We start from the raw sequence: 62,841 nt of genomic DNA on the forward strand, positions 1-62,841 counted from the left end.
CGGTAGCGCTTTATTGTTATCTGAGAATACATAACGTTACATGAGCTGCACGCCGTCTTCTCTTCCCCTTCCCTCTAAGTAGGCTTCAATGGAGAACAGCAAACCAAGCTGAGCCCCTTCCCTCTTGCAGAGCCATTGGGAGGGAACACAGTGAGAGGAATCGCATCTTTGCGCTGGGCCACACACATTTTACAGCAGAAGATCCCAAGCCTTTAGGCTGGGTGACCTAGCTCTCCCCTCCTACACACATGCAGATACCGAGAGATCCCTTGATCCCTAAGCACAGGTCTTTACAGGTAAAAAACGGCGTCTTGTGGCACACTTTCCTCCCCGCATTAAAATTTCTTTCTGTGCAAACCACATGCACAGACATCAGTTACATGGGGATGTGTCATTCAAGCCATCCAAACAATCTGCAAGAGGAAAACCCTGCTCAATTGGTAGTACACCTCCCTCTCTTTTGCTTTTCCACAAAGCGCATGGGCACTGAGACATCTGTGGGAAGGGGAAATCTCTGAGGGGAAGGGCGTTGAACGACCTCCTCAGAATAAGTCTGAGGGGCTGTGTCAAAGCCTGGTGCTGTGATGCTTCTTGGCTCCATGGGAAAGCCGTTCACGAGCACTTGGAGTGAACCAACTACTCTTGCAGCAGCAAACTTTAAACTCCAGACTCTGGTTTCTACTTTGGGATTTAACTCCCACATCCAGCCTATGTCACAAACCGATCTCAAATGTCCTTATGACTTTAAGAAATCTCCTATGTCTTCTGTAATGTCCACATGGCACAGACCACTGCAGTATTTCCCTTAAGATTCTTTGAGCTCACCTGGGTCTGTGTCTCTGTGACAAATCAGAACATGTGTTGCCTCCCTCTCCTGCCTTTCCCGTGTTCTCCATGCATACACACTACCAAGGGCATTATTGCCCTGTTGGCTGGCAAGTTATCTATACCCCTTTTATCAATGTGTGTCTGAACTAGCTGCGTTATCTCTTGGTCCCTCTCTCCATAACACTGTTCAAATAAAGAACAAACACGCATCTCCTAGCATCCATTCTTCACTCCAAAATGTGGTTAAGCTGTCAACCATGCAGGTATGTCTTCCAATGCATGGCAGCATTTTTATGATCTGTGGCCTGGGATCTGTGTTACAAAAAGCCTTGTATAACTGAGATACTACAAGTACCATTCCCATACCTATAGATAGATAAGAATATATATATATTTTATATATTCATAAATGTCATATGGGTATGTGGGCATAGATGGAAATATAAAACACCATCTGTATATTAAAGTGATGATGGAATAATGATAATTGGAAATTCAATTTCTCTGCTAGTTGCACTCAAATATAGACCTTAATGGTACAGATATTGGGCTTTCCATGCTATAGTGACTTTTGGTTTATGCAATATATGCTTATTCGAGGTGGTGAGAGCACAGTGGACATTAGAGACCTATTTATATGATTATCTGAGGATTTTTCCTTGACTTCGGGTTATGGAGGTGTGTGTTAAGGGGGATTGCACTGCTGTGATTCTGATCTCTATGGGAGTCAGATGGAAATGTAGCAATCGTAATTGATGCCTGCTTCATGTTAAACTTTTACACTGTTTTACTTCAGTAAGGGATTCATCTGTTTCAAGTTGTAGAGGTTTGACTGGGTGAAGGTGGGATCCTTGATTTTTACTTGGACTCCTCCACCTAAGGATGTTTGTTCAGAACATTTCATATTTGGCTGCCTAGATTTTTCACTCCAGCCTTCCTGGAGTTACTGGGAGGATTCTTCAGACCTGTTTTGGGAAATGAGTGCTTTTAAGTGCTAGGTCTGAGCTCTAGGATGTGGTTGGAAACTAACACTCTAGCATGGGTAGAGCTTTGTGTTCTTGTTGTATAATATATCTGGTTAGATTTTTTCAAAATTAGTTAAACACACAGGCTCTGTATTGACTCTCCAAAACCAGGTAGATCCTGGAGATAGAAGAGGGCCAGTACACCTGTATTGTTTTTAACTTGGAATTTACATGTAACAGATTTTGAACTCAGAATTTGGGAGGTTTTAATTAGTGATAGAGAGCTTGTAATCGGTCCCATCTAGTTTATTCACCACACAAGGGCCAGTGCAGGATTGTGCCTTGAGCTTGCTCCAGGCCTTTTTCCATTCCAGTTTTGAGCAAGCCACATGATTTCTCCATCTCCCTCAGGGTTGTTTTACTATGAGCTAGTTAGATGTCATAGTTTGCACATGTTTAGTGATGTGCAACTTTACATTTTCTTTCCTAAATATGACTTTTTCTGGCTATTTCACCCTGGGGAAAGGTAATTGAGAGGGTCATAACAGAGCAGCTGCATATGTGTAAAATTGACTCGGAGTCATAGAATATCTTTCAATCTTACAGAGGATGCCAGAAATCACAATAGCAATGATCAGATTAGGATTTCCTAGGATATAAAAAAAAAATCTGAAAAATGAGCTTAAAAGGCTAGACTGACACCAAATCACCTTCTCCACAAAGGTACCCACTCACACCTCAGTGTCCTACATGTGCTTTGTGTTACACGGCGTGATAGGAATTGCACAATGAGCATTGCAGGTGGCTTCTGCCTCTGATAATAGCTACAAGTCAGGTCTATATATTGGTGATAATTACCCCATCATAGTTCTCAGAGAGCTGCCTAGTGACTCTTGTCACAGCTGGGACTCAATTTCAGTGAACGTAGAGCAAGGTTTTTCACTGGGGTTGCTGGGTAGTTAAGGCTGAAAAATGCGGCTGGAACTTGTAGATACATGAGTGCTGACTAAATGCAAAGATCAGTCTGATTACTATCAATAATTGAATTAGCCCAATTTAAGATTTCAGGCCTGCGTAGATGTATGAATGCATTGCAAGTGGACCTTTGACCACAGCGTAGACATCTCCTAATATTGGCTGATTGACTAGTGTGACAAGATCTCTCTTAATTCCTTGAATGCATTTGAATGGGTAGAAAGCTCAAGCCTATTAAGCTCAAGATTGCTCTCTTTTTTTTTTTGTGGTATTCTCTCATATCTTTCCACAGAAGCAACAAACACATTTTGGGAAGCGACATAAGATGGTGGAAAAATATTCCAAGACATTAAAAATTAGTAGTACTTTTGGAGTAGGGGGGAAGAGAAAATAGAAGTGCTCATACTGGTTATCAAGAAAAACTTTTTGACCCTGGGGAGTGTCAAGTATTGGAAGGAATTTCCCAGAGAGGTTGTCCAGTGCCCATTCTTTGAGGGTTCTCAAAGACCAGACTGGATAAAGCCCTGAGTAACCTGGTCTAACCTCATAGCTGACTCTGCTTTGAGTGGGAGTTTGGACTTCAAGAAGTGCCTTCTTGCCTGTGATTCTGTGCTTATGATCTAAAGCCTGGAGTGGCTGCCTTTATGAGTTAGGTTTAGACCCATTGCTTTAGTTCTGTTCTGCCAGAGGACTCCAGGTCTTCTACGTGTCATTAGTATACTCCTGTACCTTTCCCCCATCGCTACTTTCCTTTAAGTACTGAGAGTACCACGTGCCCCAAACTCCCTCACCATAATAACCCCAGCTGTCAGGTGAAGTCCTCCCCATGTTCTTCTGGTCTGGTAATTTTTTCAAGCAGCAGCTCAAGTGATAGCTGGCTTAGGCTCAGGTAGGCACTGGCCATACAGAATGGAAAAGGCAGTGCTCTTCATTTTTCAGTTTCTGGGTCAAATCTGACCTGCCAAAATCAGCTACCTGGCTTGCTGGACTCCCCTCTGCAAGGCATGGTCAGTGTACTGTCAGAGGGAGGAGTACATACTTTCTATGTTGCTTTCTCATTAGATGTGCTATACTAAGTGTGAATTAATGGCTCATAGCATCCTCAGTAGGAGAAATAGAGCCAAAGACCACCCAGTTCTAATCCAGCCACTTTAGATTCAGCAGAGTGGGGGCAGGATAGCAGACGGACAGGCAAGGGCATAAGCAGCTGGAGCAGTCAGTGAGAACAGCCCTGGAGCAGTCAGTGAGAACACCCCCTTCATTTTTCTCTGTACTCATCCCCTAAAAGATTGGAAGGTGTGTGGAGTGAGATCTGATAGGGAAAGTGTAGCCTGGGCACTTGGAGTGTGAAAAAGGGAGATGTCTGAAAAAGGGAGACATCCAGTCTGCATACATATATGTACTTTATATCAAGAGATCCACTGTCCTGTTCCTCCCTCCCTTTCAAGATAAAAGTGAGTCAGTGGAAAGAAGTGTTGAGAGGGAGGAGCCTCGGAGAGGGAATGGTAATGCAGAAGGAAACTGAATCAGGGCATTAGGGATTGCCATTCATTTACTGGCATGGACACAGGTACACAGTAGAACTGATGATCTCTGAGACCCCTCCCTCTGTTGTCAGTGTTAGGAAATAGGGTAGTGCTTTCAAGGTTGTTGTAGGAGAGGGCTAACAAGTGGCATGATTGCATAAGTCTAGATTTTTAAGGAAATCATACTAAAATGCATGTGCAAGTTAAGTGTATCGGTGGTGGTTTGTTCTTTTTTTTTGTGGACAACACAACAGGTATAATTTGGGAACTCTTAAGGGCAGTAATACGAGAGAATTCTAAGAGAAATTACAAAAGAGCTGATGGGAAAATGGAAGTAATGAATAGTATTTCATTGACATTATGGAGCTAGGAGCCTGACTTCTATAGACTGATGTGTATTGAAGCAGAAAGAACTAATCAGTAAATATTTTAGGACTGTTTTCTTGGGGGCAAGTAGCAGAAAAATAGTTTTCAGCTCATTTAATAAGGGTATGCTCTCACAACATGACATGCAAACAACCATGACTTCAGACTGTAAAAACAGCCAATTCAAGGTAACTTGTGCTCAAGACTTTTTAAGCAGCTGGATAAAAGGTCAAAACTTTATTTCAATAAGTCTTGAAATAGTGAGGAAGATCTGAAAGTAAAAAGTTGGGGTTTTATCACAACTTTAAAGGTTCTCTGAAATGATCTAGGTACTTAATATTGTCAATCTGATAAAATTCCCAATAAAATAGTAGGAGGACAATATGCCAGTCAGAATGGGCTTATGCAAAACAGATCCTGTCAAGCTAACTTAATTTCATGACTTCTATGAAACTTGCTGCAGCCAAGTACTTCTGTGATAAAAGTACCTGTACCTACAGTCATGGGAATGGATCTAAAATACTGGAGTCATAAAAGAGAAAAACACTAATTAGTCAGCAACCAACTTAACACCACATGATTCTTTGACTAATAATATATGAATACAGTACATTTTAGATGCATCAAAATTCAATGTATAGCAAAATAATAACAAAGAAAGAATAATCATTGAAAAGATTGTGTTTCTTATGTGATCCCACATTTCTTAATACAGTTGTGGGTACTGTATGATTTTAACATATTGCTCAAAATCCTGAGGGAGATCTAAAATACTGATAAACTTGGTAGGATCTAGAGAGACCAGCTAAAAATTAAAAAAAAAAAAGGAAAAGTCTCTGATGAATACCAATCTGATTAATTTGGTGTACTGAATCTTGACAGACAGTGTGTGTTTCAGGCTAACCAGGTATGAGTTCATATATCTGGTGACAGAGTGTGAACAGGACCAGACCTCTATGTTAGAATGCAGTCACACTGGAAAAGGTTGTAGATATCTGAACAGATCATCAGATCAACAGCTACTATTGTGATGCTGCTGCCAAAGAAGCTGTTGTGGTTATTTGATCTCTTAAGAGCTGAATATTGAACAGAAGGAGAGAAGGTTACATTTTCTCTGCATTTGGGCACTTGTGAAAACAGTATTTTTAATTTACTTTGTCTAATTCTATTATTATCACTTTGAGAAGTACTGCAAAACTGAAGAATGGCCAGAAAATAAACATGCAGCCATAAATAAAAACTTACAGAAGTGACTTGATGACAGTCTCTAAGTGTTTGAGTGAAGAAAAAAAACTCTTAAAACCATCTGACTCTTCAACCTGGCAGAAAACAGTTAAGATGAGAAAGATGAGATGTAAAGGTGGCATATACATTCAGATTGGAAATGCAAAAAATCGAATGCTGAAAATACTTAACTATTGAAATAATTTACTAAGAGTTGTATTGAGTCCTCTGTCACCTGAACACAGAAAAATCAAGATTTTAAAAAACATAATGCTTTAGTTCAAGCACAGCAACAGGAAGTGTAATTAACAAGTGGAATAACCTTAGCTTCTCATTTTATGGAGGTCAGATTAGATGATCATGATGTTTCTCTGTGAGTTTAATCCACAAATTCTCAAGATGTGGTTGATATCCACAGATGCTGCTCGGACATGGCTTAGGGGGTAAGTTTCAGTGCAGTTTCCTTACAAAATTTGAGGAAAATAGTTTGGCAAGCCAAATGGCTGTCATGTTCCATGTGGGAAAAATAGTTTTAAGGAATAAACTGACCATTTACAGTCACTAGCCAGGATGGTGGCAGGAAGTTGTGGCAGCCAGAGGAAGATCAAAGATGCTGTGAAGGCAGGAGACTCAGTAGTAACAGGGACAGTCTACATGTAGGCTGGCAAATCAAATGTTTACCTCAGGAGCTACTCAAAGAGCCTGTAAAAGACAAGTAACTTGCCTTGTGCAATGATTAGGAGGGCTTTGTGCATGATGTTACCACTAAAGAGGCTTCAGGTGACTCAAAATGATTAAGATCATAGCAGAACACCACCACCACCTTGCCAACCCCAATCTGAAAAAAAAACTGAGAACAATTTTGGATCTGTTCATTGTGGAGGAAGTTGTGGAATTTTATGCTATGGAACTTTTCCTTGTGGGGATGCACCGGAAGATCAGCTTCAAATCAAAGCCTCAGTAAATGAGTTTGTAGAGCAGCTAGACAGAAGAGTTATAAGTCATTAGGTGGTATTCCTGCAAGACTTCTGGAGAAATTTGAGGCTGAAAGAGTTGAACTACTGATTATGATTTGTAATCCCTTCCAATTATTTTCGTACAAGAAGACTGGAAGGTACCTAATGTGATGCCAGTTTTTAAAATGATTTTGTCATCTAGGAAACTATAGGCTAGTAAACAAGACATGCCTAGCAGGCAAGCTAATAAACATTACTCTAAAGAGAAGAATTAATGCATGCTTGGAAAAATAAGATATACTGAAGAAGTATTGACACTACTGTTGTTAAGGGCTGTCACACCTTGTAAGTCTTAGAAGGCATCAACAAGCATATTGACAAAAGAGGTCCCATATATATAGCTATAGTCTGCTGGGGTTTGCAAAGCACATTTGTAAAGGTCATTCACCCCAGGCTGTTAAAGACATGAATGTGCTGTTAAATCAAAAGGAAGTTCATGAAATTATTAAGTAATTACGTAAAGATAGGAAACGAGGATTAGCATGAAATTGCCAGTTTTCACAGGGATGTTTTTTCAGATATATGGCTATCCACGAATGATATGAAAAAAGGAGGTGAACAGTGAGGTAACAACGTGTAATAATGACAGTAATCATTTGGGGGAGCAAACAAAAAGCTGTATGCAGAGATTTGCAAAAGGATTTCACAGAGCTGAATGTAAGAATGAGTAGGTGTTAAAATTACGGGTGAAATTTGATGTGGATGAATGTAAAATGATGCACACAGGCAACGCAATTCTAGCATTACATTTGCAAAGATGGAGGTTCTGAGTTTACTATGTCCGTGCAAAAATGAGCTCTTGGGGTTATAATGAGTAGCTTAATTCTCAGTACCAGTAAAAATGCCAATCTAATGTTATTAATTAGGAAAAGAATAGAGAACAAAATGAGGAACAGCATTACGCTATGCATGAATCCATACTACACTCTTATTTTGAAGGTAATGTGTTGTCCTTGATTGTCCATTGCCATTTCAGAAAGGATATAATCAAATTGGAAAAGATTCAGAAAAGGGCAGTGAAGACAATCAAAGGTATGGTGTGGCTTATATATGAGGAGCTGTTTAAATAGATAGGAATTTCTCAAGTATGGAAAAAAAAGATGAGTAGGAAAATGATGATGGATATCTATAAAACCATGAATTTTGCGATATGTGCAGTACGGAGGAAATGAAAGAGGAAGAATATTTCATTATCTACTTCAAAACAGAATTTAGACATCAAATGAAACTAGTTTCAGACAAATAAAAGCTAGCACTTCTTCATATAACACAGAGTTTAGTTGTGGAACTCCTTGACATAGGATACTATGGGTACTATAAGTTTTCTTTGGTTTTAGAAGTGAACAGATGAACAGAAGAAAACTCTTTTGAAGATGACTTAAATACAGAGGCAACATCTCTGTCTTAGGAACTACTTGAGGTGTAAATTGTGGCAGGCTAGGACAAGTATTGTGGGAAAATATCACTACTGTTTCCCCTGTTCTTATACTCTTTCCTACACATCCACTCCCACTTTAAGGACAAGCTGATATTCATTCCAAACAAATACTAAATGCCTGCTTTCCCACTGCCCCCCAAAAGAAGAAGAGAGTGAAGAAAAACTAGAGAGGAAAAAAAAAAAAGACAATTACTAAAGTGGGGTTTGAGAGTGGAGGAGCAGAAAAAAAAAATAAGAAAAGAAAACAGGGTAAAGACGAACAGGCTAAATCCAGGCAAACCAGAGAGGAACAGTAAGTAGAGGACCCCTGTAATTTCCATGGTACCCAGGGACTGCTAGATACTGCCTAGCGATCCCCTGCCCAGAACAATAATAAAATAGCACTGCTAGTTGCTGGGACCTTGGGTTTTCCTCCTCCTGGAGCTGGAGAGAGATAGCTTGGTAAAGACTAACAGGCTAAATCCAGGCAAACAGGGAACCAGAGAGGAACAGTAAGTAGAGGACCCCTGTAATTTCCATGGTACCCAGGGACTGCTAGATACTGCCTAGCGATCCCCTGCCCAGAACAATAATAAAATAGCACTGCTAGTTGCTGGGACCTTGGGTTTTCCTCCTCCTGGAGCTGGAGAGAGATAGCTTAGTGAGAAGTGGGGAGGTGGATGACAAGTGTCCAGAATTTAATAGGTCTTGGGATGGGAACTGTACAAGTAGCAATGAAAGAAGTGCAGCGAGAATCTCAGTAACAGGTTCTGGAGGAGTCAGAAGACTGGCGTGCTGGACGTACAGAGGTGCCAGTCTCCCTCGGGGGGTTCTGTGAGTAAACTTTTGCCTTCTGTTTGATGGAGGATTTTTCCAGCTGATATTCCCAGTGGAATGACCTCAGAGTAGAAACTGGCCACCAGTGTTCTTCATCCTCTCCTGACAATGAGTGGTCCTACAACCATGTATCATGATTGAGTGTAAAATGGAGGAAGTCAAGCAATTGATGCATGAATATGTGGAGCTGTTCTCAAGGGGTCTCATCTGGTTGTTCACAGTTTACTGCAGTGGTGTATGAGTTGGACAGGGAGTCACAGGTCAAGGCGTCAGAGCTATCTCCATGGTGCTAGGTGTTGGAAGGGACTACCCTTCTGTGGCACGTCCCTGAGGTTGGAGATGGTGTTCTGCATTGTACACTAGGCAAGCTGTGTGAGTTTGACCCATCCTCATTGACCATAGTCCCAGTGTACCCCAGTTTTAGTGGAGGCGCAGGGATGATGCTTTCATGCAGTGATTAGGTTTCTGCCTGCACTTGGAGGTGAGTTTTGTTCAGCTGTGGCTCAACAGGGAGAATTCCCCTGGCTGATGATCATGAGGAACTAGATTGCTCCAGAGAGCTTCCAGGTTCTGAGGAGTGCCTCATAAACCATCTTCTTCGTGTTCAAGAAGGTCTTGCGATAAGACTCTACACCAGTGACCAACACTGGTGTAGAATGACAGACATCTCAGAGATGGTGGGGGAAGGCACATGCCAGCACAACCCAGGCCGGACTGCCTGAACCATAGGAGACCATCCAGAAATCCAGTATTTTCTCTTGGAGGCTGGTCAGTGTTGCAGGGATAGGGCACAGGGTACTGACACAGTATTGAAGCATGGTCAGGACTCCTTGGTTGATGATGACCAGAACCCTTCCTGAAGGAAAAGTTACTGCATCTTTTCTGACCACCTCTGCAGCTATTTGAACACCTTGACCTCTCTCTTGTCCCAGCTCATAGCTATAAAGTGGCCAATAGCACAGAGGTGGGCTCTCAGGGCAAAAGGCATGGAGTACAGCTGGGAGGTTGCTAGCTGCCTGTTTCCAAACACGTGGGAGACCTCTTGAACAAGTTGACTTAGGCAGAGAAAGATGCTATTGACGTGATTTGGTTGAGCCATGTGTGCCAGGTCTTCTGGATACCAGAGTGTGAGGAGTCATGCCAGTGGAATTTAATCCACTTGACTACACACAACGTTAGTTCTGTGAGCAGGAGGGCTGTCATGCCCCAATAGACAACACAGAGGAAGGACTCTTCAGTGCTGGAGCAGCAATGGCTGGAATGGGCCAGCCCTGACTCACTCCCCTTCTGAAGCCAGGAGGACTCTGTTGAGCTTGAACAAGCCCTCTGCAGTTGTAGACAGCTGCTGGAGAAACCCCATGAAGCAGGAGTTGAAAGTGGATGCCTTCAGGGTCCCCATAAAATAGCCATTACCTCTTCTATTAAGTACTTGGCTGGGGGACCAAGAGGAGAGGAGCTGAGGACAGACTGTCTCTTCGTGGTCTGGGGTCATACACAGCTTCCTGCTCTGGACTGGAACCATGTGGCACTGGTGTGCGTGGAGCACATACACCAGCAGAGATTTTAGCTACATTATAGCTTTTGCTGTAAACTGTTCCGAGGAGAAATACTATGCAGCAGTCCCTCCCTTTGCAGAGGTGTCATTTTTTTTGATGGAACTCTCATGCCTCTCTCTCCTGAGATGCACAGCTCTTCACTCCTGAGCGGCTCAGCCCAGCAGCCTTGGATGGACGGCCTGCAGTTTTGTTACTGGGTGTGTGGTGGATAGTTTTTGAGATCTCAGCCTGAGTAGGAAGGAGGTCTAATGAGTCCTGTGGTCAGTCATTGTGCACTTTTGCTCAGAAAATGGCAAATACAGAAATCAGTTACCCAGACAGGCTTGCCTGTGAAGACCTTCCTCCTTCTTGCTTCTGCTGTGGACCAACGTGAGGAGCAGTACCCTTTGCAAAGATGCAGGTGATGTGTTTTTGTCACCCCTCTTTTGGAAAAAACATGTCCAGTGATCCATCTCCCAAAGGAGCTGGGTCTGCAACCAGGCAGTGGTGTTCTAGACCTGAACTTTTTCCAGGGCACAGAGCTTGCCCTGCTGAATGAATTCCCACTGAATTCCTGAGAGCAGCCTGCCTCTCCAGCCTGAGAATATCCTGCTTGTTCTGGAACATTCCTCCACTGCCTTGATGCCATCATGTAGCTGTAGGAGAACTCGGCCCACAACTTCCTACTCTACCTTCTAGCACCTCTGGGACAAAGGAAAGGATAGCTTTTCTTTCATGTGTTGATCCAGAGTACTGGGAGGTTGCTATAAAGCTGATATTCTTTAACAGCTTGTTAATTTATTGGTAGGCCATCCTCATCCTGCAGGAGGAACAGGTCAGCAGTAGTGGTGCCAGTTGTACCAGCAGTGCTCTATATCAGCAAGTTGTGTAAGCAGAGCTGGGGTCCCCGTTGTACAGAGAAGCACTCTGCCCTCTGTGTCCCCTTCCCTCCTTGAACAGGGCCCTCGCTTGTGAAGATGAGGTTGTAACCTGCCATGGCAATGCTCAGCTGCATCTTCTTCCTAGGGCAATGAGTCTTCAGCAGGTGGCAAAGCTTGTCCCTCAGCACGATGGGTCTGATAAGTAAAGGACTCCACAGTTCTCCACGTGGTGTACTGCCCACACTGTCTGGGTGGGTCTCACTGGCAGAGGGTGTTGTCCTTTGCACCTCTGCAGGAGAGGATTGATGGGAAATAGCAGCTTCTTCAGGGCAAACAAAGGGAGGCCTTGAAGGCCATTTTCATGGCCTAGGGCATCACTGCCTCTGGAAAATCCCATACTTTGGGCTTTAGGGAGGGTGTTGAGAGGGTGGCAGCAGTCTCTGTGCCTCCTGGCTGGCTTTGATTGTTGCTGCTGCTTCAAAACTAGGTGCTGTCCACCCCACAGAGGGACCAAGAGCATCCCTGGGGTGAGAAAGGTGCATTCTGATCTTTTGGTTGACTCCTGGGGAGTATTTGGCGTGGTTCTTCCTCGCTGGTAGAGATAAAACTGGGATATAGATGCCAAAACTAATGGTATTTTTATGCTCTAGGACAGCGCCTAGGTGAAATGTTTGCCACAGAGATTAAAATTTAAACACATATGGAGAGCAACATAGGAAATTGCCTGCTGCGAATTATTTCTGTAATGTTGGCTATAGGCCAGCAAGAAAAGGCTGCTACCTTGGTGCATATTGACATTTTCATACTTAGTGTGCTGAACGAGGCCCGTGGGGACACATTCTCTGCACTTCAGAGAAGCAGTGAAGAATGAGGATAAACTCATCACCACTCTTCATGCTGGCTGATACTTGTTCTGCAAATGAGACAGAGCCTTGAGGTTTTTTTTTTCAAATTGTGTTCACTGGATGTGTTTCATTTTGCAGTACTTCCTTATCTTAAATGACATGAATGCTTCTCAGAACTGCCTGTGTCTAACATTAGGCTCCTTTTAATTGCAAGGACATGGTATGCAGTGGCCTTTAGTAGTGGTTTGAAAGCATTTCCAGTCAAGAAGAAAAATGTTGGTGTTGGAGCTTTGTTCATTAATTCTATTGCCTAAACAGCCCTAAAGAGGGACCTTCTTGCAGAAAGAGGCAGAATGGTCTGGAAAAGAATTTAGATTGCCCAAATCCAAAGCAAAGATCCTGAGAACAGCCCATCTGATTCCTATCTTACAGACATCTCAGAGCTGTGTTTTCATTTTTGATCAAAAATTTCAAAGACATCCTTTATCTAGGGTCCAAGACATTTCTCTGCCTTGATGAGCACCAGACTGTTCAGCCCTATCTCATCCATGAAAACAGACTTTTTTCTGTTCATCTTCCACAAGTGATTTTGTCTGTAGATGCCAACAGCAGCTAACTGATTTCTATGTTTCCTCATGCAGTACAAGCTAGAATACTTACACAGTTGTGTGACTAACTTGGGTTGATTGATTTCTATCTGGAGAGAATTAACCTGGGAGAATTTCAATGGTTCCATCTGAGGTTCACCTTAGGGACAATTCCCCTGACAGAGGTTTATTCATTTCCTTGATGTTGACCTTTTGTTCAGCTTTAAAAGGCTCTTTGTAAAGCATGCAGAGAAGGAAAAGTTTTCTGTAATTATACTATCCATCCATCAGTCCTTCCCAGTAGTTCCAACTGCTTTTATTTCAACCACATATGATAGGACATGACGATGCTGTGTTTGACAAGGATACTACACTCCTATGTGTATCATGAAAATTGATATCAGGGAGAGAGCAATTTAAAAACTGTTCATAATTGCTGCAATTACATTTGTTGTTTTCTTAGTTGTTCAGGGAAAAGAAGGGAATGGAAAAGAATAATTGAAACTTTTACTCTAAATATTGGTCTTTACCAACATTCATATTGGCTACCACTATTGAATGATAATGTTTCTACTCTGTGCTGGAAAGTCAAACTTGAGAAACAGAAGAAACATGTACATAGATGCTCATATATGCCAGTCACACAGATCAGAACTGACAGACACACTCAACACTCAAACAGCACCAACAGCCTCATCCTGCTCCTGTCTCTGGTTGAGCACGATAGAGATTCACTATGTGCAACATGGATCCCTCCTGTAGCAGGGCTACTCAGTCTGCCCAGTAGCTGGCCTTGGATCCCAGTCTTTCCAGTTGCTGGCAGCTGGCCACAGCAGCCCCCGAGGGCACGGCCATACTGCACTTGCTGGTACAGAGCCCTCACTCACAGATCCACACACAGAGAGCTCTGTGACGGGTGGCTCTGACTCCCCTGGTCCCTCTGGTAGCCAGCTCACTCTGTGGTCTTGCCCTCAGGGGCACAAAGGGGCACACATCTGGCACCCAGATCACTTTCACTTTGGCTAGTGATCATGCACTCACATGCTCTCACTCGCTCCAGTTGATTCCACTCACTCTAATCTCTCATATTCCTGGCACTTAGACCTGCATCACAACACGCATGCACACAGAACAGAGCATCCTTCATGCCAGGAAACAGTGAGAATCTGACAAGACAGGACAGACTGCACAAAATAAGTGCAAGGCATGGCCAGACAACCATACTGATAAGCAACTTGTTTACATGCTACCAGCCCCTTTTATTCATTTATCTATTTTCTCACATTTGTATCTCCCCACACCACCTCGATTGCACCCTTTCCCTGCTGTTGGTTCTTCCCCTAAACCACACATATCTAGTGCAATCCCCAAATGCTCTTTTCCTGCATCCCATAATGGGTCACATGCCCCTAGGCAGTAACCACTCTCCTCAGTTACTGCTTCTGCGGGTTTACATAGGTCTGTGGAGGAGAAATTTGCTATAAACAGTAGATAAAATGCTAAAAGCTAATGAAAATAGACCCATTCACATTCAGTGGCATTTGTTACAAATAGACTAGCTATTGCTGAATTGATCCCAGGAACAGATTGTTGTTTTGGGAGCTCTATTTCTTGCCAGGTTCCAAGAGGCTCAGGTTTAAGCACTACCACCTCTCCTCCATGACATGGGAGCTTGTAACAGAGTTTGAGGATGGCACAAAGGCAGAAGGCACAGTAAATTGTGAACTGGACAGAGCAGGACAGAGCAGTCACAGAACAGTCCTGATTGCTTGGCTGACTATTTTAAGTATGCTACTTTGCACTTAGTTTCACTTTTATTGCAACTTAATCTGAGTCAATAATCTTAATTTTTCTTTTTATAATTCAATTTTATAAATTCTATTTTATGCTACTAATATTTAATTTTACCTGAGCCTTTAAGCAGTAGTAAAATGCATCTGAGATCAAATGGCACAGAGTTTGCTGTTGAATGGATGACAATCCCAGAAAACTGTGCAAAGTGCACAGGGCTCTGAGTGAACAAACAGCTGAATGGGAGAATCTACTGTGAGGTTATGGCACAATGGGTTAATGTGTAGAGGAAGATAGCAAGTAGCTATTTTTAGCTTTACATACATTACTGTGTATGCTTTTTTCTCTACATTTCAAAGAACTCAAAAATTTAAGATGTCTTCTATAAAGAGACACAGATTTATTAAGGCAACTGGAAGAATGCTCTACAGCAAGAAGCCTAAAGATCTCAGTCTGTTTAATTTGTCAAGAAGAAGAGCAAGTGTATGGATAACTTTCCCGGAATGTAATAGCAGGTATTAAAAAGGTCTTTAATCTTGCAGAGAATGGCAAAGCAAGGGCACCAGCAGCTCTAAGCTGATGTCAGACCTATTCAAATTATAAAGGAGAAATGCCTTGTTAAGTGATGATGATTTGATATTAGAAGAGGATATCAAAAGAACTGTTTCTTTCTGTCACACACCATAACTTTATGATTTTTTTTCTGAGGAGCTGTGCTTTAGCCAAGCATACATTATGCTTGAGAAAAACACAACTGACTGGTCTTTATATGACAATAACTGTGTGAAATATAATAGTTGATGGTGTACAGGTGGCCTGATTAAAATTGGAAGGTTGGCTTTAAGGCTATTGTGGCCTTAAAATCAGTGATTCTCCTGCATGCTGAGCTGAGGTAGCCTGAGACTGCTAGAACAAGTTGTAGTGGCATTCAGAAGCCTGACTAGATGTGTTCCCGCAGGAAATGAGGTGATTGCAGTGGACTGGAAGGGACTGAAAGATGTGGACCAAATCAATATGGACAGCACCAGTTCACTGCATGGCAGCAGCTTCCATCGACCCTCCACTGAGGTGAGTACCTGTCCTAGACCCACTTTCCCAGAGGATTAGAAAGTTTCAGTTCTTTCTGAGTTCAGAAATGGGTGTTTGTGCATCACAGAGGTGTCATCTGGGAGAGGACCAGAATGCCAGTGTGCACCTGAGGATCAGGCTTTCATAACTGTGTGGTTTGATTTGCTTTGAATAGAGTTGAATCACTCCCTTCACAATATCCGTAGTGAGTAAGAATTTGCAAATGAAAGTGCTTTTAACCACTCGTGACTGGAGTGGAACAGAACATGGAAGAAACTGTGGCAGTTCTGACAAGCCCGTAGGTCTGCATTCCTTGAATATGGATTCACTGAAATGTCCAGTGCTATGTCTGTCCCAGCTTCTGCAGCACAGCTATAAAATCTTTTGAAGAAACACATTTGTGTCCATTTTGAGCTTTAGGAATGCATGCACTAGTAACTTCCTGCCAACTGATTTACCATGCACTATCTCAAGGGCTGGTTCATTTGCTGTCCTGAATTACTGCAGCTTCTGCAATCTTAGATACCTGAATTTGCAGCTCTGTAAGGTTCAGGGTATGCAGTCACGATTAGTGAAGAGGTTGAAGCTATTTTAAACACCAAATATTTGAGGAATCAAAAATAAAGTTCAGAAATAACTTTAATAACAGAAAATTTGCAAAACCTTACAAAATGCTGATGTATAGGTATTTTTAGTTCCTTATTATACCTTGCTGGCTTGGAATGGAACTTAAAGGAACTTGGAGTTTCATGGAATCCTGGCAGAAATTGTGAGGCCCAACCTTGCATGGCAAATTCCGTTAAATCAAATGCAAAGCTAAAAGTCAATGAGCATAAACTATACTTCAGTGAACATTCTGATTTATGTGAATGGATACCACAAGTGTAACTGATTCATCTACATTTTCCTGGGTGTCCATTTCCCTAAAACCAAGATGTTGAGAGGTGAGTCCTCCCAGCAGAAGGAAATGCACTATAAATTGGTACTGATATGGGAAATAGACCTAGTTTGTAAGGAGAAGGTGGGTCAGAATGGACAAACTGAAAAGACTGCAAGAGAAAATCATTTCAGCAGAAAATAAGTCTGTAACTTGCTATATTATGCTCAAAATACACAAGTAGTGCAGCTCCTCCTTGTGTTAGCCTCCAAGCGATGCAACCCCTGTTCAGAAGTGCCAGCCCTGCAACACGGCAAAGAGCTGTTAGAAGGGGGAGCCTTATGGAAAGGTGTTTGTTTTTCTCTCCCTTACTGGCTCTGTCATCCTGTTAGCTATTGTATTTGCAAACAGCGTGACACCTACAGATACCAGAATCAACAGCAGGGAATGAAAACAGCTTGAAAGACAAAAGTTTGTTTTTTTAACGTATCAGATAGAATAGTGGCTGTTGATGATGGCAAACTACTGGAGAGATGCAGGGCTGCTTGCAACTTGTTACATTAACATGATGTCCTTCTTTGCTTCCTTTAGCAAACCCGGACAGATTTCTCCTGGGATGGTATCAATGTGAGTATGTGCCACACTGCTGTTCAAATTCCTACTCATAGGCATCCTGGTAGACACCAGGTTTTGTTTGCCATTGGATACAAGTGGAGAGCAGAATGGAAACGTGACTGAAAGCCTTTAGTGCCACTGAAATTCTGTAATTGACTATGTTTCAAAGGATGGTGATGAGTTTTTGTTTGCCTGTGGGTCTTTTGCTGTCAGGCAGGTATTTAGATCTGCAGGTGTCTATTAAACTGCCTTTGTCCTCTTCATGACAAATGTGTGTCATTTCACATGTCCCATTTTTGAGATTTCTGGGCACTGCTGCATAAAGAAGGTGTATGTCCAACATTTCTTAAAAATCAGTAGTCTTTTATTAGAGCATCATTTGGTCTTCTCCAGGAGTATGGGAGAAATATATCGCTCATTTTCAGTTGCATACAGAAAAGAAGTATCTTCTTTTTTTTTTTTTTTTTTTTCTTAAAAAGTAAAAGAAATCTTAATAGGAGATGGTCAGTACCAGTTAATTTCAGTTAACAAGTGGAAGAATAAGCAAGCCAACATTTTAGTAACCCATGTTTCTTTTTGCTCTTAATACCTATGCCATGAAAAAATATGTCTGGTTGGTTGGTTTGTTTTTGTTTTTTCCACTAATGAAAAAGTAGGGTAAAACCAGCATTCTGAAAAGAGAATCATGCATATTGGTGTTACCAAATTATTTTTTCTGCTTGGGAAGCTTAAAAATGTGTTCACCTAAATTAGCTTGATAGTTTTTTACACTTTAGCTGACGGGATTAGAATCTACATTTTTGATAAGTACTTTCAACTGCATATACTTTCAGAAATTTTAAATGTGTGCCATTTTTTGGTTCTCTGTGGTTTGAATGCATTTGGGACACTGAATATAAAGGGGGCTTATATTTTTAACTAATATAAGTTTAGTTATTTTTAACTAATAAACTAATAACCCCTCACCCTACTGACATCTCTTTCATTGTGACACTTACAACTCAGGATCTTTTCCCTAGGCTCAGTTAGGGAAACATATTTTGCAGGAAAACAGTGGTGCCTGCAGCAACTGTCTAGAAAAAAATTGTAATTTTTTTTCCTCACTGCACCTCTGTCTAGCTGAAATCAAGGTACACAAAGTCATGTTTCTTTAAAGATAGTAGAAGACAATTTCCTTACTTGCAGTTTCCCTTTTCCCAACCCATTCTGAATCCATGGAACTCTTTCACAATGCAGCTCTTTCTCAGTGTAATTACATAAACCTTCTTTGGTATCAGAGATGCCTTATGAGTTTCCTTCCCATCCCATTACTTCCATCCTTCTTCAGCCTCAGTGGTAGAGACCTTCTGCAGTTTACTTTCTTTTCTGGACAATTTCCATGAGGTGGCTCACAGTGCAGCCCCTGGGCTGCATTGAAACAAATTAGTGGATACTGAACAGCAGAGCCCAGGCAAGGCACTGACCAGTGGGGGCATAGATGGACATTCTTCAGACAGCTTCATCACCAGAGGAACAAGGATCATGGACATCATGGAACAAGGGCTGTGTTCTCACTTTTTATTGTTCTTCTTCTGCTTTCTGATTTCTTCAGCTCACATTACACACAGACATTCCTGAGTCCAAAGTTACAGGATGCCTTAGCTGCTACATTTATACTCAGTTTCCAGAGAAACTCATCTCTCGTATTTTGGCAACTGACTGTGATTATATGCAGTTCAACATCTTTACAATGCCTTTGCCTCCAACTGTTTGACTGCCAAGTTACTGCTCTGCTCACCTTTTGTGAGGTTTGTGCCTATGACAAAATGCTAGCATCAGATCAGGATTTAAAATTTCCAGTGTCATGATCACCCCTTTGGAGTATCTTTGTGTTTGAAACACGCCAGACTCGTTTTTCAGAGAGGTTGAAGTGAAGAGCAGAAGCAATGCTTGCTTAACTCTTGTGACAATTAAGCCTCCTGTGCAATGCTTGGCTTCTCTGGAGAAACCTGATTAATTTGTCTTGATGTGATTGTGTTTTATGTTTGTGACTGCTGCCTTTCCCAGTAGTTTCCTGTCCTTGCTACTCAGGGACTGAGGATAATATACAGAAGAAAGTAAAGGGAATTAAGCAGACCTGTAGACCTCATTTCTTTATGAGTAGCTGTAGGTGCTTGAAACAGGATGCATCACAGTCATGTTCATTTTGTTAAGACTGTATGAGAAGAAATGAAAATGGAAAGTAACATATAAAAATTAGTATCTGTAATATGGTCCATATATGACACATTACTGTGTCTTGCCTATCACATTGTCAGCTCCCCATTGTAAGCTCCCTGAATTGTCCATCAGTCGTGTTCTGTGTCTCTAGCAGAGAGTTTGGAACAGTGCAGCATGTCTGTGGAGGACTGGCAGCAGCCAAAGGGAGGCTTACCACAGCCTGCTTCTGCCTCTCCCACTGCCTCGCTCCGTCCCAGAGCTATGCACTACCCAGTGCTGCTTACATAGCCTCTAAATTTTCCTTTCCTTCTTTTGTTCTTTTCCTTGTTGCTTGCTTCTGCTCCTCATCTTCTCCCTGCCTTATGAAATCTTTATACTGATTTCTTGCTTCAGTTCACTTCCTTTTCTCCTTCCTGTATATCATTTCTTCATATTCTCTGTCTTTTCAGCTCTCCATGGAAGATACGACCTCCATCCTCCCCAAGCTGAAACGCAACTCCAATGCTTATGGGATTGGGGCTTTGGCTAAGTCATCTTTCTCTGGTGAGGTCCTCAAAATTTGAGTTTATCCTTGGCAGTTTCTCTCCACAGGCCTTTGTGCCTCTTCCCATACTGCTCCTTTTTGACTTTTGCCCTTTTGAGGCCTTAAAGGAGTCTCCACCACCATGATTCTAGATAACGAAATCTCTTACCTGTTGCCCTTTCAAAGAACAGATTTTTCTTATTCCTGTTGGCTTCTCACCATGCACCCAGATGAGACATCTTCAATTGCTTCCCCTCAAACTGTCTTGGGTTTAACTCCTTTTTCTCTTTCTTAGTTTGTTCACTTCCAGGCTGCATCTTTTGTGCCCAGCTCTGTCCTAAATAGATTCCAGGCCAGGAAGGAGATGATCTTTCATGTTTGGGGTTTCCCTTTTTCCCCCCTTCTGAGAGCCAGTCCAAGGAAAGATGGAGAAACTTTCCTGGACAGTGGTACGGTGAAAGGTGGGAGACACTCAGCCCCAGGCCTGAGCCCTGCCAGGAAAGGAGGGGAGATTCTCCACTTCCAAGGGAGGTGAACAGCCTGACAGACAACCCTGGAGCTGTGTAATAGCCCCTCCTTGTTTTCTAATGTCTGGCCCCTTAGGGATTTCTCGCAGCATGAAGGACCACGTCACAAAGCCCACAGCTATGGGCCAGGGCCGTGTGGCACACATGATTGAGTGGCAGGGCTGGGGCAAAGCCAACAGCCAGCAGCAGCAGCACACGCACGAGACAGCCCGCAAAGACGCCGACGCCTACTCCGACCTGAGCGACGGAGAGAAGGAGGCCCGGTTCCTTGCAGGTAGGGATGACTTTGGGGCATGTGGATCTGATGGGTTGGGATGTTCCAGAGCAGAATCCCCAAGAGACCAAAGCGCGGGAACCTGAAAAACACACTCAGGAGAGCCTGTGGGTGGTTCAGATGGACAAAGGAGAGGGAGGCTGTGGTTGGAGTATTGCCAGTGCGATGCAAAATGGAAGGGATGGGGGCTAGTTGTGGGTGATGGGTGTTGCTGAGATTGGACAAGAGCGGGACAATGTGACCAAGAGATGCAGTTAAAGAGGGTAGTGAGAAGTTGAGACTTCCACACATCCCTGCTTCCCCTCCCTGTCTCCTCTGGCACAGGAGTGATGGAGCAGTTTGCTATTTCTGAGGCAACTCTAATGGCCTGGTCCTCCATGGATGGTGAGGATGTGAGTGTGAACTCAAATCAGGAGAATCCAGCAGGCAACTACTCTGAGAACTATCAGGAGCTAATGGAGAGCCAAGGTGAGCTCCATGTGCCTCTTGCTAATCTTGGAACAACCCTTTCCTGCTCTCGTTGTCTTGTTGCTGTCTTTCCCTCCACCGTGTTTTACACTGTAGCCTAAATTTTTGGGATTGGGATCTACTGGAGGCATCACCTATTTGTGGAGTTGTCCAAGGCATCTAATCTTACCACGGAGGCTCTAAAGGCCAGTTCCTTTGCCTTTTTTGTGCACAACCGTGGAAAGCTCTTGCAGTCAGTCGTGGGTATAATCGAGTTCATCCGCCTGTTGCCTCGAACTGCCTTTTCACCCTGCTCTGCTCCTCAGGATTTACCCACCCTGTGGAGTGCAGTGCCACGCAGAGGCACACAGCCTCTCTGAGTGAGCAGCTTGGCCCAGAAAGAATGTCTAACGGTGTCCTCTCCCTCCTTCACTTGCAGAGCACATGGCCCAGACGCAGTATGACAGCTGGCCTCATTCCTACGTCTCGCAGGGCATGTATTGCTTAGGTTCATCCGACGCCTGGGAGACCAGTGACCAGTCCCTCATTGCCTCCCCAGCAACTGGCTCCTACTTAGGCCAGAATTTTGATGAGTCCCAGACAAACCTTCAGGAAAGCATTTTGATTCAGAGCAGCCTTCTCCAGCAGCAACAGCTGCAGCAACAGCATCAGGAGCAGAACTTCATCCAGAGCACGGGGCTGGTTCATGTGTGGCCCCTACAGACTACTCAGGGTGGGAGTGGCGCTGAGTCCAGCACATACCTGGAGGACCACATGGAGGATGAAGGGAACCCACAGCTGGAGAAGGCTCCTCTCCTAAACAAGAAGCCCTCTCCAGAGGAGGATGATGCAGTGTGCCGGGACCTGGAATCACTGTCTCCTCGAGAGGAGATGGAACATGCTGCACTCAGCCGCAAAGTCTCAGACGTCACCTCCTCTGGGGTGCAGTCCTTTGATGAGGAAGAGGGAGAAACAAACAACTGATGCTTTCTGTGAAGTTCTCAGCACTGCTGAACAAAGAGGGGTGGTGAGGAATGAAATAACAGGGATTCTTCTCTCCAGCTCCCCATACTTCTGAGCAGACACACCTTCCGTTCCTGACATGTAATTATTTTTTTAAACAAGAGGAAAATCTCAAAGTGATTGACAAACAAAGACCTCTTCTTGCCCTCCACCATGGACAGATGTTTTTGATTTTCATTTCTCTGAGCAACACATGTGAGGTGCTTGGAGAGAACTGGATTGGTAAATCATTTCTAAATCTTTTTAATACAAAGTCTTGGCTGTGGATACAAACTCTTCTGGTACTGGGGATGTGGCTGATGAGATGGGCTTGGTATAGGGAACAGCTATGTGGCTAGAATCCATCTTGGCAGAATGGATGTTGCTCAGTGGACATGGTCCCCTTTGATAGAATGTAGGAATACAAGCTGGTTTAAAATGAAGATGTGGCTTTACAATGGCACTAGTATGGTGATTGTGGCTGATACAGAGGATAAGGCTGTTTTCGATATAGACTGTACTGAGAGGAAAGATTTGCTGTGTAACCAGACCCTCAGTAACACCTTGATATGAAGTTGTAGGCTCGATGGATACAAATGATGCTGCAGTACAGATGGTGTGGCTCTGTGGGCATGGAAGAATGGATGCAGATACAAATCTAATCCTGCTCTCAGATATTCATACTTTGGTCTCTTTTTGATCGTTCACTTATTTGTTTCTCTCTTTGACATTTCTGCCTTCCCAGGAGCTGGCAAGAGTGATGTATCCTTTTGGCATTGGGCACTGGATGCCAGTGGAAAGGACATTTTCGACTACAGAGACAGTCATAAAAAGCTGACTCTTGCAGGGGGCTTGAGAACATCTCCATCTTGCTGCTGCTGCTGTATCCTTCTGTCTTTCCCCTTGCCAGCAGTATGAGGAGACCCTGAGAGTAGGCAGCAGATCCAGGAACAGTGTGTACAGCCATGAGGTCACAAATATGCAGTTTACATGGAAGTTTTCAGGTTTAGCGTTTTTTTAACCTTTCCATATTGCTGGGTAAGTGATCCTAATGAAGCAGTTAGTAGTGGGAAAGGGCATCCAGCCATCACTTAACAGAAATGCTGCACCTTTCCCATTTCTGCCACTCCTTCTGCAGTGCCAAATGTAGCTGGAAGAAGGGGGTGAGAGGAAGTTTCCTCCTCCTATTTACTTTTTCTTCCTGCCTGAATTTTCTTGTTTTGTTTTCCTGCCACCAAGCAGTGTAAATAATGTGCAGTACTTGGTCTGTTTCTTTTTCCCTCCCATCTCTTTTTTCAGGAGTGGAGAAAGCTGATTTCAGGAGTTTACTAGTTCTGTGTTTTTATTTTTTTTTGTTTGTTTTGTTTTGTTTTGTTTTGTTTTGTTGTTGTTGTTGTTAAAAAAATATGGTTCATTAACCAGGGGAAGTTCAATCTCTTGCAGTTCCTCACCATGTTTCTACAGACCCCCTTTTGTCAGGGGGAAGGGGTTTTGAAAGGAAATCGAAAAAAACTCTCTCCTTTTGAGATCTCACTGGGAAATAAACAGGGGCAAAAGTAAAAGAAAAAATTGTACAAGGCTATCAGTTTTGCTGGAGAGCTGAACAGAACCAGCAGAGATTACCCGAGTGCTGAGCTGTAATTGCAATACCTCTTGCAAGGGAGCATCAGCAAAGCGTGGTTCTAGATGAGATGCTAGATCTGATGAGCTAAAGAAAGGAATTTGCCTGGACACTGCCATACTGTCCCAGGGGCAACTCTTTCTCACTTACTCTCACTCGTATCTATTCTGTTTAATTCACCATACATTTGTTTCTTCTTTGCCTCCTCTTCAGGCTTGGTGCATTTTTGGGATGACAGGAGAGTGATACGTGGTCCTTTCCCGATTCAAGTTTAGTCTCAGCACATTTACAGGGAAGAATGTCTGAGGAGAATATAAAATGTGGCTGAAGTAATATCATCAAGTGTCAGACTTCAGACAGCTCCTGGCAAGCAAAGCAGATGATGTCCAGGGCTTATGGGAAGTACCAATGGGACTCTCAGGGAGAGCTTTATCCCACTCCCACAGGCAGCTGCATAAAGAGGGTCTCCTCTATGAATGCCCAAGTCTTTCCAGCCAAGTCCTTTTCAAGCAGATCTGTCTTCTCTCTCCATTGCAGCCCTAAAGGAAAGACCTTTGGAATATTTAAGTAAGACTGATAATTTGATGTAGGTAAGAGAGAAAAGTTTTTGTGACTACCTTTTTTCACCCATTTGTTTGGGCTTTCCAACATCTCTCTAAGGAGGTAGCTCTTCTCCTGAATGATGACCTTTCAATCTCTTTAAAGATGTTTACACATTGAGGTGCTAACCTCCCCTGGGCAGAAGGGCTTGATAAGATCATCTTCTACAGTTCTTGCAGGGCCAGTGCTAGCTCATTGTCCTGAACTGATGTGGGTCTAGCCATGGAGCAGGGCCTAGGAAATCAGACTAGTCAGAACAGGGCGATGGGGCAAGTGCCAAGAGCACCTCAGCAGATGAAAAATGAGTAAGTGTTAACCTTTTCGTATTGCTTTTTGAAAAAGCCTTCAGGGTAACAAAAATGTTATGTTCCTTTGTGGGAGAAGATTTGGGTGGCTTGTTGCTTTTTTCTCCAAACCATTTTGTTCCTGTGTGCCTCTCCAGGACCAATCTGGATGTTTACGGTAACTTTCAGAGTAGCTTCTAATGATCCCTCTGTGTTGTTTACAGGATTGGGACCAGTGGGTCAACTTGTCCAGGGCTTCCTTTTCTTTCAGTGTGGGTGTGTGATATATTTACTAAGATGTCTGATTGCAGTCTAAAAAATGTACATTATCTCCATGCAAGGCTGTGACAGGGAAATATCTACATGGGAAAAACTCTGAAAAAAAAATTTACTTGATAGAAAATTCTGTGGAGTTCAATAGGAAGAGAAAACCTATCTGTAGAGTTTTCTAACCTCTGTGGAATGGGATAAAGAATTATACCCTGCTGTATAGTTCCATAACCTGAACTCTAGAAGCCTGTAGATAGACTATTCTGTGTGAATTCAGACTGGTTTGAACACTACTCTCTGTAAAAACTTTCAAGTTACTAAATTCTGTGATTTTTTTTTCATAAAAGTCTTGACTTTCTGTGAATAATAAAATTTCAGCCTTTTTCTGAAAAAAAAAAAAAAAAAAGAAAAAGAAAAAGAAAAAGAAAAAGAAAAAGAAAAAGAAAAAGGCTATTTTCCATGACCTCTCCACAATCCAAAAGAGAAATGTATCTACATTTGCCAGGAGCTGGACTGGGGAGAGCAGGTCTGCCCATTTCTATTTGCTAGCTGAGTGGCCATCCTGAGCTGAACCAGAAAGGCAGTTTGAATCTCTTTGAAAATGGAGCATGGTTTGTATAACCTGGCCTTTTCTTATGTAACCAGCTTGCTTGTTGTGCGTATCCAGTATCAGAGAGAGGGGCCTGGAACCTACTGCACATTTCCCAGAAAAGCCATCATTATAGAGCTACACCTATTCAAGCATATGGAAGGCACAGGTGCTCTGTGAGCAAAACTTGGCCTGCAGTTCCTTTATCCTGGGGAGGAGGGGTGAGTTGGAGAGAGTCCAGCCAAAAACTCAGCCCAAGTGCAATTTGTGAGGCTGAAAAATAAGAAGGAAAGGTATGATCAGTATTCCTGATCCACAGTTACTAAGAAACTGAGCCCTGCTGTTCCTTCACACAAACCCTTTGTAAAGCAGAGCTGCACTACAAAAAATTTTTTAGTTTTCTTGAAGCAGTGGAAGTAGAATATTCCCATCTTTCCCCCAGACCTTTGTCTTCAACAGGAATTTGTTGAAATTATTGTGCTGAACAGGAAGGAAGGAACCACAAGTGACCCTAATTGAAAAAAGATCTCAGGTTCCACTGCGAGAAAATTCTCTCTTGTTCCTTTTCCAATGATTGCTCGTATCTGATCGGTTACACTATTTCATAAGTTTTTATTTTATATAAATCTTAAGCTTTATCTGCAAGCCTTGTGAGTTACCTTCAGCTCCATTACCTCAGGCTTGATGGAGAAGTCAGTCTTCTTTCAGTTTCTGTGCCTGTAAATGATCTTCTGGGAAACTGCTGACAAGTCATCCACATGTTTTTCCCCCTTAAAAACTTAAACTTTATCTTTGATGATAGGTTTGCAGCAGAGGACAGATATTAACCGTACCTCTCAGCTGATCCAATGGTGAGCTGCTGTGAAGGGAGCAGCCCTCTGCCCTGGCTGTGCTCACCTCCCACAGTCCTTGTGCATGTGCTGATGCACAGATGACCCCACAGCAAGCCAGTGCACTTTTACCCCACTGTAAAAGTAAAGAGGGAAGAGCTGTGAGCAGAGGAGGAGAAAGCACTATTCTCAGGTCACCTTTATAGCAGGTTAGGGAAACTGGGAAAGTGCACTTTGAAATGGCATCTTCTAAGCTGCTAGAAGGAGCTGTCATGCCTCCTCCCTTCTGTCACCACCAGCTGTATGTGTCTACTGCCTAAGAAGCACCACTGCTAACACTCATTTGGCTGCTCAAAAACTGGCCCCACTGATAACTAACCTGTGAACAACTATGTGTGCTCTGTGCAATAGCAAGATGAATTCTAGCCAGAGAGGGAAAGACATTGAGAGGAAGGTTTGGGAAAAAAAATAAATCAGGAAAAGCTTGACATCTCTGTTTACACAACACAGGTAGGAAGTTTTGTGGAAGACTCCAGGCAGAATGGGCTCAGATATAAAATTGCTACACAAGGTCCAGTTTGTGCAGTTTATGGTACTTCTTAGTCCAAGCAACACTTCTTGTAAGACATAGTGATAGGAGAGAGACCTCCCTGAATTTCGGCACCTACTGGCTTGTTTATCATCTTAGAAAAACAGTTCACAACATGCTTAATTCTTCAGGGGAATCATATAAGAAATACACCAAACAAGAACATAGTCATTGTCCAAATGAAGATAATGTGAATTCTGTCCTCACTGGAAACCCAAAATATCTAAAGTTAGCTAAGTTAGCTTTAACTGTTTTATTGGTAATTGCTTAGACAAACAAACTAAAATAAATCCATGTCTAAATGTAGAGAGTAGAGCAATGTTGGCATAGTCTAAGCTCTTCCTTCTAATTTCTCCCACATGGGATATTCCATGTTATTTGTTCAGACAACTCAAAGCAATCTGGCCCTTAAACTAACTGTCTGACTTTCTCCAAAAGACAAAGGGTAAAAAAGGAAAGGAAAAAACATCCATTCCAGTACAGAGATGATCAGCAGCTGGTGCCCTTACGTCTAGAAAAATATAAATAAATAACAGTTTCATCTTTGATTCTCTTCCCCTGTAGCGATCTGACAGGGAAAGATTTCTATGCAGTGGCTCAGGGAAAGGAAAAATAAACAGGGAAAATGTGAGCAAAGTCATGCCTCTTAGTACTATATGTGTGTGTAGCACAACCTATGGTCATTAAAGCACAGCCTCAAATACAAATACAAGCTGTAAAGCCAATGTCAGGTGCCTCTTTTGTATCGTAGGCTTTTCCCAGGCCAAGGACTAGTGAACCTGCAGAGGAGCAGAGGAGAACAGCTGAGCATCTGTGCCAGTTCAGTAGCTCTCTGTCTCAGAACATGTCATGGAGCCTGGGCAAGGCACTTTGGGACACTACACTTTCTCAGCAGTGCAGCCAGCTTCACCAACTGAGTGGGGTAGGGAGGAAGACAATGGGTATTATGTTAACAAATGGACATGGAAGACCTGTGCTTAGAAGATTAGGATCTGTTTACCTTCTTGCACTGACATTTTTGCCCAGCACAGGCAGAACAAACTGTTATATTTTCTTGGAAGTCAAGAGAAGCTTTATGATTGTCAGGGTTGGTCTGTATAAAAGAAAATAAGTATGTGATATATTTTTCCCATGCAGATACACATTGTTGGAAGAAGAAGAATTTAGTCAGGCTGTAACTCTCTGAGGAAGAGTAGGTTTACTAGAACTGTAAAGACTTGTTTAAGAATGTTCTCAGTGCAGCTATCCTAGAATAATAGAATAGTTTGGTTTGGAAGGGACCTTAAAGATCATCTAGTTCCAATCCCCCTGCCATGGGCAGGACTTACCTGCTGATGAGCAGTATCTACTGTCTTCTACGAAGAGAGGGGTTGCAGTGTTCTGTGGAAAGAATGCTGCTGAGGATCTTCCTCATCTCCTTTGACAGGGGACATTTTAAATGCCCTAGTCTTGTTTTTGCTTTCCCATAAGGGATCAAATGTCCATGCTAGCAAGACAAAAACATCTTAAAAGGCTTTTCTCTATTATCGTGCATCAGGACTTACTTTTAATAAGATAAAGCATCTAGTCCAGATTCACTGGCCTTCTGGATTCATTTTGGTTTGGCATGAAATCCAGTCATGAGTTGGAGGTGAAAAGGTTAAGATCCCTCTTCCAGAGCTCTGCTAAGTTCCCCTAAGGCACGTACAGGTGGACTTCCCTTCTTTTCAGATACTGCATGTGTGAGCAATGTAGCAAGCCAGAAGCTCTTTTGCAGGTATATATTCTTGTTTTTTACTTCATTTTTTCTTCTCTGATTTGTGGTCGTTGTGCATGACTGGAGGTCTCTAGGAATCCCTATGCTATAAAATTGAGACTCAAAAGTAATTTCACAGGGAACAGGATTTCTCTTGTTTCATCTCTTTTCCTATATGGGAGGGTGCAGGTTGAGGATTTGGGAGGTACAGGGGTGGTGGAGCAGAGTCCCAGGGGCAGCATGCAGAATGGGTTCCTGAAGCATGTTTCAAAGTAACTAAAGACTTGGATCTTCAAATGTTGTATTCTCAGTATCTGAAACTGCTTTAGCATAAACATATGGTACAATGGAGGTTGCTGAAAGCAATTTTAAAGAGTTTTCCCTGTACACATTTTTGGGGGGGAGGGAGGGAAGGCTGCATGGTGATTATATGTATTCTTTCAAGCTAGTGATTACAGAGGTGCATTGATGTTTGGGGGGAAAGTAATCAATGGAAGTAAAACTAAAAGGGAAAGGGACCCACTATTGAAACCCTTCATCCTTACCTTGTCCCACACTAGCCCTTAATAACTAAAATGAATCTGAATTGCCTTTAGTCTTCCAGCTCCACAACATGTTTGCCTGAAAATTTTTGTTGGATATACTTCGCATGTTTTGATAATGTGACTTATGAGATAACACTTCTACAAAGATATATATATAAATACAAACATGTACAACCACATCCATACATGTACACACACTACATATAGACTTAGGAAAATATGGCACTATACACCTCCATGCCTGTTTGTGGCAGCAACCACAGTAAAGGAGGGGAGGTAGTTCCAAACAGCATGTACAGTCCTTTATGGAGTTGTTATTAAACAGAATGTGGTCTTGCTGTCCTGGCTGCTGGAAGTGTTTTATTTCTGTGGGGCTGGTTCCAGGGGAGTTGCGTCTGAGGAAGGAGGATCCTTGGAAAAGTGGGTGGGTCTCAACGAGATAGTCTGATGGAGGACATTGAAAAGCATCCATGGTGGCTTGGAGAAGCAGCCCAGAGCAGGAAATGTATGATACTCTATTTCTCATTAAGAAGATGAGAACATCACTTGTTTGACTCTACAGGGCTACAATCCGATGTTTGCCTGTGACTACCAGGACACAAATCCCAGGCCATTCTGGCAGATTTGGTGATAGACAGCATCATATTGACAGGATCCTTTAGTTTAGCATAGAGTGAGTTTTTCTGTCACACTGAAACAGCATTTTCCAGATGATATCTCTAAGTTCTGCCCTGATACCGGTGCCATGCAGACACATCTGGTACAGAGTTAGACACAAGTTTCACAACAGCAGGTTAGGACAGGAAACAAAGAGGAGGCTGATGCTAGTAAAAGGCACTGACACAGGGTAGCAAGACTCTGGGTCCACATTTTATTTTTAAATCAGTGGTTTTCAGCCTGCTGTCCTCATAGCAGCTTGAGGAATTGGTTGACCAAGCATGAAAGGAGCATCTCTGTACTTCCAACTTTGTTGTACCTTCTGCTTCTGGTTTAAGACATCAGGCCAGATCCAGAAGTGCTTTGTTTACCATATGAGAATTTTAAGTTCTAACCATAAAATATACGTATTTCCTTGTGAAGATACTTGCACTTTTCCACTGTTTTTTACATGGGCTAAGTAGTGTCACTTGCTCTTCTTAAAGCATACTGTAGTTTACAATCAGGGCTATTTAGCTGACGTTTGCCTTCTGTGTTCTCTCTGAAATTAATTTGCTTCCTTTTAGTTTACCTGCTTTTGCTACTCAACACCTCTTGGTGTGTATGTCTGCATAATAAGGTTGATATAATTAATTGTGACTTACATAAGACACACATATGTAACACCTTTAGGAGTTTGGGTGTTTTTTTGGTCAACCTTTTAAGTCCTTTAGTACTCCCTCCTGTTTTGGTTTGGTTGGTTGGTTGGGTGTTTTGTGTGTGTGTGTGTGGGGTGGTGTTAGTTTGTTTGCTTGTTTGTTTTCAAATGGCCACTAAGTTGTCATTATTTTTTTAAATGTATTGTGCTAAATGAATTCTGCTATTCCACATATCTGTAAGACCTGGGTCCCTGGGAAAGGAACGTGTCTGTGGAAGTCTTACTTCTACATAGGAAAAATGTCTTTTTTTTTCTTAATTTCACATTATGCTACAAAGATTGTGTCCAGCTGCTGAGTGCTTCACCTAACAGAATTCTTTTACCATAATACTAGTCTAGATTTATCCCCCAGTTAAGTATGTCCCTCTGGATTTAGTTGCTTAGCCCCAACAAGAACTGTTGTCTCTGCCCCGGTCATCTCCACTTTCTGCTTATGTCTCTGTTTAGACTAACTACAGAGCAAATCTACCATATGTTTCTCTCATGTTACTGTCCTAGAAGCTCTCATTTGTTACTTCCAAGTCATTAATGACAACAGTAAATAAAAAGGGCATCAGACCATTCTTGCTGCACTCCTCACTGGCTCTGCACTTTGCCAACTGCAAGGGTATTTTCTCTGCCTTCCCTCAGTCAGTTCATCTCTTCTGTGCCACAGAAACTCTAAATTTTATTTAAACATAAGATTCAGAGACATGTTTGTTCATAATCCAGCCATCTCACAGCTTTCATTTCTTTTCACAGCCCATTTGCTTAAGTGTACTATAGAAGTTTGAGGGTGGGGAGAAACGCAGATTTTTTTTGGGGGGGGTGGCAAATGCATTTCTCATAAACCTCCAATTAGTTTTTTTTCCCACTTTTTTCTATGTGGAAAAATTGAAAAGCTTCTAACTTCAGTTTGTGAGACTTTAATTCTGATCGTATCTTAATAGGTCTTGTATTTTTGCCTTCTGTTCTTTAAACTAACTAAGCAGCTATTCCGTAAATAGCCAGATATGAGCAGCTTTTAGGTTGTTGTTCATGTAAAGCAGGCAATCCACATTTTAATTTCACTACATTCTGTTTCCTTTATAAATTTGGTACTGGACTTTATAAATATGGACTGGACCATATCAGTTGCAGTCCTTCAAGTCGGCTAAATAGGTTTCAGTAACTGGTTTTGCTCTAAAGCAGAAGATGTTTGCACAAGCAGCACACCAGCACTGCTGGGATGTGTGCTGCTCATCTGAAAGGCCCGTGCTTGAGCTAGTAATAGGTTTGGCTAAGACTGGCTTCATTAACCCAGCACACTAACCCCAGCAATGTCCACAGCAGTGTCTGAAGTACTGTGAGGCTGCATCAGGACTTCGTGACTCCAGCAAGCTGAGGGAGGAGGAGCTGTGACTCAAAGCACAGGCAACCAAATTGCAGAGCTCTCTATTATTGCTCACCCATGACTTAAAAAGGTGCTGAGAGTGTGTGTGAGCGAGTACATGTGCACAGGGTGGGCTGTCCAGTGCCTGCACTTTGTGGCCAGCACTAGTTTAAGTTTGCCTTTCACAAAGAAAGCCTTTAAAAGTTTTCCATCACATGACTTGAGATAAAAGATGTTTTTCTCTATTTGAGAATACTAATGCTCCAGCATGGCTTTTGTGTGGAAAAGCTAATTATTGCTCTCCAGTGTTGATTAAATTGTTATGAGAGCTGTGCCCAAATTCTTGCTTATGTGGCTGTGAACAATTGAGTGCTTGCTCTAAGAGTGTTTTTAATAGTGCATTTTTAATTATACCCTTCCTGGAGTCAGACTCATTTGGCAAAGAAGGACCTTGCTCAGCTGGTTATTGCCCTGTCTTGTGCTCTTTGGCCACAAACCACACACTTCTATACAGTGTTTGCATAACTGGGGAAAGGGGGGAGAGTTATTTGTTATGAACTCTTGATTATCTCTCTATTTCTGCCTGTGCTAACTGGTTTTATCCGTAGAGTTAGCAAACTAGAATTTTTTTAGTCTGAAAAAATTTGCCAAACAGAAAAGTTACATTGTTCAGGCAGTTTTTTCTCGTTGAGCAGTAGTCCATCTCCATGTGTTTTACCCTTCATCTGGATCATGTCTAAGTCCTTTAGCCTTGTTATAACTACCCAAAGTCCTCTCTGTTGTCTTGTCAACCTTTTTCAATTCTTTATATTGATGAGTTTAAAAACAAGACTTGTGTTTTTGCATTTAAATGTTATGTAAGAGGAAGAGTTCAACTTTTTGCTAGGTTAAAATTTAATAGGTAACTTTTTTCCTTCATTAACTGAATATCAGTAAACTGGCAATTAGTTATGATTAAAACTACATTTGTTTTGAAGATACAAGGTCAAAGGATTTATTTCTTTTTCATTTTGGTGGTGGTAGTGGTGGTGTTTTCCCAAAATTTTTCTGCTCTGGTGCAGATTTTTCACTATCATGTTCTTCTCAGACTACTGTATGTTGGGTACCAAATGTAGTTCAGGCAGTGCTTGGAGTTGAGAATTCTGAAAAAATCAGCTCTATTTCAGTGCTTCGAGTGGTAGTGGTAAGCTTGGTGTAACACGAATCTCTGTCCAAAACAATTATTCTAAGCAACTGCACATGCTCTTTAGGAGAAAAGCAAGTTTCTGTGGTTCAAAACAGCCTCGGAGCTTCTTGGTTTTCAAGTGCTTGGATTTTTAGGGACAGATCTGAGATTTTGTTTTCTAACTGGATAGCAAGGCTTCAGTGCTGGTACAAATTTTGGGGACATTTTTGGTTGAGAAAGAAATGTTTTTTGTCTGTAGGTAGCCAAGTTTGTGCTACTTGGATAGGATGAGAGTTGCAGGTGAGTGACAGATCAGTGTGACTTTGTTTGCTGGACAAAGATTTCAAGTGTAAACTTTGAGGAAGATTACTGGGATTGCCTGAGAGGGTGCAAGCTTAGAGGTCCCTTGACAAAGGCTCAGTGTCAGTTTACTGCACATCTTACACCTATTAAAGTACTTGGCATCAGCCCAGTGATGATTTTATTGGCAAAATGGAAGTGGAAACATCTTCAGCCATCTCAAACCATGTTTGCAGTTGTTTTTTCTCCCTGTACACATTCATGTATGCATACTTTTTCCCAGGGGCAACAATGGTGCAGATCACTGCTGCTTCTGCTCCAGGGGTGAGGCCATAGCTGGAATGGATTTGAGGAATGCCTTGAAAGAGCACAGTAGCACCCACCTTCTGGCTTCCCCGCAGAGAGCAGTCCAGCTCTCCATGGTAACTCTGGGACAGTTAAGGGCAGTAGGAATGGAGAGAGATGTGTGAGCACACGTGTGTGGTCTTCTGCTCTCAGGTGACCAACCATAAGAAACTTTCCAGGTTAGCCTGTGTCTTAATCTGAGCTCCCAAAGCACCTCTATGTGCATCATTTTTGTTCCAGCTTCATCTCCTCCAGCTCACAATCTGTCTGCCATGACTCACGCTCTCTGGCTTTGGTTTAGACTCCCATCTGCTTTATCAGCCAGTCAGATCCCAGTTCTTCTGCAGAAGTGTGGGACTGGAGCAGAACATGTATCTGTATTCAGGAGAGAGGAGGGGGAGGTGTATTAACTCCAGCCTCGAAGTTTCTCCTTGTCTCATCTACCTCGGTGCAAGCGTTTGACTAAGCTACAAAATGTAATGACTAAGCTACAAAATGTAAATCTGTATTTGCTAGTAATAAGGCTGAGGCTGACTTGAAGAAACTTTCCTTCCTGAGGGTGCGTGGACCTTCAGATCAGATTTGGTCTCAGAGTGCACATTTATGGGTTTTTAAAAGCAATGTTCTTTCTCCCCTGCTTATTTAAACAACTTATCCCTAAGAAAAAATGGCAGGTGTTTCTCCTCTTCACTGCAGGCAGGGGAAGGTGTAACAAAGGTACCACAGAGGCTGTGTCTTAATGCCTGGCAGCCAGAAATGTGCCACAACCCTCTGGTGGAGGCAAACAGTTGGTGTGCACAAGAGACCTGCCCTCAGGTCACCACTGTCTTCTCACAAGGACAGGGTGAGCCTGGGAGGACCAGAGAGCACTTGGGCAGGGGAAGGCTGTCCCCTGTTAGCTTATGGAGGAGGATCACGTTTCAAAGACAACACAGAGCTGGTGGGCTATGAATTCCAGACAGCAAAGATAAATCTCTTCCTCTTTGAGAGACTATCTGGGGGGATTTCCCTCTGCTATAAGCTTGTCACAGATTCTCCCACCCATGAACATCATGAGAGAGGAAGTGGTGCAAGCTCAAGCCTTGGAATTAAAGTTGGGAAGGAATTTTCTTGGGGAGATTGGGTTAGAGGCAATGATATTGTTGATTTGCTCCTGAGACAGCTTATGAAAAAACCACCTGGTCATGCTAAGTTAGATACTGCTTTACTAATATCAGGAAAGGGAGTGTGTCCCCACATCTGGGATAGTACCCCCAAGAATTCTCAGAGCCTGGATTTCTTCTCTGCTACTGATAAGTGGAAACACATAAAATAGACTGTTTGGGACTGTATCTAAATGCCATGACATACCAAAAATATGATAGAAAGAGATGTAGAACGTTAGAGGAAAGCTGCAGAATATGCAGAACTTGATTTTGCCTGTTTACTGAGAAAACTTCACAAGGACAGCAAGTTAAACAAAGCAGCATCTTATCTTTGGATGCTGAGTTTTTGCATGCATGACAGGAACTGACAAGGCATCTTTCTGAGAGGTACAGATCAAGATCTGCTCCAGATTTATAACTGGAATAGAGAGGGATGCTGCAGGCAAGGGTTGAGGTCTCTGCTGTTAGTCACAATGGAGACAAGCTGGCAAAAGTGAGCTGGAATTCTCAGATCTGAGGTATGCAGAAATATGTGAAAAGTAGGCAGGGTGGAATTCCCGGGAAAGATAGCAGGAGTTTTCAGAGAGAGAGAGAGACCTGTTTTCAAAGAGCAGCAAATGTGGCATCCCTCCCTCTGCTGTTTTTCTCGGCAGCTTGCTAACACGCCTTTTTTTTTTTTTTGAGTTCTTATATTTTAAGACTATAGCTGTGTAAAAATTGTGAACAGTGATTCAGAGACAAACACAAGTATTTGAAATATAGGTGCATACATGCTGTTTTATTCCTCTTCCTCCAGCACTGAGGATGCCCCCTCTTAAGATTTCCCTATCTAGATGATGGGAAAAAACAGAGGCTTTCCTGCCTTCCAGTGCTTTTCTTAGAACCCTGGCTGAATTCAAGACATGAGACATAGACCATATGTTTTCCTCCTGTCTGTTTTTAGGGCATGGCTCAGCTAAAGGACAGAGGAGAAGCTTCTAACTGCACACCCACCCAGGAAAATCCCACAGTAAAACTTGAGGAAGAGGAAAAACGTTCTACATGGGAATGTTTGGGGTGGATGCAAGATAAGAGCTAGTGAAAATGAGCTGCAGCAACGTGGATGGGATTGCAGTCAGAAGCAGCAACATGCTCCTAGGCTGAAGCTCTGGCTGTGTTTACACTGGTGCATGCAGGCCAGGTGTGACTGAAAGGATGACACCAATGGAGAATGAGAAGAGCTGTTCCTCCTCCACTTTTCACATGACCCAGAGCATCCTGTGTCCAGCAGTACTCCTGTGCTGTTACAATCCCTTCTGCCATGTTATGTAGACAGGTTAGAAACCTAAGAACCCTGGCTGAATTCAAGACATGAGACATAGACCATATGTTTTCCTCCTGTCTGTTTTTAGGGCATGGCTCAGCTAAAGGACAGAGGAGAAGCTTCTAACTGCACACCCACCCAGGAAAATCCCACAGTAAAACTTGAGGAAGAGGAAAAACGTTCTACATGGGAATGTTTGGGGTGGATGCAAGATAAGAGCTAGTGAAAATGAGCTGCAGCAACGTGGATGGGATTGCAGTCAGAAGCAGCAACATGCTCCTAGGCTGAAGCTCTGGCTGTGTTTACACTGGTGCATGCAGGCCAGGTGTGACTGAAAGGATGACACCAATGGAGAATGAGAAGAGCTGTTCCTCCTCCACTTTTCACATGACCCAGAGCATCCTGTGTCCAGCAGTACTCCTGTGCTGTTACAATCCCTTCTGCCATGTTATGTAGACAGGTTAGAAACCTAAGCATTGTGAGCCTGCCCTTAGCCACTTTGCAGTCCACACCTGATTCCTGCACACACCATACAGGCCAACAGCCTAACAGTCTTTGCACAGAAAGAAAGCAGCAGAAGAAAGGGTCAGTCCAATGCTCTTTCTCCTCGCTGAATCAATCCTCCGAAGGGATTGCGAAGAACATCCAAAAGCTTCTCTCTGAGGAGCAAACACAAGAAGACTGGCTCAAATGAAGAGTGTGATGGACTACTCCCCTCACACCAGCTATTAGGGGACATCCTCATCCTCATCTTCATCCTCATCCAGGTCAGTGGAGCGTAGGCTTATGTCCTTGAGGATGTCTGAGATGTTGTCAGCAACTGGCCCTGTCAGCTCCACCTCCTCCGATTCCGTGTCGGTGGCATAAGTGGGACTCAGGACCTCCCCTCTTCATGCAGGTGTGAGGGCTGGGTGAGTGTGAGCAGGGGGCAGCGGGCTCTCTGTGCCCAACTGCTGCTTGCTGGGCTGCTGCTGTACAGTTGTCCTGCTGACTCCACACCGAGTGGCCTGACTGACCTTTGTAGTGCCAATGGAATTCCAGCTGGTGTCACGGAAACTGGCAAGGGGGGGCCAGAGGCGAACCCCAGAGCGTGTGGAGCCCTCTGTTGTCTTCTGGAGCTATGAGGAGAGGAAAATTTCAGAAATAAATGGATGAAAGGGAGGCAAATTCAGCCCTAACCAGCAGAAGTTCATCTACTCCCCAGGGCAGAGGGATCACTAAGAGAGTCACAGCTCTGCCTCTAGGCCCTTTGGAGATCATCTTTTACACTGGCAGTGTAAATTTTCATTCCACAGTAAATAACAAATTCCACACCACTTTCAGAGACAGTAATAGACACTTGGTTAAGAGCCCTATGGTCATGGCTCAAAAGGATGAGCAGTCTAACATCCCTGTAAACAGCAGCTTTTGCCTTCTCTGAAATACAGTCATCCATTCCTCTGCATGGCTTCCACAGCGCTGACTCTGCGTCCAACACGGGATTCAACATGTAGCAACCACAGTTCTGTATATTCCCAGCTGGATCCTCCAGCACCTCTAAGTCATTGCAGCGATCCACAGGACATTTGGAGTTGATTAGGAGGAGGTGAAAGAATATGTACTTACCTCTCCCAAAGGCAACTCTCCCCTCAGCTTCCCCATACTGGGTATGTAAGCATGGCTGAGGCCCAGTAATGAGAACAACGTATGTGTCTGTGAGCAAAAACACAAAAGACAGCTTCATGGACTTTGAAAACTGGTAACATGATCCTTGGTGTTAGAGCTGGGGCTTGGGATTTAGACATGGGAATCACAAAGGCACACAAGTCTGCAGTTATCCCAGTGAGAAGCTGCTTCTTCCCCTTGTGTGGCTAGCAAATCCTGCCCTTTGGTCCTGCTGTGCAGCTGTAGCTGGGAGTGTGTTGATGATGGAGAGCACGTTCTCAAGATCACTCTCATCCTGCATCTAGCAAGCTGAGATTCATATGCAATGCTCTGTGTATTTGAGGACTCGTGCAGATCCTATTTCATTTTGGTGCTGGAAACTAAACTATCATATAATAATATGCAAAGTCAGAACCTGCTTAGGTTATTTATTCCCACGCTTTCCTTAACACTAGAAGATTTCTTTTTTTCCCATTCCGGAATATTTCCTGTCAAAACCTAACCTTATTGCTGCTTATCCAGTATAGTAGAGAACTGACAACTGAGAACAAACTATACCCTTTCTCTTACAAAGTCTTAAGAGAACAGATACCACACTGCTATCAGTCCTCTTTTCTTCAGCCTAAACATACCCCATTATTTTACTGTTCTTCATATATTAGGCTTTTTAAAGCTTTCAGCATCAGTGCTCATTTGTGGCATATTTCCAGCCTTCAAGTTCTTTAAACTGAGTTCTAGCTGGACTTTACCCATGGCCTTACATGAAGTCATTCTTTTACAACTGGTGTTTGCCTTCTTTTTTTAACATCCCATGAGATAATTGAATGGCACATTGAAGTGTAAACTAGGGAATCTCTCATTTCATAGGAACAAGACATTTTACCCTAATGTAAAAGAAAGCCAGAATGGTTAAATACAATTTGCTCACGATGAGGTGTTATATTCTTGCCATTGTCAGTAGTCTCACATTTAGCTCTAACTATGCATATGTCACATAGTTTGATTGACTTGTCTTGAAAAGAAACTAATTTCTTGTTTGCTCTTTTTTACAAGTGGTGTGAAAATCTCCCCATTTGAACTCTTCAGGGATTATTTCTTGTAACCTCTGAAAGATAAATGCTGCTGGTTTTCAGATTACCTCAGCCAGCCCTTTAAGAAGCACCAAACTCATTTTAAGTATGTTAACCTATTCTTATTTTGCTCAAGGCTGCAATCTTACCCCTTTGATAATAGTAATTAATTAATTTAATGCAAGGCACATGATGACCATTCACATTAAATGAATATTGACAGAAATATGCATTGTGCACTTTTGCTTCAGTAGGCTGCTTTCCCTGTCCATGGAGTGAAAGCCCTGTCCCCTCTTACTCCTGATGTACAGTGATTGCTTTTATCCCCAGTCATCCTGTGCTAGCTTCAGAAGCTGTATGGTCCAGCTTCCTCTTTCAGAAAAGCCTATGGTATAGGGTGGTTTCAAGCAGCTCTTCTTGTTCACTGAGGCAGACTCTTCAGCCTGACAGAAATACCCTGAGAAATCCAGGAGTACTCATTCCAGTGCTGCACAGTGACAAAGCAGAGTGTAAATCTCAGTGTAATGCCCCGGGCAGCAAGGCACAGAATGCTGCTAATGTAGTGACTGGAAAAACCTATGTAGTGTCCAAAAGCTATTTTAATACATGCACTCAGACTTCTTATCCTGTAGCTTTTCACTTTGTAGGAGACTGGGGGTACACACAGGTTATAGAAACAAACTGACTTATGTAGCTGGATGTGGAAGTAGCTGGTGTTAGTAGTTGGAGATGAAGGCAAGGAGAAGAAATAAGTCATAGACTAGACTTGCAATGATAGATGAGGTGGGGAAAAAGAGCATATGCCTCAGAGAAACATCTGCACTTACCTTGTGCAGGGAAGTTCTCTCCACCAGTTGGAAAGGGGACAGCTTTCAAAGACCACATTCTTGTTCAGCTCCTCCTGTTCCCAAGCATCTGACCCAGGAAAGGAGGAATTGCTCTTACAGTGATCAGCCACGTTGCTGTCCTGTGCACCCAAACTAGTCCCATTCTCCTGTTAATACTTCTTCCTTCCTGTGTCGATCATTCATCTTGCCCATTATCTCATACTCCTCAGGTTTCTCATCCCTTCCTTGCCAGATGTCAAGTCCCTGTGGAAACAGACCAATTCCAGTACCTCAGGGTTTTTCTGAGAAGGTGAGGTTTTGCTCCTTCCTGCTTGAAGAGGAGTTAGCTTCCTTAGCTTCCCTTTCTGAGTGCATCTTCCCCTTGTCATTGCAAGATAATGTCTCCTTTGTGTAAAAAATGAACAACATAGCCTCACAGAAGATTTAGGTGAGAGGGGGACTCGTGGAGGTCTCTATTCCAAAGCTTCTCACAGCAGGGCTGACTTCAAAGTGAGATAAAATTAGTCTGAGCCTTACTCAAAACATCTAGCAGAACAAACTCTTCTCGTATTGGGTGAGACCTGCCTACTGTACCACTCTAAGAAGAAAATGGCTGTAGCTATGGCTTTGTGTGGCAGTTACTGAGGTTGTCAGAGTTCAGGGAGTGTTGCCAGTGATAGAAAATGGGCAAAAGAAGCACTCAATTAACCTTACTCCCTTTCTGCACCCACTCTTACCTCTTCTGGCCTCATGTCAATGACTTCCACTGGCTCCTGTAGGAGAAAACACTACTCAGGACAAAGGACCCACAGTTTCATGGAGTACAGAAAGGAAAAACTGACATCGCCTCCTCCCCCTATGCAGTCCCCTTTTTGGTCCAAACAGTATATTACTGAGTGTTTAGATTTTCTTTATACTCATACACTATCAGATGTACTCTGTACTTGCTGTTCTTCCCCTGCCAGTGCAGACTGAATGTGGAATGCTGGTGGGGCAATTCCAGTGCCTCAGCATGGTCACCTAGGACTGCTTTAGATTCTCCCAGACCCCTCACATGGGGCCCAGCAGATGGGTCTCCCATAGGCTCTGGATGCTGTCCACCAGCCCTGTGCAGACATATCAGATCCCCAAGGGCAACTAACATGGCACGGGGCAAACTTGATTCTCCATTTTTTGTCTGGTGGAGACTGTTTTTCAAATGGACTAGAACTGCACTATATTCCAGGTTAGCCAAAACAGCATGAAGTTGTTCCCTGAGAAAGAGATGTCCATGCAATGATGACTGAATCCCTCACCTGGACAGCACTCTCTGCTTTGAGTGGACGGCTGTAATGGCACAAGAGCTGCTGGATCAGTTGCCTCAAACTCCTGAAATTGCCTGAAGAATGAAAGTAAACACATGGATGAGTGAAAAGAACAAGTGAGAGACAAAACCACAAAGCCCCATGACCACCTGCTTGCCCAAGGCAGGCTGAGAAATAACATGGGGGATATAGTAGATGGCATATGACAGGGCTAGCATTCCATTTGTAAGATTGTGTCTGGGACATGCCACAATAAATATTTGCATGCAGTATCTTTTCCTCAAGGAGAGGAAATAAACCATTACAAAGTAGCCCTTGCAGAAAATATTCATATGTCAGTGTCCCTGAAGAAAAACAAAAAAAAACCCAACCAACCAACCAAACAAACAAAAACAAATCAACAAACAAAATCAGAAGCAAGACTACTAACACAGCAAACAATCTGATACAAGGGATAAACTGCTGTGATGAGAGGTTTCTGCAGCCCACAAAGAGAATGTGGTTTGGAGGATGACTGTGGAAAGGGCTGGTGAGAATTTGGAAATTACTTCAAAGACAAAACCTATCAACACCCTGAATGTGACAGGTACAAAGGGGCAAGGAGTCCATGGGTTGTGCCAGCAGTGTTATGCTGGGGATGAAAAACAACAAACTAAATCCGAAGCAAGACTACTAACACAGCAAACAATCTGATACAAGGGATAAACTGCTGTGATGAGAGGTTTCTGCAGCCCACAAAGAGAATGTGGTTTGGAGGATGACTGTGGAAAGGGCTGGTGAGAATTTGGAAATTACTTCAAAGACAAAACCTATCAACACCCTGAATGTGACAGGTACAAAGGGGCAAGGAGTCCATGGGTTGTGCCAGCAGTGTTATGCTGGGGATGAAAAAGACTGCGGCATGATTCAGGCAGGACAGTCAGGAATTAGCATAGAGGAGGAGATAGGGTTTGGTGCTGTTGTGAACAAGGCTTTGGGGGAAGGTTGGTCAGAAACGATGACAGCTGTGAGTCAAACTAAAAATTATGGCAGGAAAAGCCTCATGAAGTCACTGCTGCTCAATTTCCTTTTGTCACTCATGGGTCACTCAGTACTAGCTTCATGTAAAGTGTCTCACACACAGTCCTTGTTTTGATGTGAACCTTCTGCTGCCTTGGTAAGGAAGCTGGATGACTGTCCCACCACTCTACTGCCTTGGAAGCATAAACTGAGTTTTCCTGTGCCTTAGAGGTTTAGCCATACGTGAGTTGTGTTAGGGAACCAGAATGTGCTATATGCTGTATTACATGCTAACCTTTGGCTGCTGGAAAGCATGAGCCAGAGTTCTATCCTCTGTGATCATTCTCAAAACTGGACTACGTCTCTATGCTTACTCAATCTCTGCATATTTCAGGATGTATAAAGGGAAAAAAATTTGCTGCCATCCTGCAACAAATACACATGGTGTACAATTCAGAAATGAGCTATGAGCACAGCCCTGGAAGCAAAGCTAATGTAGGCTGGAGTGGCACACAAAGAACACAGTCTGTCAGTATTTGTCCATCGTCCTAATGTAGCTGAATCAAAGAGATGTATGTGCAAGGGAGAAGCTGCACAGTTTTGGAGATGGCTAAGCCACAGCTTAAGCTACTCAAAAAAACCAAGTACAGATGCTTAGCTCTCAGGCTGCCTTTCCCAGGGAAATTTATTCATGGGATGAAGGAGGCAAGAGATGGGACCTTCCACACAGAACTATGCAGCAATGTCCAAGGAGATATTACTGTTAAGGACGGAGTGGGGAATACTGACAGAGAGAGTAGCCTGAGCAGGCCTCCTTTTGCCATTCTCTCTGGGGGATCACAGACAGAGAGATTTCCAGGTATGTTACACTGATGTTGAGGTGCATTAACGAAATCCCTTTAATACAGGAACAACAGAGAAAGCTCCTCCTCTCTAGTCTCTGGGAAATCAGCACCTCACACAGGTATGTACACACAGTTAGCATGAAAGCTTCCACAAGCTGACCAGGATGTGACCGAGGCATGCCAAAATTTACCATACCTGGGAGCTGCTGTGGTTTTGAAGTTTCAGGAATTGCCTTAAGAAGACTTGTCAGGCCATTGGGTTCCTCTGGGCAACTGGGACTGGGACTTGGGGGCTGAGGCAGCTGTTACAGAAAAGAGAGAAAATAAAGTCCACCCTGTGTCAATTCTTTCTCAGCCTCTCCAAATGCCTCACTGCTTCTTAAGCAGTCTCTGTGTTGCAGAGTTATTGTTCCTGCCAAGAGGAACAATATGGAATTGTGACCCAATTGTTCAGAGTTACGCACAAAACAGGACGGATCAAAGAGGAGAAAAGCAAAACCATGGAAGGTTATTTTATACCAGCTTTCAAAATATACATGAAACCCTGGAAAGAGATGGCAGGCAGAAAGCATACAGAAACTCTACATTGCCACTAGTTGAGGCCAGGTGTCTTCTGGACAGTTTGGTGATTCACGGGGATCTCTGTGGGAGTCAGAGCAGGGCTGAGAAGATGAACTGCTCCATGCACTGCCCGAGCTGCTCGGGGCTCGCTGGGAACGGGCGGCTGCTGGCCCTCCTGGCAGGCACCACACCGAGCAGGTGACCTGCTCTCTCCACCCCCATGCAGCACTCAGAGCTGCCCGAAGGGAGCGACAGAGGAGTCTTCAGGGACCTTGCCACTAACAGGGAAGGATCTTCGCATCCACTTCAGCCACAAACAGAACAGAGGACAAAAAAGGAGAGGCTACACCAGAGAAGAGAATATTACTTATGAGGAAAGGAGGGTGGAAAGCGGGGAGAGGGGAAGGGGAAGAGAGTTGAGGTTCTCAAGAAGAAAATTAGAAAAAAGCACCATGTAGTCATATTAGTAACCACAGGTTTTTTGAGGGTTTTTGCTGGTTGGTTGTTTTTTTTTTGTTTGGTTGTTCTTTTGCCCCTGTCAGGTCTTGAAGAACACAATGACAGAATCACTGAAACGAACAACGGAATCCTGAGTTCCTCTTCAGCCCTCCCATCCTTATCTCCTGGCCCTTGAACCACATTTTCCAATGATTTTTTCTGTTCTTAGATAAGTTACACCAGAGACCACATGGCTATCTGTCTTACTCTTTCAGAAGACACAGAAAAATAAGCTTAGTGCTTTTATTTACGTAACCTCCCCTGATCTTCCACATGGGAAATCATCAGAATAGCCAGTAAGGTACTGACAGCACGGGTCTCTACTGCTCTCCAAAGGAAACCTGAGAAAGAACAGAAATGGCTTTTCTTCTGTTGATACTCATCAGCTCTGTTGTCAGAACAGGAAAGAAAACAGCAACAGAGCAACACCAAACATCCAACTGACCTACAAATTAAGGAAATCTACACAGTTCAGGACAGCTACATGCATCTTAAAAAAAAAAAAAAAAAGGAAACTCAAGAGCATCAGGAAATCTAAGCTTCATGCTAGTAGCACACACTACTTTCCACTGTCAGATTGTAATAAACTGGAAAGCAACTTTGAGGGGCAGAGTCAGAAACACGTTGCACAGATAGAACAACACCGACTGCTTGTTTCTGAAGGTAATTGATTTTATAATGCTAAGAGGAGTAAAACAGTATCTGGCTTCTGCACTATCCAAAGGAACAAATACAGACTTCAGACCCAAATGCAAACAAACCTCAGTCCCCCATTCTAAGAATCTCTACACGCACCTAGCACACCTCCCTGGTGCAGTTACCTACATACTGCAGTAAAACTATACCTCCAGCACTTCTCTCTCCTACACAGCCAACAGGGGCAAGAGAAGAGCAAACTAGAAAACTTTCTCCTCCTTCTGCATCATTAGAACTCTTCAGTTACTACAGAATATCTTACTACAGAATTAGCTAGCAAAGGTCTCATGTATCCCTAAAAAAGCACTGCTCTCACTGCTGACACTTACTCCAACAAGCCACGTTTCTGCAAACACTCAATATTCCCTTCACCACAACTCTGGGACAAGCAACTTTCAGCTTCAACCACACACTATGTACCACCACCACTCTAGCAGGCACAATACAGTCTTGTATTAAAAATACACATACAAAATAGTAAAGTATCAGAGCTACCACATCCACCCCCAGAGGAAGCCCACCTCAAGTATTTTGGGGCCTGCTTTCTGACAATCTGGACAGCAGCTGATGCTAACCCTGAGCCCGTGTGCACCAGTTCACCTGGCAGCCTGATCCTCTTGCTGGTACCTGTCACACAAGTTTTGTTATTGTCCTGGTTTAACCTCAGCTGGCAGCTAAACCCCAGCAGCTGCTGCCCACCGCTCCCCCTCCTCTGCCACGTGTTAGGATCGAGAGGAAAACAAAACAAAAAGCCCATGGGTTGAGATAGGGACAGTTTAACAGAATAACACAGAGGAGAGACAACAACAATGACTATAATACCAGTGAAATAATAGATAAAGCAAGTGACAATAAACCCCTTAGCCAAGACGCAGCTCCCCCTGCTCCAGCCTGAGCTGACACCCGCTGAAAAGCCACCCCTGCAGTGCAGGAGCCAGTCTGGGACCAGCCCCCATTGGCCGGTTGGGTTGTTCATCCCGGATGGACATTTTGGGAGTATTAACCCTCTCTTGGCCAAAGCCAGGACAGTTATTTACAGCACAGGGTATGAGGCACGCTGGCTGAGTGCTGGGCAGGCTACCACCATCACCACCACTGTCAACACAATTCTCAAGCCTTCGATCTTTCTGCAGCACTTTACAACTTCATCCTGAGTATTACAAAGAAATCTGGACTGGAATGCAACCTTATGGAGAGATTAACAGTGATTAATACATTCACATAGATATCCCAGAGCGTGGGGATCAATGTGAGAACAGCAAGGATTTGTCCCCCTGACTTCTTTCTCCCCTCAAAAGGACACAAATGTTCTTTTGACCTGGTAACCTTCCTACTGGTTCTGGTTTTTCTGAACAACTGTCCTAACACAGCCTTGGTAGCATTCAGAACAGAATTCATTAATCCAGAGAGATAAGGGAGCAATGGAGAGGGATTCTCTTCCCTCAAGCAGGAGATCTGACAGATCTGTTCTACAAAAGCTTCATCATCTTTTAAAAGGTGCAGTGGTCTGCTGTATTTTAAAGCCAGCAGCTGAAATGGACCTCTCACTCCACTGGTTCTCAGACTAAGACCATTATCCATTATCCATACAATCATTATCCAGGGACTTCTTGGAGGACTAGGGTCCTGCCAAATCACAATGTCCATCAGCCCCAAATACTAGTTCATTTTAACCACTTTTTCTTTTTAAGTACTCTTGCAGTTTCTGTCAGTAACCAATACTATGTATTCTGATAGTCTTTCTTCTGTTTTTCCTCATAGCGGCTGTAGGCTGTAGCTGAAGTACTGGAACAATATACAGAACACAGTACTGGGAAGGAAGGCAGATGTGGCAAGGGGAGTAAGATGTGAAAAAGCAACAAGAAAAGACAGAAGTGGAAAATATCCACTGAGGAGAGAGAAAGAGCAGGGAGATTCACTTTCCAGGAAACAGGACCTTCCTGTTTGCCCAGGAAAAATATGAGAGTAATCACTGGTTTACAATTAAGAAAAAATAATCAAAAAGTTTGAAGTGGACTTAAGCAGAAAATTGGTGAAACCTGGCTAAAAATCTCCCCATGTTTCTAGAGTCTCAATTCAATCAGTTTCTGCAACAAGGTATGGAGGAAAAGCCCCTGACAAAGCAGGAAAATAAAAGTAAGTAGAAGGAAATTCAATGGCAAAGTTACACGAATGGAAAAAAAACCCTGATATTTTCAATGAACATATTTTATTTCAGCAATTAATTTTACTTTTTATATTTTGCTGAGTCTTGCTGGGAGATGTGGTACAATAATATAAACTGGCACCCCTGGTGCCCTGAGCTGACAGCAGAAATATCATATAGATGCACTTCAAGTTAAATAGTTACAGTTTTCAGCTCAACTAATGAGCAGCAAATGGGATAATAGTTTTATTATTATTATTATTATTGTCAGCTGAATGCATGCCTTTCAGCCCAGCATTACTTCCTAGTTAGCTATCACTAGCTGTCACACTAGGGAAGGACCTTTGCAGGACAGAAATAATTCTGAACTGCAGCTTTGTTCACATTTCAGCTTGGTTGCTTAGGTCTCCAGTTCACAACTGCAGCACCAGGGAGAATAATGGTCAAAATTGTTTTGCCCTATTATCCAACTGTATATCATCATCGAAACAACAGGGACTCAAATGAAAATGCCCACCACCCCTCACAAGTTTATACTCTGCAATAGCTGCATACAGAAAATCAGTGATAAGCTCTATGAATGACCTGAGAACAGCAAACACAAAATGGAGCCCATTGGTAATATTAGCCTGTAATTATTAAACCAAAGATCTTACCATTTGCTCATCTAAACTCTACTTGCAAGTTTCTATAGAATAATCTAAATTGCTGCCTTTCATAACCTCTCAGTTACTGTGCAGCATTCAAGAGGGGAAGCACTTCCCCAAGGTGGGTAATCTCTCCACAATAAACCAAGGACATCACTGCACACAGTGTGTGTTTGAGGAGGAAATTTCCTTTACCGCCACCCAATCCAAACATGTTCCAGATTAGCCAGGGCTGAAAAGGACAACAAAGTTAAGATATGGAATTTAACATGCAGGAAGTGACTATCAACAGGTGTCTGCTAAAAATAAATTTATTACATTCATAGCTTCTCACTTCGTCAGAAGTGGATCTGCATTATTATAAAAAAAGTTGACAGTCACTTACTTCTGATGCACAGACTAGTGCAAACGGGCTTTCCTCCATAAGAAATTCTTTTTTTTCCCCCCCAGATAAAGTAAAAAATTAACTATCCATGGAAAAAGACATAATGAAACATCAGAAAGTGACTGGCAGTGTTAGTCAGAAAAACAAGTTTCTGAAATGTTTTTAAAAAAGTATCAGGAAGAGCACAGAGGTGTAAAATTGCTAATGTACAAGGATGAACACAAACCCTGAACTTAGTGCACCAAACTTATATATCCCCTCCTCCCCTCCTATTTAGTTAGGTGAAACCTCACACTTAAAAATTTATTTCGCCAGCTCTGGAAGATTTCTAAGCAGATGTTACCAAAAGTTCACACTACTTGCCTCTGACAAACGTTGCGACCACACTACTGTCAGTGTGAATTATTTCCCATGGCAACTAAAACCACATCTCCACCGAGTTCTACAGCAGTGACAGAACGTTGCTCTGGCTTGAAATACACTTGAGTACTTCAAAAGAGCAGCAGAAATATGCATGCACAAGCACAACAATTAGTCACTTGCCACTCATGGCAACACAGGCAGAAGGACCTAACTCACATTTCATAAACTTGCAGTTTGGTATTTTGGTGTTTTCTGTGGAGAATACAGTTTGTGTTTAAAAATGTGGGAAGCGTGGAGATAGTTTGGATATTTTAAATGGAAAACCATACACAAATCCATTTACCTATCCGTTTATTACATGTAATTAGTTCATAAGTTAAAAGTATTAGTTTTTTTCCAAGGCACAGGAACAGCATGTGCAGAGACAGGCATGTCTGGTTCTTTGTGGTGAAAGGAGTGATGAAAACCTGCACCGTTATGGATGAAGGCAACTGAGAAGCACAGTGAAGGACTGGTGCTTTTGTGACTCCCACCAGAGATGGAGAACTTGAACTTAAGAGGACAGTAATTGGAAACAAAAGGACAAGCAAGAGGCCCTCAATAAAAACCTGACTGTCAGAGAAAGAGAAGGAAAACTTAATCATTGCCCCTCTGGAGGGTGTTGCTTTTCCACTTCACACTAAGGACTCTTCATTTGAAAAATGAGATCTTTCACCAGGAAGCTTAAAATACCTGGGTTTCTAAGTCAGGCAGCTAACACAGTCAACACCAGAGTTTGGGCCTTGTTAAAGAAAAAAAAAAAAGCCACATTTGGAGTAGTATAAAAGCCAGAGTTGTAATACGTCCATAAGATCATTATTAATGGAATAGCCTTAATAAAATACCAAGTAGAATAGTCATGCAGAAGCTACTCCAACTTTAATACAGCCCAAGAATCATTCTGTCACTCTTCACCATTTGTTGCAGTCTGTAAATGTGCTGAGGGCACACTCTGCCCCATCATCCAGATCATTAATGATGATGTTAAAGAGAACCAGACCTAGTATTGATTCATCACTAGTTATGGGCCTGCAACTAGACTTCATGCTGCTGATAACTGCTTTCTGGGCCTGGCATTTCAGACAGTTTTCAATCCACCTCACTGTCTGCTTATCCAGACCATACATCAACAGCTTGACTATAAGGATCTTACAGAAGGGAGCATCAAAGGCCTTCCTGAAGTCCAGGTTGACAATACTCATTGCCTTCCTCTCATCTACCAGCTCAAAACTCACAGGAAGACTGAAAAAAAGGTGCCAACACATCCCACTTTTCCCCAGCCCTAAGAGGTTTCCTAGTGCCATCCCACACGCCCCTCCCTCAGCTCATGTCCCACCCCAGGATGGCAAACGGCCTCTCTCCTGTCCTCCTAGACCAGCAGAACCACCATGGGGGCACTTGGGCAATCCTGACACAGCAACCTGCCAGAGGCAATACTGAATGCAAAAAATTACTATTAACAAACCACCCAAGTAGAAAGAAAGGCTCAAGCCTTTACTCCTAAAAGCAAGCCACAATTTCTGTTGGAGCCCTTTCAACATCTGCTTCGTTTGGAGATGCCACTCTTCTCACACAGATCAACTTGCCCATCCTCTTGTCCATGTGGAGAAGTCTAGGTGCTCCCACGGTGTTCCTGTTACCGCACGCCTGGGTCAGGTAAGGGGTGTGATTTTCTCATGCTTCCAGTGACCACACCGATAATGACAAAATGCAGGAAGGATGAGGCCTGAGTACACCCAGGGTGCACAGCTAAGACAGGTTATGCTAGAGGTGGGGAGAGAAAGGATAGCTACAGCCTCATGACAGCGTTAGCCTCCTGTAACTCAAACCTGTTTGAACTCTTTGTGCAATATGTACCTTCCAAGCAGGCAGACATTTCAAAACTTCCCCAGTAAGCCTCCTCTAAGTCACAAAGGTCTTCTTTATTATTAGGCCCGCACAAGAGTCACAGGGAAAAACTTCCTTGTTTCAGCCACTAAGGAATGTAGAAAAAACCTTTAGGACTACTATGTGTTTTAATCATTCAGCCACAAAGTCACACCAGCCTAGCTCTCGACTGTCACTGTCTCATATTTCTCTCCTCTCCAGTTCCCAAACTATACCCCCTTCTGCACTGGCAGCAGCTCTCACACAAGTGTGAGGTTAGCCAGATCAGGAGGCAAGCAGAATTTCTGGCAACCTTTTGGGATCCTCTGTCTACCCTTCCCAGGTTCTATGATTCTGGCTACCAATAGGGAAACAGTAGCTCAGCTTGCAATTGAGTAGGAATAGTTATTTTAGGAGGATGATAATACACGTTTCCAGGCAATAACTTGGAACACCCTATAAACTGCCTCAAACCAGACAATTTTAAAGAGGAAATGTATGAGTTGAAAGGAAACAGACCAAGGTGCATTTGTGGGGCCTCACTGGAAAGTAGCCTCTGCCAGCTAGAACATTCCAGTTGTGTAGAGAACACAAACAGATGTGCTGGCTCCACACTCTTTATTTTCTTGCTATTTATTACTTGATAACGGCTTTATACTCCACATAAAAGGACAAAAGTACTGGCAGCTAAAACCTTGAATTACAAACTAAAAAAAGATAAAGAATATATAACACACAAGGAAATTAACCTAGGTATTTAGCTTACATAACTCATTGTCTCCATGTGTGTGGGCATCAAAGAAGCAGTGACTGCAACAGATGTAAATGAGGAAAGGTTTGGCAGGAAAATACAGTAAATCTGTTTCATACAAAAGGAAAATCATAGCAGAAAAGTGCTCAAAGAGGACTCTGCATACATCCTTAACTCTGACATGCAGGACAGAGGAGGAATTAGGGACATCTCAGTATCTCACCTAGCCCTAAAAGGGACACCATTGTTTTTCCACCCAAGTTACCCCAAATGAGGATTGAGTGCTACAGGATAAGTGCTATTCCTGTGTTCCAGCCTGCTTCAGGTAATGATCCAAGAGCTGAACAACTTGCTCCACAGGGAATGCACTGGACAAAAGAAGCAGTCCCTGAGGCTTCTATGTGTGAAGTCCATTGTCCTTTGAATGTGTCTCAGATTTTCTGGCTGTCAGATACCCACCCAGCCCCTATCTCACTTCTCCCCTCCCCAGCAGGACAGGGGGAGACAGCAAGATGAAAAAGCTCACAGGTTAGCACAGTGGTGCCAACACCACTGCCAACACCTTGCCACCTATACCCAATACAGAACTTAATTAGCTGAAGTGAAATACTGACTTAAAAGTCTTTTAAAAGATCCAGTGTACTGCTTGAAATGAAATCAAATGAAATCTTAATGATTATTTGTACTTAATAGCTAAGAATGTGTCATTTTCTGACTACAAGTATACTCAGGTGACAGAGTCCTCTCCACCCTGTAGCCACAGCAGACACCTGTGAGCTATACCTGTGAGCTTTGTTGTCCTCTACTGATGTTCAGAAGAGTAACTACTCACTTCTACCACCTCACATTAACCAGCTTACACTTTTTGACTGTTCATCTAGACAGTCATTGCTACGTGGCCCAACTATCCTGCCATAGCTATGCAAATCTATCTTCATGTAGACAAATTTGAGGCAACAATTTCGCTAATGCAGAAGTAATTTCAGTCGACATTTTCCCTTAATACAGGGCTCTAGAGGAATCTTGGCTTTAGCATTACTCCTGTTCAGGTGCTTTACATCTATCTCAAATATTAGATCATAGAATCATTTAGGCTGGAAAACACTTTTAAAGATCAAACATTAACCTACAACTGCCAAGTCCACAGCTAAACCATGTCCCTAAGCACCTCATCTACATGTCTTTTAAATTCTTCCAGGGATGGTGACTCCACCGCCTCTGTGTGCAGCCTGTTCCAATGCTTTACAGCCCTTTCAGTGATGAAATGTTTCCCAATATCCATCCTAAATCTGTTGTGGCCCAAATGCAGGACCTGGCACTTCACCTTGTTGAAGGCCATACCATTGCCCTTGGCCCATTGATCCAGCCTGTTCAGGTCCCTCTAAGGAGCCTCCCTACCCACAAACTTGCCTACGCCCCCACCCCGCTTCATATAGTCCACAAAGGTACTGGGGGTGCCCTTGATCCCCTCATCCAGATCATGAAGATGCTTAACAGAACTGGCCCCAGCCTGAGTCCTGGGGAACAGGGACGGTGGATATACAGCTACTTTTACACTTCCAGACAATCTGGTGAGCAAGCAGCAGACAGTTTTATATAGTCACGTTTCACTTACAAAACAGAGGCCTGACTCTTGGCAAACAGTCAGTGCCTAGAACATCACATTAAGTTTTCTGAGATGACCAAAGGAAAAGCTTATGCTTTCTTTACTACTTGTTGGGGCCTTTGCTGCAAATGACCCAACATCACTATCAAGCACAGGCCAACTATGCAGGTGCTACTCCAATACTCCAGCACAGTTTTCACTTCCCTAAGATGTAATGAACTCTGATTTCATGCTGGGAAATGCAACCTAACATCGCCAGGCCAAGAAAGACATTTATTAATGGCCTCTCTTGTTACACAACTACAGCTGAGCCACTGACCTCCCTGTAAAAGACACGGCACTGCCAGACTGAGTGCAAAGAGGAGAACAAGGTGTACAGCAAACACTGCTGGCACACCTTGTAACTACCTCGCTGCTTACCACAGAAGTGTCTTTTAAAAAATACAGCACAACTGGAGAACATCTTGTCCCCCAAGGTCAGTGGAATATTCTTAAAAAAGCACATGGTCAAACAGACTTCTGTGAACACAGGAACCTCATGTATAGTGGAAAGTTAAGGTCATGACTCGACTCAGCAATAGCCTATCTTTTTCTGGCAGCTGCTGGAGTGGATGTCAGATGTCAGAGGACTTGCCACTTTATAAAAAGAAAAACCAAAAATGACCAAACCAAACCCAAAAATCTCACTTGACACATTTCTGGCTTAATTCCTCACTCACCTCTCCCATGCACAAAAATAACATAGGAGAAAAACACTATATTAAAAACAACACACATTGGTATTTTAGCTTTAAGTACTTCACAACGAATTTTTCAAACTGAAGTGTCAACTACGGATAGCTAAAGCAATACAGGACAGATGCTGAGGTAGGAGTATAAACCTGTGGCTACTTAATGCATTCATAATTTTCAGTTTACAGGTATCTATAAACAAAGTTGTACAACTTTTTTGGTTTTTACTTTTTTTACATCTATTATGAACACATATCTAAGAACAGAATCCTATTTCTTGTTTCTCAAGGAGGTACTTCAGCATCAGAACTGCACCAAAGACAGTGCAGTTGAAGCTTCCTTAGGCATGAACAGAGTTTATTTTTTTTTTTTTTTCCAGTCTCATCTCTGTAAGGATTATGAATTATTAGGGCTTATTGCAAAGATAGCTATCAAGACACTGTGTAGATGGCATGATTTTATTAAGCAATTAAAGGTACTGCATTTATGCTAAAAAAATATTTAAGGACACCAAGATGACACAATTGTAGCTGCAAGGCATGGAACTTGTAGGAAAACCAAAGTGCTTCCAGCAGGGGAAAAAAAAAAGATACAATACTTATAAAACCCCCTAAATATGTTTAACATATATAGAAAAAAAGCTCTCTCCCATTGTTTTACAGTATTTTCAAGGTCCCTCTTAGGTGCAGCTCAAAAAACACAGCCTATGAAGCAAAAAATGGCCAGCCGAGTTGCACACATGCTGGGTGTCTTTTGGACTACACATTTGCCTGAACAAGCAGGTTTTTAACTGAACTCTTGCATCAAAGCATGCAGTTATTCAACCAGGCTTCAGAATCTCCAGGCATGCCACCTTCACACTAACAAAACAAAAGTTCACCAAACTCACTAATGCAAGTTAGATTTAGGATCATATAAGAAGAAACAAAAATCAATTAACCCTCTCAGCTTCTGTTTCCTATGTATTACTTAAGAAAGAAGAACGTGACAACTCAAACCAGAGAGAAAAAGAAAAAAAAAACAGTCTTCCAGAGTTGACGTTACAAATTTCTTACTTCTAAATGAAAAGTATTTGTGAAAATGAAATACAGCTGTCACAAAAATGACAAGGAAATACCTGTGTAAATCAAAACCACAACTGAGCATACTGAAAGAAAGGGTTTATCAAGAAAGTTCATTTATAGCAGCAGTATCTTGGATGAAAGGTGATACACTTCACAGTGTTAAAAAAAGGTTCATGAAACATTTGAAAAGTTGAATAGTGAAAGAGAATAATACAAAACCCCAAATCCATGCTTTTCAGTATTCTAAACAAAGTTGGAGTATTTGTAATTAACAACAGAAGACTTATAGAATTGTCGCTGACTTTTGAGAGAGGAAAAAAATGTTTAGAGAAAAAGCATCTCCAATAACTACAAACATTACGGATAGAAAGTGTAAATATTTGAAGTTAAAGAATATGAACAGACTGTAGTTTCTTTCTTTGTTTTTTTTTTTTTTTTTTTAATGTTAAACAACTCAATGCCATCAAACTTTCACCTTTGTTTTCTCTATTCCTCTCTGCCAAAAAATGAGCTCTTCTAAACTGACAAGGTGTCCCTTGGGAACTTCCTTAACTGTTAAGTGAAAGGGTGGAAAGAATGTTAGATCCACAAGAGATCTTCATTGTTAACTCTTTGAGATAAGCAGGCACTAGTAAAAAATTGAATATAAGTATTCTCTTTTTTGATTGTTACTAAGATAGTGCTGTGAAAATCTTAAATTGGCAAGATTTCCAATGATAACAAGAGCTATGCTTTAAAAGCATTTATATTATGACTTGGAAACCAAACCTACTCAAATACTCTCACTAGTAGAAACAGGGCTAGTAGTGGTAGCCCCATTTCTGCTTCCCCTCAAGACCTGCAAACACATTTCCATCAGCACCTGTGGCATTTTTGCCAATTACCATGAACCCGTGCAAGTCTCCTCTCAAACTCCCTGATCACTGTTCTGGCTCCTCCAAAATACCATCTAGAGCAATGGGTGAAGAAGTTTATGTCTCATCAGCAAGAAAATTTTAGGGAACAGCATTACTCACCAGTGCTCCAGTTTCTCCATGTGTGAAATGGAGAAAATAATACCAGGCACTGAATGTATTTTACCACAAAACCATTCAAAAGCTTTAGTGAAAATGAAAACGCCAGTGCACTATCACCCAACCTCCTGACTTACGCTCTCTGAGCCCAACACAGTACTTCCACCTGGTGTATCCATCATCTTCAGGTAAGTTCCTGATCAGATGCATGACTCTACCCCACAACGAAATGACGTTCCTGTAGACTCATTCGCAGGGTCACACCTCTGTGATGTTGATGACAGGTCACCGTGGAGGGGCTCCCTGTGTGCACAGGCTGCCAGTGCTGAGCTGCAGAACACCAACCAAAGTTTCCTCCTCGGAAGAGGCCGTTTGTGGCTGGGCTGCCAGAGCTGTGCCAGGTCTTGCTGCTGGCGGGGGTGCAGAAGGGCCTGGGTTGTTTGAAGCTGCAGGGGAGTTTTGAGGGCTGTGGGCATCACAGCATTTGCATTGCTGGTGCTTGTCAGAAGGAGACAGTTTCTCTTCCTCTCAAAATGTATCGTATTCAGCACTTCATCTACAGCTTGGCAGGAGTTTGTAGAGCTCAGGAATCAGAACAAGATGCCTGCTTTTGAAACCCAACTGCTCGGGAAAGAGGGAGGTGTTCCTCTTCCTTAATCTTAAACCATGAAAGAGATTTTTGTGTTGAACCCCAGAAGACTGCAGACAAAACCCATTCAAGTGTGCGTGCCCAAATGCAGATGGCTGAAGGTGTTAGTTACCAGTAAGTTTTCTTGTTTGAAAAAAAAAGCCTCAAAAAATGAAAGGTATTTTTGCCTGTAATACAAATTAGGTCACAGTATGGATTAACTGAGGTTCCTATTGCTATAATGTAACATTTGTTGTTTCCTCATGCAAAACTTTGCAGCATTAACTACCCCTACCCACATAAAAGAAACAATTATTTTAAATTTTTTGGTCAAAATATCAAAGCCATTTCACTGGCAAGGCAAGAAAAGCAGAAGGGGAACAGTAGGGATGACCACGGTGCTGCCCTGCTGAGTCTGCTTGGCTCTGGGACATGTGTCCTGTGTATGTGTCTGTCAGGAGCTGGAATACCCCACCCAAACCTCACCAAGTTGTACCCAAGAGGAACCTGTTGTCAATCTCTAAAAAAGCTTTTCAAGAAAAAGGCAAATTAATCTTATTTTGTGGTAAGAAATTACTTTTGTTAAAAGAACCAGAGAGGAGAAAACTTCTGTTTAAAAGTGTAAAGAATTAAATGAAGCAAAATGCTGAAAATGTTTTTGTGGGAAAAATACCTCCACTGAAACTGTTAGAAATGGGATCTGGAGGAGAATGAAGGATAGCCTTAAATTCCTTCTGTCTGTAAATAGTGAAGGATGTTGATAATCCAAAATTAAAAGATAAATTAGTATCTGTGCAGTAAAAACTGCATGACTCCTTTTCCAATGTTATCAGTCACACCTATTGATAGTTTTACTTGGGTTTGATAAGGTTATGTGAATGCCAAATCCAGGTCCTACTTGCTGATTGCAATCAAATCTGTCAAAGTGCCATCTGTAGTAAGTTTAGGTAGCAAGTTTCTGTTGGTGGCTGTGAGAATCAGGGCTATAGACTGAGAGGCCACACTGCTGGAAGAGTGACAGAGAGCATTAGTTGTCCTTTGACAAAGCCGAGAGTGTGTTGGCATTACCCAGCCTGTCAGTCTACACACATACTGCAGAGTTAATTAGCATGTATCTTAACTGCCAATGCACACAGCAAATCACATTCTTACTCATCCCACAGGCCAACAAAGAGGTAAACAAACGATGAGACCTGAAACTACTATGGTGGTGCTCTTGGAGGATAGGAAGGGGAGAGAAGATGCGAGCAAAGGTAGGTGTGTAGGTGCTAGAAGAGAATTGGGGCATGCAGAGGATCTGGAATTATTGTGAGGACTTGGGATACTGTGTTACAGGGGTAACAGATGCGCTAAGAACAGCAGTTAACTCCACTTGTGGCCCACAGAATGCCCAGAAGCATGTCTGTGGCTATACTTTTACAAAAGTCCCTCTGCATGTTTTCCTCCACAAGCATTCTTACCTGGTAAATTTAATAACTGTCAAACATTCTTTAATCAGGTTTGTTTCCTCTGGACTACATCTTATGCTTGTTCTAAAAAAAATCCTCTCGTTGATGCCATAGGAATAGAGTCTGCATTGTGATGGGCTCCAAGCCTAGGGTCTCCTTAGTGATTGATCCTTAATCTTTTTATTAAGTAAAACCTTTCACTTTCCCCTCCATCAAAAATTCAGATTATCCTAGGAGAGATCTTTAGTTGTTGATTTTGATCTCACTTGTAGAATGTGACAAGAACCAAACTTAAACTACCCAGAGTATCAGCCATATATCACCAGCCCCCATGCAAATGTAGTACAAGCTATTCTTTCCCCAGACGTCCCAAGAGCTCAAGGTTTTTCTAAGTGATACGTTTGAAAATATATTTGAAAAAGACCAAAGATCATTAGTTCAGGAAATAATGCCATCCAATAAATAATGTTCTGTAAACTTAGTAATAGGTTTTTCATTTGCTGTCCCAGTAGGAAGGACAAGGCCATTAGGACTATACATATAGGAAAGACTTCACCACCCCATTCCAAAGTGCATAGGAAAGATAAGAGATGGCTGACCACCTGAAGGGATAAATAGATCAATGCATTCACTCGCAGCACATAACACAGTAAAGGAAGGAGCAAGTCAAGTCAGAAAACAGGCCATGGCAGAAGAAATGTCAGGCCATCAGTCCCATTCCAATCATAGAGCAATTGCCAAGGAAAAGCCACATTACAAACATAATCCTCTTTCTGTCTTGATCTTGTCCCACTATCACTGGCAACTCTGCTTGCACTGGACAGTCGAGAGAGCCCTCCTAATAACTGCAAACCCCACACAGTACACCTGTTATGTAGAGAAACTTTCCAACACCACTGCAAGCAGAGCCAGCTTTTATTCTGTTAACTTGGAGGCAGGACAAGATGTTAATGCTGAAGGCAGGCGGACCTCGTCGTGGTCTCTTAATTGGGTCCCACCCAAGACTGGCCAGACTCTGGGTGAAAACCTATCAGGAAGGACTTGCTTGCCTGGCTGTGGACATCATCCATATGCCAACCCTCATTCAGGGCTGGGGGTTTAAACCCCCATCACTTTCAGTGGACAGTCAGGGAGCCCTTCCAATAACAAGAAACCCTACATAGTGCATCCACTACATAGGTAAACTTCCCACATTCACCCCAAGGAGAGACAACCTTTATACTGTCAACTTCAGAGGCAGGACACCTGGTGGTGATTTCCTAATTGGTTTTCACCCAAGGCTGGCCAGGTTGTGGGTTTGGGTTTGGGTTGTGGGCATCATCCATATGTCAACCCTGATTCAGGGCTTGGGTTTTAGATCCCAGCACTTCACCTTCTTGGCTGCAAGAGCACACTGCTGGCTCATGGTTAACCTGTTGTGCACCAGGATCCCCATCAAATCAGAACACGGGTCATTTGGGTCTGTTTTGGTCAGTGTTGCTATTTGTTGCTGCTTCAAAGCCCTGCAGGTTAATTTCCGTTTCCGGTAGGCATCGGTGATCTGAAGTGAAGTTGTTCCATAATGCAGCTTCTACAAGATGTGCAGAAACACCTTTTTTCTTGGATGCAGGCACAAAGGGCATGCTCTTCTCTGCAACAAATGAGAAAGCAGCCTTTCTTTTCATATCTGTTCTTCAGTCTCAGAGTTTAAACCCAGGCCTTTCACCTGATAAATCTTTTGGATGAAAACACTTTGCCTGATGCAAACAGAGAAGGCCTTGTCCAGACGAGGGCAACAAAGCTGGTGAAGGGTCTGGGGAACATGTCTTATGAGGAGTGGCTGAGGGAACTGCTGTTGTTTAGCCTGGAGAAGAGGAGGCTGAGGGGAGACCTTATTGCTCTCTGCAACTCCCTGAAAGGAGGTTGCAGTGATGTGGGTGTCAGCCTTTTCTTCCAGGTAGCTAGTGATAGGATGAAAGGGAACTGGCTTAAATTGCACCAGGGGAGGGTGAGATTGGGTATCAGGAGGGATTTCTTTACTGAAAGAGTAGTGAGGAATTAGAACAGGCAGCTCAGGGAAGTGGTGGAGTCACCATCCCTGGAGGTGTTCAAAAAACGTGTGGACGTGTTACTTGAGGACCTGGCTTAGTGCTCATTCTAGTGTTGGGTTCATGGTTGGACTGATAATCTTAGAGATGATCTTATCTTTCCAACCTTAATGATTCTGTGATGCAATGTGGCCTCACAAAGTGAACAACAGCAGTGCCCCTTTCTCACATGCAGATGTGGTAGAGAAGAAGCTTTATGAAGAAGATTTGACTTCTCAGGCAGTGTTTTGTGTACAAAATCCAGATGGTGTTTGTGTGGGTACAAGATGAAGTTCCACCTCAGGTGTTTAGACCTCAGTGACTCGTGATCCCCATGACACCAGTATTTTCTGTTATTGTAGCTGTGTTAAATCCAGAGCTCCATGCTCCCATTTTTACTGCGTCTTCTTCAGCTATATCCTATTTTAAACCCATGCTCAGTAAGCATTCTGCAGCACTAAGTAACTTGGAGGGAAATATATGTCCCGGTGGTTATGACTTACTGTCACAGTTGTACAAACCAGCAAAGCAGAGCTCACCCCAAGGTGGGCCAGGAGCCGATGGCAGTGTGGTGTCAGCAGCAGGGAGTTTGGAATGGGCTCCAGAGGTCATCCCAGCAACCGCTGGGTGTTCAAGCAATCGGTTCATGCTGAATTGCCGTTGCTACAGCTACACTGTTGGTGTTACCCAGCAACCTCTGGATACGTGTACACAAGAGGGAAATGATGTCTTCGAGTTGTCAAGGTGAGGCTTTGACTTTCTGAGTTAAGTAGCCCAGGACTGGTCAGGGTCACAGCTGTTTATATCCCACAGATTGTGGGACAATAGCTGTGGGGTAAGAGGATAGAGGGGATGTTTGACAAAATGAAAAAGGTAGGAGTTAAATCAGTAGGTGTGGAAAGGGATCTGAAACAGGAAGGAGGGTAAGTGACAAAGAAAAAGGGTTTTGGTCTTCTAAGGGACAGTGGAAAACAGACATAAGGCATAGCAGAAGTGAGAAGCAGATGAAAAGGGCATTAACCTGAAACACAAAAAGGAAAAGAAAATTAGAAAAAAATGGGAACAGAGATGAAGACAGGCAAAACCCAGTGTGCTTCTGGCTGGGAGTGTGGGAAGGACTATGCCGTTGATGTGTGCTGCTGTACTGTCTTGTGGGGAAGGTGGTGGGGTGACTCAGTAGGAGAGCTTTAACCAAGTCCCTGTGGCAGTTGCACATTTTATCCAAGAGGAAGGGTGGTTTTGAACCTGGGCCTCTCTGCTTTCCTGGCCTTCTCCAGGATGTAATCCAGTGTTTCACATGATGAAGGCCCATGCAAGTGTCACTTAAAACAGCAGAGGGATTTCACATAACGTTAACAAGGGTGGTCCCATCTTTCACATTCTGCCTGAGCTGCTCCTTGTTCCTCAGTACTGGCTTCCTTAGCTCAGCCTGGATTGCAGTTTCCTTGCAAATATGAGGACACAAACATTCACACAGCTCCCTGATGAATTCTGTGATAACAACACAACACACCATGGATTGGCCACAAGGAGGCTGGCAGATAAAAGCAAGGTATTTCTGAAGTAGGACTCTCAAAGAGAGATGGGAATAAACAGTCACTCCACAACTGTCCCAGGCTCATGCTGTTTCCATGTGGCAATGAGTAAGGAAAAGACAAGGCACCCAAGGCTCTGTAGGATCTCACTGAGTTCTGTATGCGTAACCATTAGCAAGAGGTGTGCTAGGGGGGCGATGGTGTAAACCTTCAAACATCCACTCAGGGTTGTTGTTAGGTCATTAGCCCAGCTTTTACAAATAAGGCAAAGTTACTTTTTGAGTTAAAATACGTGGCAGCTGTAAGATTCTCCTGTACATATCCAGACTTACTCTGGTGTTCAGATTTGTGGCTGAGAAGGAATTTCCCCCCGTGGGAAATGCACAGCTCCATCTGCTAAGTTCTCCTGGGTGTATTTTACACAAAGAGCAGTGTAAAATTTTTTCTTGGAGCAGAGGCCTCAGGCCTTAGAGACACCCGGACTGAGGTTACGAACGATTTTTTTTTTGAAAGATTTCACATTTTATTTTTTTTTTTAATTTATTTTATTTTTGTGTTTATTTTGTTTGATTTGTTTGTTTTTTTCCCTTTCTTCTTTTCCCAGTTGATCCAGAACAACAGAACACTTTGGCAGATTTCCTAGTACAAGGTGTGTATTACAGAGGTGCAGACACAGGACTACAGCCACAGTCTGCTGGTACAACTGTGATGTCACTTGACCATTTCTGTGGCTACAGCGAGGAGGCTGAGCGAAGGTGAGGTGCGAGGGGAGTGAGGCAGGCACGTGTGCTCTGTTCAGAGTGTGGCAGCTGCGGGACAGTTCACAGACATGAAAAGTATCTGAAAATGCTGCTGAGGCTGGAGGAAGGGAAGTGAATGCACGAGGCACAGCCCCTGAGCTGCTGGCAGGGAGTGGCGAGGGAGAATTCTGTACCAGAAACAAGCCCAACCACACTGATAAACCAGTGAGATTTTATTAGAGCCCCTTCCACACCACCGTTTTAGACAGAACAGGGGGGAACCCTGCTCAGGCTGGTGCTTTCTCATTTATCTTAGACTTGCCTGGCCTAAGCTACCAGATTCTTGGTAAAACTTCTAAGTGGTGCATCTGCACGTAGAATTGTGTATTGCTTTACACACACAAGATTATTTCTTTATTCCTGTATTTCCTCTCACTCCCTTGGAGAGCTTTCTTGTTGGGATTGTGAAAGCTGTCACTCAAAGAGATACCTTGCCACCAGTAAACAGCTCCCCAGCTTTGAGCTGGCACCTACAAGCTGGCCCAGAAGTCACTTGCAGAGAGCTGCTCAAGAAAGCCTTGGGTTGGTTTCGTGTCAACCAGGAGCCAACCTTTGATTGTTTGCTGCCGCTTGGTGGCTACGGCAGATACTACCCGATGTCCCCTCCCGAGACAGCTCCTCACCGGGGCTCTCCGTGCCCTCGGTACCCGTGCTTGCTTTCTGGTACGTCCAGGTGGCCCGGGTCTTCTCCACTGAGGCAGCTGCATCACACTCAGCTAAGGGTGCCTGATGATGTCCAGTCATGGCGTAAATACGTTTTCTGGCTGTAACGAAGCAGTTAATTATTATTATGTTATTATTATATTTCGGGGCATCTCATGACGCAAGACGTGGAGCTTGCCGTATTTATTATCACTTGCGATTCTAGAGCGCCAGTGTTCCTGGTGCAGCAAAGCGCGAACAAGGAGACGGAGCATCTCCCCCTAGAAACTCCAGCCTGGGTCTACCCGGGCGGCC

The 62,841-nt window shown here is 43.1% G+C and overlaps 1 protein-coding gene across 1 annotated transcript; it reads left to right on the plus strand.

Moving 5' to 3' along the window:
- Positions 1–15,756: 15,756 nt before the first annotated feature.
- FAM131B (family with sequence similarity 131, member B) lies at positions 15,757–22,616 on the plus strand. The gene is made up of 7 exons (XM_008938743.1): positions 15,757–15,861; positions 17,330–17,365; positions 20,002–20,095; positions 20,679–20,876; positions 21,201–21,344; positions 21,763–21,939; positions 22,033–22,616. Exons 1-7 carry the CDS (start codon positions 15,808–15,810, stop codon positions 22,305–22,307), a joined length of 978 nt encoding a protein of 325 aa, XP_008936991.1. The 5' UTR covers positions 15,757–15,807; the 3' UTR covers positions 22,308–22,616.
- The last annotated feature ends 40,225 nt before the right edge of the window (positions 22,617–62,841 follow it).

Source organism: Merops nubicus, unplaced genomic scaffold, assembly GCF_000691845.1.
Source record: "Merops nubicus isolate BGI_N331 unplaced genomic scaffold, ASM69184v1 scaffold11624, whole genome shotgun sequence".
Classification (NCBI taxonomy): domain Eukaryota; kingdom Metazoa; phylum Chordata; class Aves; order Coraciiformes; family Meropidae; genus Merops; species Merops nubicus.

Bases quoted from the DNA above. Each gene is read 5' to 3' on its own strand.
- FAM131B (XM_008938743.1), top strand. From the start codon at position 15,808: ATGGACAGCACCAGTTCACTGCATGGCAGCAGCTTCCATCGACCCTCC. The intron at 17,366-20,001 runs GTGAGTATGTGC...CTGTCTTTTCAG, and splicing joins TCTCCTGGGATGGTATCAAT to CTCTCCATGGAAGATACGAC. The intron at 21,940-22,032 runs GCATTTTGATTC...GGCTGGTTCATG, and splicing joins CCAGACAAACCTTCAGGAAA to TGTGGCCCCTACAGACTACT.